At 42.7% G+C, this 72,089-nt stretch overlaps 4 protein-coding genes and 1 long non-coding RNA gene across 5 annotated transcripts in view; 4 read left to right on the top strand and 1 right to left on the bottom strand.

The window, feature by feature from the left end:
• The first annotated feature begins 20,062 nt into the window (after window positions 1-20,062).
• On the top strand, window positions 20,063-35,638 carry LOC113172791. The gene is made up of 3 exons (XR_003299787.1): window positions 20,063-20,187; window positions 31,494-31,593; window positions 32,693-35,638. It is a non-coding gene; the product is annotated as an uncharacterized LOC113172791 (long non-coding RNA).
• A 136-nt stretch (window positions 35,639-35,774) lies between these two features.
• LOC113173083 (coiled-coil domain-containing protein 80-like) lies at window positions 35,775-49,735 on the top strand. Its single transcript, XM_026376371.1, is given in 11 exon segments — window positions 35,775-37,209; window positions 37,326-37,523; window positions 38,133-38,623; window positions 39,128-39,466; window positions 40,228-40,384; window positions 42,515-42,651; window positions 43,754-43,905; window positions 45,072-45,175; window positions 47,294-47,377; window positions 48,803-48,933; window positions 48,935-49,735. Coding segments are annotated over 11 exon segments (2,661 nt in total). The 5' UTR covers window positions 35,775-36,518; the 3' UTR covers window positions 49,112-49,735.
• A 198-nt stretch (window positions 49,736-49,933) lies between these two features.
• LOC113173084 (probable UDP-sugar transporter protein SLC35A5) lies at window positions 49,934-56,495 on the bottom strand. The gene is made up of 10 exons (XM_026376372.1): window positions 56,408-56,495; window positions 54,461-54,616; window positions 54,258-54,356; window positions 54,041-54,174; window positions 53,760-53,827; window positions 53,280-53,468; window positions 52,134-52,334; window positions 51,915-52,042; window positions 51,292-51,560; window positions 49,934-50,859 (listed from the first exon to the last, which is right to left on the bottom strand). Exons 2-10 carry the CDS (start codon window positions 54,585-54,587, stop codon window positions 50,791-50,793), a joined length of 1,284 nt encoding a protein of 427 aa, XP_026232157.1. The 5' UTR covers window positions 54,588-54,616; window positions 56,408-56,495; the 3' UTR covers window positions 49,934-50,790.
• Window positions 56,496-57,414: 919 nt separating this feature from the next.
• On the top strand, window positions 57,415-69,650 carry LOC113173451 (venom prothrombin activator omicarin-C non-catalytic subunit-like). Its single transcript, XM_026376861.1, is given in 26 exon segments — window positions 57,415-57,663; window positions 58,111-58,193; window positions 58,845-58,967; window positions 59,508-59,720; window positions 59,806-59,967; window positions 60,296-60,517; window positions 60,613-60,778; window positions 60,967-61,147; window positions 61,626-61,722; window positions 61,902-62,107; window positions 62,320-62,467; window positions 62,595-62,807; window positions 62,982-63,160; window positions 63,163-65,201; window positions 65,330-65,501; window positions 65,930-66,166; window positions 66,376-66,592; window positions 66,785-66,964; window positions 67,108-67,224; window positions 67,320-67,391; window positions 67,499-67,584; window positions 67,666-67,821; window positions 67,910-68,054; window positions 68,450-68,601; window positions 68,693-68,875; window positions 68,962-69,650. Coding segments are annotated over 26 exon segments (6,051 nt in total). The 5' UTR covers window positions 57,415-57,508; the 3' UTR covers window positions 69,109-69,650.
• A 1,522-nt stretch (window positions 69,651-71,172) lies between these two features.
• LOC113172607 (regulator of cell cycle RGCC-like) overlaps window positions 71,173-72,089 on the top strand; it is a 2,658-nt gene continuing 1,741 nt past the window's right edge. The window contains exons 1-2 of the mRNA XM_026375556.1: window positions 71,173-71,309; window positions 71,455-71,628. Of these exons, the coding sequence (XP_026231341.1) occupies window positions 71,282-71,309; window positions 71,455-71,628 (202 nt within the window). The 5' untranslated portion in view covers window positions 71,173-71,281. The remainder of the gene's footprint in view (window positions 71,310-71,454; window positions 71,629-72,089) is intronic.

The following is a 72,089-nucleotide window of genomic DNA, read 5'->3' as shown; positions in this document are numbered from 1 at the left end:
CTCCCTCAGTGCATCCTTGTATCTCCATTAAACATGAGCTTTTCATCGAATTCAAAACCGACAGGGCTTTTCACCAGGTTGTCACGCCCTCCTCATTGTGCTGCTATGACGCTGGAAGAAGAAAAAAAACAAATCTTGAAAACTGACAGTCAGTTCTCAGGCGTGGACCTTTTTTAAACAATGTTTGAATTTTACTTTCAAATGAATATGGTTTTTGTTGTTGTGTTGTTGTGTGTTGCAGAAGCCTGCGTTTGAGTGGGTGGAGGTGGAAAACCATTATAAGATGTGTCGGCGGAGAGAGGAGAGACAGAATGAGTGAGCAGGGGGAGAAGTGGCTCGTGGTGTTCGATGAGTGGGCTGCCATGCATTCTTTAGCTTATTTCACTGAGTAAGCGTGGGCGGCTAATTCGTGTTTGCATTCACCAGGTTTACCTAAGGGGGAAAGTTTTATTATATGCTGTCTTTGAAATCGATGACTAATTGTACTTCTTTTTCTCCCTCTCCATGCGCGGTCATGTCTATCCATCTCCCTCAACTCCATTTTCCCCCCTCATGTCTCTCAGCGATGTCCCCTTCTGTACTTGGATGTGAGGGTTGCAGTGTTTCACGGACGGTTTTGCAAAGAGAGGATGTGAATCTGTGCCGTTACCGTCTGCCAAGATGTACTGTATGATCCTAGCTGCTGCAACATACAGAGTAGATAGGTGTGATGTTCACATCCTCTGGAAAAAGAGGCGTTTATTGCAGCAGCTGAATTTCCAAAGTAAAACACAAAGAGCACAGGAGTGCAGCACAGACAAAATGGTGCCTTGGGAACCGTGAAGAAAGAATAACATCGAGATCTTAAGAAGGATGGGCGAGAGTGGTGATTGAGACGCAACAGACAGTTAAAAAAACTGAGAGAGAGAGAGGGAAGTGCATTCTCGGGACATGAGTCACTTCTGAGGAAGCTTTTGTAATAAACCACACACGGCGAAGGAGAAAGAGCTCGAAAGGGATAGATGGAGAGATACAAAAGGAAAAAGCAGACAGATGTAGACTTATTCATCACAAAAATCACCAGCTTTAACCACAGCACAATAGGTGGGCTCAATTAAGTCAGTGGGTTGTACCTGATGTGGCAATACCTGTGTAGGTTGATTCCTACCTTAACATAATTACACACCAAGCAGCTGACAGTAAGTACAGGTAGAAACACATTGTACCTGATGTTTTTTTTTAATCCACAGGGTCACTTACACACTTTGCCTCCTACTGTAAACACACACTTCACCACATCCTCATGATTCACTTTATTTCCTTTTCTTTCTCTTTGTAAACAGTTCACGATGTGATCAGGAGTCCGTTGTAAATATGATCATGCTCTGTGCAAACACACACCAACCAAAAAACGCATTTTTAGAAATGCTGAGCGACTGCGACGATCTGCTTTCCTTTGATAACAGTGATAAGTTCGATGTGGATCTCGAGTCAGAGCCAAACAAATCCAAACAAAACATCTTCTGCCGACACATCACTGTCGTATTAGGAATGTGATGGCGACTGGAGGAGACGTCCTCAGGTCTTCTAGTGAAGGAGACGGAACAGCAGTCAAGGTGTTACGTTACAGCTTAATTCAGTACGAATATTTCCATTCAAATCAAGAGGCGTGCAACGAATTTAATCAAAGATGGTGGCGTGTTTTCTTCCTCGTGGACACAATGGAAGAGTTGTGTGCTCAGTGCTGCCACTGGTGGATGGATGTTATACTGCAAAGAACAAAACTGCTGCCATCATATTTAGTAGAGTTAACTACTTTTGCTGAAAGTAAAATGTCGCTTTGTGCTAAAGATGTGAGATGTGAGTCTCTCTATTCTTTGCCTTTATTTGATAGTTTACCAGTAAAGAGTCTCTGCTATATTTGTAAAATGACATGGTTTTGACGGCCTGTACTCATGATTGCAGCATCGTCTCGGTCTATGATCATTTGCATCACTGGCAGGTCTTAACATCCAGCTTCTCTGTGCCGCAGCAGATGAAAATGAGCTAGATTTAGGTGTGTTAAGGAAAACCGATGAACACACGGCAGACACCAGTTTAAGGGCTTATCCTGTTTCTGTTTGCATGTATTAAATAGACAAGTTTACATAGCAGCGGGTGAGATGCACAATAAACTGCAAGAAATCAAAAAGATCCTTTGAATGATCCTCACACTAATCTCTGACAAGAAAATGAGTTGACCTCCATGTTACTCGGGAGATACGGCTGTTTTTTTTCATTTAAATATCCACCATGTAGTCATTCTATATATACCAGCACGGTGTTAATACCAAGATTCATCTGCCTCTAAAGCAAATCACAGCGCTCACTGTTTATTTCCCCAGTGATACACAACACGTTTTCTCACTGCTGTTTGTACAGCTTCTAAGAAGTGTTGTCCGTTATTACTGTAGCTGTCTTTTTTGTGTTTTTCAGATCTCAGTGATGACAACCAGCATAAATAGGCCTGAGCTAACATTTGGCTAAACACGTCAAGTCTGTTGGATCCACGTGGCCAGCGCTCGGCTCGACATGAGTCATGTGGTATTTACAGGACCTGCCTCCAGTCTTACCTCCTCTCTGACCACCAGCTACTACTTAATTACGGTGGTCTGGATGGATGACAGGTGTCGTGGTCATCATCCACTCACTCACGTGCACAAACTCGCATGTGTTCTAAATCTCGTCATCCACTTGACAGCTGGTGTTTTCAATAAAAGGTCAGTAGGCCTTTTGTGTGTTTTTTTTTCCTTCATCTCGAGAACAAAACAGAGACACATGTTGTGAGTCACCGCAGTGTGTCATGGTGATCCTCAGAGAGGACCGTCTGGTTGCGCGAGGTGCCCACGGGAGGGTAGAGAGAGGACGCGGTCTGTTGTATAGGGAGAACTACTAGCACGTGTTCTGCCTTCTCACGTAGAGTGGACAGAAACCGCGAGAGCATCATCGCAGTGACAGACAGCCGTGAGGGCCTCCGTGTCTCAGTGCAGACAGTCTGGTACACAGCTAAACACTGGACTGACAGGATAGCAGTGAACAGTGCTCTTAAAATCCGGGTCCTTCAGGTGCTGCGATGTAGGTTAGAGAGTGTTCAGAGATTTCTTCACTCTATCAGATGTGGTACATCCGGCATACCAATAGGTGAACGAAATACAGTTAATATGACTGAAGGCAAAACGTCAGTGGAGCCTGGCTCAGAACTAGAGGCAAACCAACGTCACACGTGTTTTAGTTTGAGAGTAACTGGAGTAAAAAGATCTCAGATTAAAACCTGACAAAAAAGCATGTTCAAAACTGGCAGAAAAAAGAGAGTGGTGGCTGTGTGAATGAGCAAACTGTGAACACGTCTCTTTTATCAATCTGAGTCATTCCAAATGATTTTGAGAGTGATTAATGACACCAGAGCGAGGAATCACAAAGCATCAGCAGCTGAAAAATCACATCGAGTTGCTGAAGAAGAAACGATTCACTTCTAACTCCGAAAACAATAGTTTCACTCTATTGTAAACTCTGTATTAAAGTTTTAATCTTTGGAAACAAATGTTCTAACAAATGGTACCGCAGCACTGACGCCATGCTGTGGGGCTGCTTGTCAGAGCTGTGCAGCAGAGTGACAGTTCGGACACATTATTGTTCAGCAGAATCAATTAAAAACTTTCACAAAACTGCATAAATACAATATTGTCATTCTCTGACAGAACCCTCAATATGTAATTACAGGTCCAAAAACAAAGTTTAGGACAATTAAATGCAAATTCGAGTTGTCATCCTGTGTTCCTCCGGGGCTCACAGCGAGGATTTTTTACTGTCTGTCATACAGCAAACTGCATATGATGCCAAACAATACACACATGTGCAGACATTCCTACAGTTTTGCTAAATGTCTGTTATGCAAAGCACGTTGACATTTCCCCAGACAAAGCACAAAGTGACACTGAAATGTATGGAGGATTATTGGGTTTTCATTGGACTGAAACGACATGATCAGACTCATCGACGACTGAGAAGAGGGTTGTAAAGGAAGCAGGAAGTGAATGAAAGCCAGAGACACGTGTGACCTAGAGCTGGACGGTAGTTCAACTACACTTTGTGTACATCACAGTTGACAGCTGACATGTTGTCACGTGGTCAGTTTACCACTGTTTTTGTATTCTGTGTTTATTATTCGTTTGCCAACATCTTTCAACATTTTATTGCATCATTAATGTCTTTGAGTTTTGTCCTAATGCTTCTTGCTGCTCTGCGTCTGCGTGCATCAAAAAATTATTAAATACAACTATTAGTGTTACATCATAGAGGACAGGAAGTTCGAAACACCTCCCAACCTGAGAGCCTCTCAAGAAAGCTGACAGCGGCTGCCTTGTTTCCAAACGTCTCATCTGACAAGGACGTGTAGAACCAAGTGAATTATGACACCCGTCTGTCTGAGCAAAGGCAGAAGTTGTGTAATGTTTTTTTATTGTGCAAACCCTTCAGGGGAAGATGTCGAGGTGGCTGCTGCCACTTTCTAGTTTACGGCCAGTAACAGCTTTCTTTAACCTTGACTGTGAACTTCAACCTGACCAAACCTAACTCAACCTTAGAGGTGGCAGAAGGGCAGCTGATTAAATCAGTTTCTAACAGTCATTCGATGGTTTTTGAAACGATGTCACTCTGCAGAAATCTTCACTGCCCGTCAAAATAAAAAAAGTCACCACCTGGATTTAACTAATAAACAGGTAAGAGCCTCCACTGGATAATTACTGTATGAATGATTGTTTGTCAGCTGGTAACAAGTTATTGGACTCTAACTGAGTCAGTGAGTAGCTCCATGTCTGAAGACACATCCTGTGGTCGTGGAAAAGATGTTAATCTGTTTCACAAGGGTCAAATTATTGGTGTGAATGAGACAAAGAAAACATCTGAGGAGACTGACTGATGAAACTACTAAGAACTGACTCATCATTTTCATGCATGGGTTGGCCACCACAGAGTTCAGACCTGAACCCCACTGAGAATCTTTGGGATGTTCTGGAGGGGACTTTGTGCAGCTTCCGACTCTCCATCATCAAAACAAGATCTTGAAAAATGAATGCAGCTCTGGACGAGAATGAATGTTGTGACGCTGCAGAAGCTTTTTCAAACAATGCCACAGTGAATGCCTGCTGCAATCAAAGCTAAAGAAGGTCCAATTAAATATTAGAGGGTGTGACTGTGAAATGTTTAGTCTCCTTTCTTCGTTGTGTCCTAGTTCACTTGTTCACTATCTGGACACCACACAGGAAAAGATGGAGGTTGAATTGCACTTGAAATACTGAGTTTTTCTGAGAGAGTTGAAGAGAAAGGGTTAAAACAGTCAGACAGAAATGGGGTATGAGTCTGGACTTGAGGTAGCAGAGCTGTTGTTGTTTGGTATTTGTGATGATATCTCCAGTTCATTTCAGGTATGTCAGGTATATCTGTGGGTGAGCAGTTTGGCCATAGGGTATGTCCCATTCTTTTGCCATGTGTCACAAGTGTGTGCGTGATTATCCGCATACTGCGGATTTCTGGTGTGCGAGTTGCCTGTGGGAGCAGAGAGAAAGCACCTGGCTGAGAGGTGAGTCACAGGCGCAGGCAGTCGCTCTGACATTTATTTCTAATGAAGTACTGTGAAGATAATGGTAGCGATTGGCATTAGAAAGCATACACACACACACCACTGCATGCAAAGCACACGAGTACACACATAAAAAGCTTTCATCAACACTTACCTCTGTAGAACCTGCGCTTAAGACCCTGACTCATACACATTAAGGCAGAAAATGCGGAGGAGGGAGAAGTGTATTGAGGTCCCAGACAAGATGACAGTCAAAAGGACACTTACACAGCCTAACAGTGCCAGCGCTAACAGGAGGCAGACGCTGGGGATGAAGGAAGAGGGATGGAGAAGGTAAAGAGGTGACTAATGCAGGGGATGCTGATTAGCTTACTTGAAAACATAAGTGTAAGAGTTAGAGAGAAATGGAAAGTGAATTTATAGTTTGTGCAGCTGAGTACATCGGACTCTCAAATGAACTGTATCACTTTGGAGGAAAAGGGGAAGATTCTCACAAGTAATCTAGTCAAACGAAGAGTCGGCCGTTTGACGAGCTGAAACATTTCCAGTTGGTCTCTGATTACCAGTGTATTTATTCGAAAAGGTGAATGGTAAGATGCAGTAAATTGAAGTGGGGGTTTCTCAGTTGCCAGTCACAGTATTTGCATGTACAATAATAATACTCATGCATGAGTGTTTGCAGAGTTCATCAGCATATTTAAGGTCACATCTGATGTCACTGTGTTTCCCCTCAGTGAAAGGATTGACGGCTGATTGTGGTTTGTCCGTGACTCACTGTGGTTTCCCTCTATCAGATATAATCCTTTGTTTGAGTGTGTGTAGCAGAGAGACACACAGAAAACAGATATCAGAAGAGAATGACCAAAAGGGGGTGAAACCTTTCAGCTGTGCGACGTGAGTCAGATGTTTAGCGGACAGCTTCCTCGGTATCACGCTGCAGGGTAAACGTCGGGTCACTCTGCTGAGATCACATCTCTGCGTCTCTGTTGTTGTGCTTCTGAGATTTTCGGGTTTTTCTTGTGCCCACACACACACACATACCAAATAACACAAATCATACACAAATGAAGGCCTCATTTATTTAACCTCTGTCAGAGTTTTGATGTGTTTGACACGCTGTAAAACGCCCATGTGGTTATGGGAAATTCTGCCTTTGAATTTCTTTCTCTTTTGTTCTGTCTCCCCACTACCTCCACCCCCCAAGAACAGTCAGTATTTGCTTATTGTCAGCTTGTGCAAAGACTACAATGACTTTAGGAGTGATGTGATTGTGTATTAAAAAGACAGAGAGAGAGAGAGAGAGAGAGAGACAACCAGGAGGAAAATGCGTGTTTGGTAAAGAAATGAAATGCAGGCCGCCTGAGCAGCACAAGAGCCCTTGAAAATTCGCTTGTTGCTCCGGTAACAGCAAGGACAGGTTCAGGTGAGGTCAGTGTAGAAAACACAGAGTGCACACAAACTGTACGTGCATTTGTTTTCTTTTGTCTACGACTACGGTTTTGGATGGTGCACGGACCACTGAATGCAACAGGTCTCGATCCTCATCTGCCTGTTAATACAGCGTGTTACTCACGCACATTTGTTTCTGCTGATCCTTTCAACACTTAAGTAAACTCTGCCTCGTTCCTTTCATTCAGTTAACAAGAGTTTATCTTATTAATGTACATTGCTCCTGTTTAGTTTCATCATTATTTTCTCTGGCGGTGTAGCATTAGTGGCCTCTGCTGTCAACGCATCTTTTCTTTATTTAGGGATGGAGAAGTACTTTCTTTTAGATTGTGCCCCCTCCCTCAAGTGCATCCTTGTATCTCCATTAAACATGATGCTTTTCATCGAATTCAAAACCGACAGTGCTTTTCACCAGGTTGTCACGCCCTCCTCATTGTGCTGCTATTTGACGCTGGAAAAAAAAAAACGAAATCTTGAAAACTGACAGTCAGTTCTCAGGCGTGGACCTTTTTTAAACAATGTTTGAATTTTACTTTCAAATGAATATGGTTTTTTGTTGTTGTTGTTGTTGTTGTTGCAGAAGCCTGCGTTTGGGTGGTGGAGGTGAAAACCATTATAAGATGTGTCGGCGGAGAGAGGAGAGACAGAATGAGTGAGAGGGGGAGAGAGTGGCTCTGTGGTGTTCGATGAGTGGGCTGCCATGCATTCTTTTAGCCTTATTCACTGAGTAAGCGTGGGCGGCTAATTCGTGTTTGCATTCACCAGGTTTACCTAAGGGGGAAATGTTTTATTATATGCTGTCTTTGAAATCGATGACTAATTGTACTTCTTTTTCTCCCTCTCCATGCGCTCGGCTCATGTCTATCCATCTCCCTCAACTCCATTTCCCCCCTCATGTCTCTCAGCGATGTCCCCTTCTGTACTTGGATGTGAGGGTTGCAGTGTTTCACGGACGGTTTTGCAAAGAGAGGATGTGAATCTGTGCCGTTACCGTCTGCCAAGATGTACTGTATGATCCTAGCTGCTGCAACATACAGTAGAGTAAGGTGTGATGTTCACATCCTCTGGAAAAAGAGGCGTTTTTGCAGCAGCTGAATTTCTCAAAGTAAAACACAAAGAGCACAGGAGTGCAGCACAGACATGGCCTTGGGAACCGTGAAGAAAAGAATACATCGAGATCTTAAGAAATGGAGCGAGAGTGTGATTGAGAAGCAACAAGACAGTTAAAAAAAACTGAGAGAGAGAAAGAAGTGCATTCTCGGGACATGAGTCACTTCTGAGTGAAAGCTTTGTAATTTAAGCCACACACGGCGAAGGAGAAAGAGCTCGAAAGGGATAGATGGAGAGATACAAAAGGAAAAGCAGACAGATGTAGACATTATCATCACAAAAATCACCAGCTTTAACCACAGCACAATAGGTGGGCTCAATTAAGTCAGTGGGTGTACCTGATGTGGCAATACCTGTGTAGGTTGATTCTACCTTACAATAATTACACACCAAGCAGCTGACAGTAAGTACAGGTAGAAACACATTGTACCTGATGTTTTTTTTTAATCCACAGGGTCACTTACACACTTTGCCTCCTACTGTAAACACACACTTCACCACATCCTCATGATTCACTTTATTTCCTTTTCTTTCCTCTTTGTAAACAGTTCACGATGTGGATCAGGAGTCCGTGTAAATAATGATCCTGCTCTGTGCAAACACACACCAACCAAAAAACGCATTTTAGAAATGCCTGAGCGACTGCGACGATCTGCTTTCCTTTGATAACAGTGATAAGTTCGATGTGGATCTCGAGTCAGAGCCAAACAAATCCAAACAAACATCTTCTGCCGACCACATCACTGTCGTATTAGGAATGTGATGCGACTGGAGGAGACGTCCTCAGGGTCTTCTAGTGAAGGAGACGGAAACAGCAGTCAAGGTGTTACGTTACAGACTTAATTCAGTACGAATAATTTCCATTCAAATCAAGAGGCGTGCAACGAATGTTCAATCAAAGATGGTGGCGGTTTTCTTCCTCGTGGACACAATGGAGAGTTGTGTGCTCAGTGCTGCCACTGGTGGATGGATGTTATACTGCAAAGAACAACAACTGCTGCACATCATATTTAGTAGAGTTAACTACTTTTGCTGAAAGTAAAATGTCGCTTTGTGCTAAAGATGTGAGATGTGAGTCTCTCTATTCTTTGCCTTTATTTGATAGTTACCAGTAAAGAGTCTCTGCTATATTTTGTAAAATGACATGGTTTTTGACGGCCTGTACTCATGATTGCAGCATCGTCTCGGTCTATGATCATTTGCATCACTGCAGGTCTTAACATCCAGCTTCTCTGTGCCGCAGCAGATGAAAATGAGCTAGATTTAGTGTGTGTTAAGGAAACCGATGAACACACGGCAGACACCAGTTTAAGGGCTTATCCTGTTTTCTGTTTGCATGTATTAAATAGACAAGTTTACATAGCAGCGGGTGAGATGCACAATAACTGCAAGAAATCAAAAAGATCCTTTGAATGATCCTCACACTAATCTCTGACAAGAAAATGATGTTGACCTCCATGTTACTCGGGGAGATACGGCTGTTTTTTCATTTAAATATCCACCATGTAGTCATTTTCTATATATACCAGCACGGTGTTAATACCAAGATTCATCTGCCTCTAAAGCAAAATCACAGCGCTCACTGTTTTATTTCCCTCAGTGATACACAACACGTTTTCATCACTTGCTGTTTGTACAGCTTCTATAGAAGTGTTGTCCGTTATTACTGTAGCTGTCTTTTTTTGTTGTTTTCAGATCTCAGTGATGCCAACGCAGCATAAATAGGCCTGAGCTAACATTTGGCTAAACACGTCAAAGTCTGTTGGATCCACGTGGCCAGCGCTCGGCTCGACATGAGTCATGTGGTATTTACCATGACCTGCCTCCAGTCTTACCTCCTCTCTGACCACCAGCTACTACTTAATTTACTGTGGTCTGGATGATGACAGTGTCGTGGTCATCATCCACTCACTCACGTGCACAAACTCGCATGTGTTCTCAAATGCAGTCCATCCACTTGACAGCTGGTGTTTTCAATAAAATGGTCAGTAGGCCTTTTGTGTGTTTTTTTTTCCTTCATCTCGAGGAACAAAACAGAGACACATGTTTGAGTCACCCGCAGTGTGTCATGGTGATCCGTCAGAGAGGACGCCGTTCTGTGTTGGCGGCGATGTGGTCCCACGAGAGAGAGAGAGAGAGAGACCGCTTTTTTACGACTAGCACTGTGCTGCCTGCTTCCAGTAGAGTGGACAGAAACACAGGAGAGAGCATCTATCGCAGTGACAGACAGCCGTGAGGAGCCTCCTGTTCTCAGTGACAGACTGTTCTGCCACTAACCTGGACTGACAAATACAGGAACATGCTCTTGTCACTTCAGGTAGCTGCAGTGTATGTGTATGAAGAAGTGTTCAGAGATTTCTTCACTCTATCAGTATGTGGTACATCCTGCATACTCAATAGGTGGAACGAAATACAGTTAAATATGAGCTGAAGGCAAAACGTCAGTGGAGCCTGGCTCAGAACTAGAGACAAACCAACGTCACACGTGTTTTAGTTGAGAGTAACTGGAGTTAAAAAGATCTCAGATTAAAACCTGACAAAAAAGCATGTTCAAAACTGGCCAGAAAAAAGAGAGGTTGGCTGTGTGAATGAGCAAACTGTGAAACACGTCTTCTTTTATCAATCTGAGTCATTTCCAAATGATTTTGAAGAGTGCATTAATGACACCAGAGCGAGGAATCACAAAGCATCAGCAGCTGAAATAATCACATCGAGTTGCTGAAGAAGAAACGATTCACTTCTTAACTCCGAAAACAATTAGTTTTCACTCTATTGTAAACTCTGTATTAAAGTTGTTAATTCTTTGGAAACAAATGTTCTAACAAATGGTACCGCAGCTGACGCCATGCTGTGGGTCTGCTTGTCAGAGCTGTGCAGCAGAGTGACAGTTCGGACACATTATTGTTCAGCAGAATCAATTAAAAACTTTCACAAACTGCATAAATACAATATTGTCATTCTCTGACAGACCCTCACTAATGTAATTACAGGTCCAAAATACAAAGTTTAGGACAATTAAATGCAAATTCGAGTTGTCATCCTGTGTTTCCGGGGCTCACAGCGAGGATTTTTACTGTCTGTCATACAGCAAACTGCATATGATGCCAAAACATACACACATGTGCAGACATTCCTACAGTTTTGCTAAATGTCTGTTATGCAAAGCACGTTGACATTTCTCCCAGACAAAGCACAAAGTGACACTGAAATGTATGGAGGATTATTTGGGTTTTCATTGGACTGAAACAGACATTATCGCCTCAATCTCTTAAACTTAAACTGTGTTATTGAAACCACAGAGCGTCTGCTGAAATGGGCTTGTTATGAAAGTATCACCAACTTCCTGGAAAAGTTCTGTTTGAGGACTTAAAGACACTGAACGAAAATAGAATAGGATTTGATTTCTAACCAATCAAGACCGGCGTGTTTGGAGGAGTTCACCTGACAGCAGCAGGACTCTGACCTGCTTTTGACAGAGAAGCCGAGCTTGAAAAGAGGGAAATCCCTAATATGGAAATCAGACACCTGTGCCAGAAAGCTTGAGGAACATGAATGGTTTTATCTCAAACATGCTACACACACACAGTTACAGCCAACATAACCCGACCGTTACAATTCATTCCAAGTCTGTGACAAGTGTCGGCTTCTGGCTCAAGTCCACCATCAGCACCGGTCTGCGCAGTAGCAGCGTGGTCCCCGGAGTCGGCAGGCAGCTTTGATCTGCCACCAGTGAAACTGTATCAAAGGACACACAGGTGATAAGCACTTGCACAGTCATGTTCCTCCCCTCCCGGCCTTCTCGTCTTCCCCTTATCAGTGTGGCCTACATCACACAGCTTTCAGGTCATGTACTGTGTGGACAAACCCACGCACGGTGCTTTAAAATCCTGCCTACTGCGAGGAAAATGTGTGAGAAGCCTTTTAAAGCACCCAGTTTATCTCTGTCCTTGAAGGTGGTGTTAAAAGTTTATCTAAACAGCTCTCTACAAAAAAGTAAGGCTGCGGTTTCATTCTGAAATTCCAATATGTGATGTTACATTAATGGGCAGTATCATGTGAGAGAAACTATGATGCGACGTGAGCCCCAGACTTCAAATGCTTCTACGTGGTGTAACTTTGCAACCTGTGAGCTGGGAACAGTAGCCTGGGGATTTAGGGCTGTAGCTAAAAGTTTGACATCAAAGAGGACTTTCACAAGCCATGTGACATCACGCTGCGGTGCACTGGTCACACACAGATGGTATTGACCTAAGCTACATAACCTCCAAGGACTTGAGGCCAAAATAACAGAGCAGCCTGTGCACAGTGTGGTTAAGGCCAGAGTATGACACAGCATTCTGTAAAGGAGGGAGGCGTATGTTTGGAATGAAACATGCATGTTTAACCCTGACGTGTCTTCTCCATACGAAGATATTCATTGACATAATTAAATATATAAATACAGCGTGAAAGGGAGAATTTCAATACATTATGCTTCAAAATGAAAAGAAAACTTGAAATTTTAACTCCAGCTTACCTGGATGGTGATTTTTATGTCTATAAACCTGCTGCCTTTCAAGGCAGGACCTTGAAAACACGGGTGTCTTGAAAGGCCTTTTTCAGAGACACAAGGTCTCTCTCTGCCACGGTTTTGTGTTGTGGAGAAAAGCAGTGATGGGAGAGGGAATGCTTCAGCTTTCTCCTCTAAAAGAAAGTCACATGTTTCTAAATGAAAGGCCTTTCGCAACAAGGCTGCAATCATGTTTCTCTGAAAAGGCTGTCTGCCCTTTGGCCTCAGATATCTCTTATAGGCAAGCGAGGGAAGGAAAGGAGAGGGAACAAATGAGAAAAGCATATTGACAACCTTTTCCTCGCTCCTTTTTCTACACCTCACCTTTTCTTCCTAGTGCGGAGTCTCTATCTTTCTATGCTCCTTCTCCTTTCGTGGCTGTGTCATCGGTGCATCCATCAATTATCCAACCATCCATCCATCACAGATATTTGAGCAGGAATTAGCAGGTAATGGCAACGCATTGTTTCCCACGCCGAACATTGAGGGGTTAACAGAGGAGCGTAGGAGTAGTTTCGATCCGTCAGGTAGGTCAGGTTTCTCTCAACATGACTGCATACCTGTGTGAAACTGTGTATGTGCCTGCGTGTGTGTGTGCATGTGTGTGCATGCATTTGCATGCTTGTTCTGAGACATAAAAAGGAGGTGAGGAATCCAATCGTTCTTGATACGGCCGGCCCAGACAGCAGGTATGACAAGCCAATCAGATTTCTGCCTTTGCTCCGGTGGATTCAAGCTATATTTTCCACAAAAAACGATTCATGAATCACTGATATTCTGGAAATGAAATATTGACTTATGAAACATTCATGTCATGGTCTGCACTAACAGCGAGGAAAAGCTAATTAGAGGATGCTGAGATTTAAAATCATAGTCTTTGTTATAACAAATGAGAAAAGAATGAGAAGCACTTTCTATGGTGTATTAGTGGACACTCTGGAGCTTTTAATATTTATGGATGGACCACTCACTGAAATCGTGTTGCTGCAGCTTGCAATCATATCTAAGACTTTCTTTTTCAACATGGCCCCTTCTGCACAGAGCAAGGTCCGTACAGAAGAACCTAACTGATCTGCACAAAACTGCAACCTTAACCCCATCCATCGCATTTAGGATGAAGTGGGGTCAACATCATTCACAGCATCGAATGGAAGCCAATCCTTACAGCAGGTTCCAAACACCTGTGGAAAACTTCCCCTGAAAAGCAGAGGCTGCTACGGCAGCATATTAATACTCATGTTGGTGTAATACTCCTGTGTTCATATACTTCTGCCAATGCAGCTACTTGTAGTTTAGGGCAGACTTAGTTGCACAGAAAGAGGCATGGCGAAGTGGAGAAACAGCATATCTCTGTGGTGTAGGCAAGTGTTTTTTATTTTTTTAATTTTAACACACACACTGCAGTGACAAGTGCTCATTCACACTGAGTCATGTTTTGTTTGTTTTCACTTCTTGTGAGGGAATATAACAGACAGAATGTCAAAGCTCTGAAAGGCACTGTGCATTATAGAGCATCCTTGCTCTGTCACCATGCTTTGTGCAAGGACAGTATGAGTACCTGCAATCAGTCAGACACACACAGCCTCTGCGCCATCACGCTTACTTGCACACAAACACACACACACAAGATGCAAGCTTCCTAGAATGACGTATGTTCGACTTTGTCTGAAAATATTACATTTCCTCAGGTTAACTTTTTCTTTTTAGTGTTTTTTTCCACAAGTTCAATGACGCACCACACAAATCAAAAGTGCCGTCACTTACCATCACTCCATTCCACAAATTCTTGAGTGCTGAATTGTTTTGGATGTTTGAGGTCACATCAGAAGAAGCTTTTACAGTGTTACAACCCAATAAAGGATTCAATGACTCATTAACATGCACATTTCTTTGAAACATATATATGCATATGTATAAATATATATATATATATATATATATATATATATGGACACATATGAGACATATAAGCACACACAAGCATGCACACACCTTGTTTAATCCCTTTCATGGCGGGTGGCTGTGCAGGCGGATGCTATTTAAACAGAGCGGGCCCTTGATGTGAGGCCTCTAGGGGCCAGGGTTTGTGTGTGTGTGTCTTTCACCCTGGATGTGTATGTGTGCTTCTCCGAGCTTTCTGGCCATGGGAACAATGGTCCTTTAGAATGTGAGGTTACTGGTGCGCTGACCCCTGGCAAATAAGAGCCATGTTCTGGCATTCCAGGCCTGATTGGCACTTTGAGCCTGCAGAGAGCTCAAAGGAGACACAGGAAATGTGACCAGTGTAATTGGTTATATATTAGCGGAGCATTCTCCCCCGTTTAAATGATGGAACATTCTTCAGTGACACTTAGGTGGATGGGAAGGGATTCCACCAGCTACAAGAAGGGGGGGGGGGGGGGGGGGCGGAAGGAAAGAAAAGCAAGATGAGTTGGGAGAGAAGGTAAAAACGTCAAAGAAGATAGAAAGATTTAAAGATTTGTTCCTATTCTCTTCAGAGAAGTGAGGAGAAATACTGGGGTGGGGTCACGTCTCATGCACCTTGTGTTTTTACCTCCGTGGTGGTGAATGGGGCTGTCAGGTCATGATATGTTCAGCACTCTCTCTCTGAAGCGTGGCGAGTGGGGGGGGGGGGCTCCGTGTGTGGATTGCGGGGAGGCAAATAAGCCTAAATCAGTAGCTTGACCTTTGACCTGGGGTGCTTGCTCTGAGTTCATGAAAGCTTCATCTCACACTCTGTGTGTGGGTGATTTGTGCACACATTCCTGTGCTGAGTGCTATTGTGCTCAGGTATCTGTCAAAATAAAAGCACCCACGTTGTCTAGCACAGATCTGTGGACCAGTGGCAGAGGCTCAGTGGGGGGAAAGCAGCAGACCCACAGCACCACCCTGCATTCCTTCTCCACACACTGACTTTAAGGATGGAATGGGTGCCGATGGGTCCTAAGGTAGTCAGTAAGGAGATCTTATCTAGGCCCTGCCCATTCAAAACTAAATGCACGTTGGGGTAGTTTAGATAACGTTAGTCTGGCAGAAACCCCCACAGCTCACAGGCACACTGGGCGAGTGTGCAAGCCCAAATACACACACACACAGACACACACACCTTGGTATGTGGCCAGAGGGTAAATGCAGAACACACAGATCTTGTTGTAAACTAACTAGAGGTTGTCAGATTCTGTCTGTCAGGCCATTAAATCCTGTGGGAACCATGAGAATCCTGTCAAAATGGACCACCCACCCCCATCTACACAGAGACAATCTTTGGGTCTGCTGGAGTTCACAGGAAGACAATGACATACACACAAGTCGGTGAAAGTGGAGACAATGTGCCAGTCGATGGAAGCCATTTCATTATTCTACATATTTAGTTTGGATGCATTGTTGATTCTTCTAATTGAGCTGTTGATATTTGTTATAACTCATTTTAATAGAGATGTACTCTACTTCATATGTAGATGTAAATAAACCAACTTTACACTGTTGTTGTTGTTTTCTTTGACATATTTTTCTACATTTTAATGTGTGTTGAACAAACCTGGACTGAACTTGTACATTTATAATTCAATACTATTTAAAATAAACTGAAACTGTTTACTTGTACTTTTGTACTTTCAATAAATTTCACTGCTCGAGTAAAGAATTTGAAGCGGTATTTCTGGTTTTCAAGTATTTTTTTAGTACTTGCACTTTTACTTTTACTTCTTTTTATAAGAACTGTTGCCTGCTGTTAAACGAACCTGTCACTACTTTACACGATCTAGTTCTTATTATTACTCAGAGATCAGCACATGTGTTGCTGAAAACCAGCAACACAATCAGCATCTCAAACTCAAACCCACATCTCCTAATGTGCACAGTGTGCATGCGCCTCTATTTGCACTGCCTGCACAAACAGGCTTATTTGAACGGTTCCACCACATATTTCTGCTATACTATAAACACAGTCCTCATTCAAACCATGACTCTCACCCCAACAATTTTCTGTATCTGTTCGCCCAGCGTGCACGCATGCTCGCACCTTCCCCATCCTCTGAGTATATGTGAGTTGGTGAGGGCGAGTTGATTCATATCCTGGGTTGTTAGCCACCAGGACCCAAGAACTTTGCATTCCACTCTGGGGTGAACACCGGGGTTGAGAGGAAGAGACAGGCATGTCTGTGGATGTCAGTGACTCACTGACAGCCCACTCTGGTTCATCTGTCTTCAGTCAAAGAGGCCGCCACAGTTTGGAGTTGGTAGAGAATTTTCATGATTTTTCATTTTCCTGTAAGCCCCCCCCCCCTCCCGTCCCGTGTTGGTTGTGTTTCAAACGTTGTTTATTGTGAGATTTGTTGAGAGTATTGATCCGGCTGAAGGAAGCTGCTCTTGGACTAGATGAGTGAGTGAGTTAAAGGCTGTGTGATCAATCAGCACGGACCTGATGGGCCAAGATAAGATGTCTCCTGAGTCACTGACCTGAGGATTACACACACGCACACACGGACTTGGCACTGGCAAAAAGAAAGGAATGAAAACACTACCGCAAATACAGACACAGGGATTACACAGGCATTTAACAAGCTCTTTGTGCAGGTCAAAGTTGAGGCCCCTCAGGAAAAAGGAGGGGTGGAGGAAGGAGGCGGCCGGAGAGGCGACAGGGAGAAAAGGTGGAGAAGAAAGATATGGAACGGAACCTGAATCAGACATGATGGATGAGGCCCAACTCGTCTACACCTCAGACCTTCTCCTAATCTTTAAAATATCCAGAAGATAATTTCATATCTGAAAATGACCCAGAACATTTTCCGTGATTTGAGAAGCTGACACTTTGATTTAAAACACATCCAGGAGGGATCAGGTCAAATTGATTGTGTTCTCTACTGAGATCCATTTAACACTACAAAGGTTGGGACCACCTGGGAAGTATAACCCCACAAGGTCTTGAGATTATTTAGGATATAGCAAGAAACACTTATTTGACAGAGAAACATGTAAATCGCTCTGAAGATTAATTATGATAAGTTTACTTTAATCTGTTGCTGGTGAAATATTCATTTTCTCCGTTCGGGGGCTTCCTCTTCCTTCTCCAATCAAAGAAAAATCACTCTGCAGTTGCCTTGGCATAACTTTAATTATGCAGCACAAACAATGGATGGCGACCATCAGGGCCTTTCTATTATATTTTGCAAGACATTCATTTTCTTCCTGCTGGTTTCTTAGTATCTCACAAAGGCTTTCCACTTTTAGATAATTTAAGTGCTTTCTCAAGGACATGGAGAATCATAAACCATGATCCAAAGAATTACAGATCTTTGTGGCATGACTAATCTATTTCTCATGGACCTGGATTTTCTGTAAATATCACTGCTTTACTGAATTCAAGGAACAGGTCATCAGTGGAGTCTGACAGAACAATCTGCATTCGTTTTAAAATGCTCCGTTGGTCCAGTCACACCCTCAACAGCAAACTGCTTCATCAATTCAGCACATGATAATTTAATACAGCAAAATGCATCTTCGACCAACAGTCGTCAGAGGACACACTTTGTATGATAATTAGTATTAGTTAGGATTTATGGAGCACTTCACTGCAGCTATTAAACAGGTTGGTGGAGGTCAAAGAGAAAAGACTGGACTAACAGCGCCCTCTTGTGTCTGCATGTTATTAAAGGCAGCACAATGAAGGGAGTCTCATTCTGAGCGTCACCAAGAGGCGGCAGGCTGCTCACAGGACATGACAGACGCACTCAGGGAGTTTCTGTGGTCAGGGACAAAGTGAAACTGTAGCCAGAGTCACTGCAGCAACAGGAGCAGTGTTTGCTAACTGTGGCCCATAGGTGGCGGTGCTGCGTGTGTTACACACAGTCATCTGCTTTAAAGCACATCGAAATAGAAAGAAACAAAAACAGATGTGTCACCAGATTCCTGCTTGATTCCTGCAGCTGCTGTGATCAGAATCATTTAGAGACTGAGCAGCAAAACAGCCCAGTTGATGGTTTAGTGAATGTGCATGTGCAGCTGAGTGAGTGTGATCACGCTGGGAGAAAGCCGAGCGCTCACCTGCAGGGATCAACGCTGTTGATTATTAACTGTGCATGTATTTGTAGTGTTGCAGTGTGTGTGTGCATGTTGGTGGTTGGTGTGGTCCCTTCTATACGTCTGTGTGTGTGTTTACCTTACACTATATGTACTTCCCAGGCTGTTTTTGTGTGTCTGCGGCTGTTCACTGCTTTATTCTCAACACATTCTGACCTCTGCGTCTCAGCGGTGCATTCCTGTGGTGATTGTGTCTGTGAAAGGAAAACAGTCTTCAAAAACCCGGGGCTCCCGGTCTTTGCCGGTGCTGAAACTCTGACATTTCAGCTGAAGTTCAGGTGTGTGGGGGTGTTTTGCTTGCTCAACTATTTCAAGAAAATAAACAGCTGGGCAGATATTCTGGTACTGTAGGTGAACGTGAAAGGCTTCCATTATGCTGTGTGTTATTGTGCAACATGAAGAAGGTTAAAAGGCTGGGCGATTCAGTGATTGCTGATTTACCAAGAGCTGACAGTTTTCATTTCTGATGTGCTACAGAAGTTTAAAAGGTGAGTGAGTTCAAGACAAAGGGAGCAGAGTGGCAGCCTCAGTAAAAGACACCAAAACTCCCCGTTGAACACAGTGCATCCTGCTTTCCTGCCGAGCTACTGATCAGTTCATCCTGAAGTCACCTGGGTTCGGTTCTGAGCTTTAAAGGGTGGATACACGTTGTTTTACAGGAAGCCGTTCTCTGACCTTTGACCTCTTAAACACACTGTTTCTCACCTTTAGTAGTTACTGAATTACACCTGCAGGACACAAATGTTCCTCTGCTTCCAACGTCCACAGCCTGAACTCTGTTGTGTATTTCGTGACGTGTTTTATTACCTGTTGAAACAACAGAAGTGTGTTTGCTCAGGTGTTTGTTTGTTGTGGGACATTGATTCAATATTAAGCAATTTTTGAGATTAACAGATTTCAGGAAAAAGGCAACTAAAACCACAGAGAAGGGCACCTTTGATTGTCCCACAGTCAGACACGTACTGATCGTAGCAGCTATAATAAAGAAAGTAATGAACTAACATCAGCATTAATTAAAGAAAGACCCTAACAATACACCAGGGGCTTCACTAGTCTAATAATCATTTATTTAAAAGAAACAGGACAGTGTTTAATCTACTGCTCGACACTCCAGTCCACTAGGTGGCAGTAACTCACCTGTAGGCCTCGGATAGACCGGAAAGAACAGAGAATTGAATTGTGATTCGCTCTGTGGAGATGTCAGAACTGTGTCGCGGCCAATGAAAGGTGCGGACTGTCAGGGAGGGCGGGACTAACCTGCGACATGTGTTGATTGAGCTCACCTGGATTCAAATGTGGCAGCTCAGTGGGAAACGAGATGTTTGAAGAAGTTTAAAGGAGAGAGAGCTGATGATCTGACAGACCCTCTGGGTTCTACTGAAATCACCCCCACTACACCTTTCAGGTAAGTTCAGATCAAGTGCTAATTAGATACTCATTAATAATTAATGTGATGCTCTCTGGACACTAAAGGTGTTCAGTTTGAGGACGTGAGGTTGTAAACTGGTTTATTCGCCACATCCCAGCTTTCAGTTTTTACTTTCACCATTATTCAAGTCTGTGTTTTTCCAGTTTGAGGATGGATTAAAACACTCCTGACAACCTTCACATTTCATTTCAGATATTTTGTCTTTCTGTGTTTTTACTGCTTCTGCTGAGTTACAGCTTCAAATTCTTCCTTCAGGTGAAAACGTGCAGGCTCCTTCTCTCTCACCTCCATCTTTCATCATTAATGACAATAGGGAACCTGCTGATCCTGGATTCTAGTGTTGATGCATGTGGTGTAGTCAACACTCACCAGAGTGACTGATTTAACCCAGACGGTGGTTCAGTCCAGTTTCTCTACATATATTGTTTAGTTACAGTTACAGAAGAAAGACAAACTGTGCACGCTGCCTCGTGCTGTTCCCAGACGTGATTACATAACAGTCAAGAAAATGGCACCAGCTAAAGTTGAACATACTGTGTGTGTCAGCCCTAATCTGTTACTGACAAGTTCCCAGAAGAACAACCCCGGTTCGGAAGCAGTTTGGGCCTTTTCAAGATAAAAGTTAACATCACTTGAACTTGAATAGAGATCATGTGATGTACATTAGACATTTGCAGAGTTGCTGTTTGGAGCTGGAGCATGCTGGGAGGACAGATCAGGGCTTGTTTTCATCCATAAAAGTCCTTATTGAGCAAACCATAACTGATGCAGCAACATGGGGGTGTCAGGAGGGATTATAGGTTCATTTTCCTATTAAATTATGCAGATATCACACACACACCCTGGTGTCTAGTGTTAAATTGTTCTAGGTGATGCAACCTGTCACGGCTGATGTAAATAGTGGAAATGACTTGGCCGGTTGCTGTTGCATCATTATGTCATGAAAACACTGCAGGGTTCCAGAAAAACCGAAGGTAGCTGGGTGCACGAGTTCATGCCTCTAAAGCTGTGATAGTCAACTTCACGTTTCCCCCCACGCGTCTGTCTGTCTGGGAGGTGGCATTACTGGAAACACTAATTCAGCTCTGCTGGGGGGCGAAGGTTTGTCTCATGGGACTGATGCTGGGATTCCTCAGGTTCCAGGATGTCTGCTCTAAAACAGGAAGCAGGAAACCTGTTAGTCACATTAGCCACAGCCACTCGTGATGATGTCATTGTTGTAGGAAAACCACTACAGAACTGTAGTCCAGGTTTTCAGGAGACTGATAAATTAGATCTTTTCCATAAACGCAAAACCTCTTCTTGAATTCTTTAATGGAAACGTTAATAGAATACACAGAGGCGGTGAGGACGACAAGCCTAGAGGGTAAAGACGTAGTCACTACCTCAGCACTTTGGGATTTTCTGCATAGGTGCTTTGGGTCGGAGGTTCTCCTTATGACACAAACAGAACACCTACATTCCTCAGCCGACTCCAGACAAGGAGGGCTTTTTGGAAAAGTACTGGAGCTGTTTGGACACCAGCCTGTTCCAGCTCACAATAGAGAAAAATAGACTTGCAGTTTAAATTAAAACCCTACAGTCACGTGGCGCGAACTTGTCCAGGTTTGTTTTTGTAGGTTTTCCACATGTAGTTTAAGTGGTGTTGATTCTGTGCTGATATTTTTAGCCTGTGGCCTCTGAAGACCTGGCTGTTTCAAAACCTGTGCTGACATAGAAAAGAAAAAGCTACAACTTGCTGCATACTGCAGGATGTAATGAGCGAAGGACGTTGTTTCTGACTAATGTTAAAAGTTTCAGGAGCTAAGTGTTAATAAACTGCGACCATGCAAAGTTGCTGATGTTCATCGTGCAGGACATCAGCAGCTTTCAGACCTATCTGCAGACGTCTTTGTGTCATGCTTCAGTGTTCTTGTCCATCTGTGCTATTTATGGAGCAGATTGAGCCAGAGTCTTCCTCCATCACTCCTTATTCTGTCAATCCACAGCTCAGACTCCCATTACCCAGCAGACCTCACAACTCTTATTTGCCAAACCAGCTGTGTGGCTGGCGTACAGCTTCACCAAGATGTGAGTCAGATACTCGCGTCCCTGGTCACAGAACTCCAGTTATTTGACACGCTTCAGTTCTTGGAGCTGATTTAAAAGGAGTGATACTCTTTCTTCTGCTGAAACACATTTTCTAAACGTCCCGTGACAAAGATTTGTTTTGTTACAGAGAGTCTTCTGTGTGAATATATCCTGAGTTTTGTCTAACCAGGACACTTCTGTGTCCTTTTTGGAGACTGGGATCCATATGGGGTTCATTTTGTTTATGAGTAACTCCTTTACAGCTTAGTGCAGTTTTATTTGGTCCACACACGTTTAAATAGCATTTTTCAGGGATAAGACTAAGTTTTAGGTTTAGGGTTTGAATTGGGTTTTGGTCAGGGTTAGGGTTAGGGTCATGTACTGGGAATGCATTATGTCTATGAGAGTCCTCACAAGGTCACTGGATACTTGTCACTAACATGTTACTGTTTGTTGAAAGTAATGTAATATAATAATAATAATAATAATAATAATAATAATAATAATAATAATAATAATAATAATAATAATAATAAAAACCAAGTTTCTAAGTCTGTTACTAGTTTTAAGGTTACTCTTGCATTTCTCTGACAGAGTATTCCTATAAACTCCAGTTAAAAAAATGCAAACATGTTGTGCTTTTCATGACTGGTGAAGAATGTTATCAACTCCAATGTGGCGTAGACTTCCCAAAAACTGTCCTACTCACAGCTCCGTGAGTCAAACGCTAGAGTTTCCACCACTGAAATCGACCACACATCCTCCACCACATACAAGCCCCCTTAGCTTCTTCACGTGTTTTATACCAACAGTGGGGGCTACAGTTCCAACTATATCATCTTTGTCTCTTCCTGTGGGACACAGATGTTACAATTTCTGACTCAACAGAGGGAAGAGATGTTTGCAGAGTATTACAAGAATAGGATGAATGGACACCATCAAACCAGATGGTATAAAGCTTCCAGTCACTTCACAGTATAGTTTCTAAATGTGATGAGTTCCTTCATAAAGTAACTTTAACAAAATGACAACACTTAATGATCTAACACATTATATTTCTACATTACTATGGAAAGTAATGTTACATGCAGCATTTCTCCAGCGATGATGATAATTTACTCAAGTTCTGGTGGACAGGACTTAGGAGCAGCATGTCCAAACCATAAGAATAAACTAACAAACTAATGAAAGTGTGATTTCAAATTAAACTTTCTTTAAATTGCACTGTATGTTGCAGTTATTTGTCTAATTTTTCTAATGAGCAGAACAATCCCTAAAGATCCGTCCCATCTCTGTCCACACTGGACGAATAACTGCAGGAAACATTTTTTAGTTTTCTTCCACCACTCCCTTGTATCTTTGTACTTCCCTGTACAGCTCTTTCTCAGCTCATCTCTGCATTCCTCTTCAGAAGGATGCCAGAGAGAGAGAGAGAGAGAGAGAGGAATGAAAGGCCAGGAAATGACTGAATGGGAAAGACCCAGTCAGTACTGAGCCTCTATGAAATCCAGCTAAAGAAACCCCTTGTCATTCATGGAGAACCTTGAGGGATCCACTCGAAATCACTTGGCATGGTCCTTTAGCTGCCTCAGATGATTGACAGCTGCTTACACTGACCTTTTGATTGTCGTGATTTGCAGTGAGGCTCAGAAAAAACAGTTTCCCTATTGTCCATCTCGTTTTTCTCTGTCTCAGGGTTGTGTGTCTGTGTAACAACCTTTGCATTATACTTGAATATCTTCATGAGTTCACATGAAAGCATTGTCTTGCTCGGTTTTGATCTCAAATGAGGTGTAAGTGATATAGTCTCACACGGTCCTTTGTGTAATTGTGTGAGAAAGTCTGTTGAAGGGACTGTAACATCGCTGTTGTCTCTGCAGAATGTCAACATGAGTACAACACAGACTGTCTGCCTCTCTGCGCCACAATGGGACTGTTGTATCAGAGTCAGTGGCACAACAAAGTGTTCAAAGTTGGGATCCTTTGGAAAGCTTAGCTCGGCTCCGTTTTCAAATGAGTGTGTGTTTTAGTAGAAGGTTTAAAGCTCCGTTCCAAGCTTTGTGCTGTATGCAGTCTGTGTGTATCACGATGTCACAACTCTCCTGACGACTGAAATGTGCTTTGTGTCATCAGACCAACATGAAAGAGGATTTTTCAAACCTAGAAATATGCAACAACTGATGATTATTTAGTCTCCTACACACACCTCTTGTTGTTCTCTGATGCTTGACCTTGGGGAAGCTTGTGTAATGAATCCCTGCAGCAGCTACGTCTCTTGTTGCCTCTAAGACTTCAGAGATTTGAATAAAAAGATCAGTGGCCAAACTCATACTATTAAATCATAATCTTAAAGTTGAAACTAAATAAATGGAAATCTTTTGAATTTGAGAAAATCCTCTTTTCAGGTGCTTCAGATTTAACTTTGGTTATATGAACCCTAACTTCTTCATTTCAGTGGGATGTTCTTTACCTCTGTCTCTTTTTAAAAGTAAAGGCACATTTTAAACCTCAGTCTCCCACATGGAGGGCAGTGATATAACCACTACACTATCCAGAATTACACCAGGAAGCACCGTGACTCTCCAGGTCTAATAAAAGTTTAAGACTTTAATTGGTTGTAATGTTTTCCACAGACCAGCATGACTTCTTCTAGTATCATTCGTTCAGACCAGAATTCACAGATCAGTTTAAATTCTCAAATTTGAGATTTAAGAAGCTGGAAACACCAAATTGTGGCATTAGTTATTGAGAGGAATAAGAGAAATATTATTTTATTATCAAAATAGTTGCTTCATTTTCTGTAGTCCTTCTCCCATCACTGTGCTTATTGGACAGGAAGCAGATACTCTTCAAAAAGACCTAACACATTAAATGTAAGGAGACTTTAAAAAGTGAATCAGCCTGAAAACGACCCACAGATACAATGAATTGCAGGGAAGTGGAATCTCCTAATGCAACAGCAGAAAAGTGACACTGATTTTCAGATCATGCTTTTAAATAAAGAAAACATTGTATACACAGCATGTTTAGACAAAGATTCAATATGATTCACATATGCTTATGATCTCAGTCATGCTAATATATTTTCACATGAATTACACAAAGTCTGGAGCTTAAGGAACACTGTGCAGCATTCACCATAGCCAACACACCCAGAACCTACAGTAGAAGCCAAATTTATATTTTAAAAAAGTCTGTGTATTTCATTTTCCCATCATAATCCATCCCACATGAGCTGGCTGCATTCACTCCTCTCCTAGAAACACTTAATGTTTCTCCTCTTTAAAAAACTTTAAAATCATTCCTTTGTGGATTCGAAGAGCTTTGTTCCCAATGTTCCTTTCTTTAAACTAGCATACCTGCAAGTCGGGGAGTGTTTACGCAATAGAAATTAACAAGTACAAAACTAATTTCCAAAACATGTACTGTAAGTCATCAGGGAGAAATGTTTTTTAGCATCCAATAGGATCCATTGGCCGAACTTCTGGTCTCTAAGACTGTGTGCATGCACGCTCAAAAGTTGTTGATGGAGCATTAACCTGTTGAAGTCTTTCTATGACTCAGACCTTCTTTGACCTGGTGTTAGGCCTCTATTCAGCCTTCTCCAGAATCACGTTTTGGTGTCCAGTGTTTGTCAGAGCTGTTAGCCGCAGGGTGACTTGGCACCGTGAGACCGGCTGGGTGAGTGGAGACACTGAAGGACTCTAGCTGTGTTTAGTGAGGGAGCAAACATTCTCATCCTTAATCCTCCCCAAAGTAAACTTGACCACCACATTTGCCCGGGCCTCAGGACACCGTGCACCAGACAGGACCTCCTCAGATATGTGAATGTGCTCTTGCCTAACTGGAGGTGTTTTTCAGCTCAAAACAAACCTGGACTATGGTTAGACTGCTTTTAAATAATGAAATGGGTCATTAAAGTGATACATAAACTAGTGATGGGCATAAAGAGGAGAGCTGTGGTTCTTCATCTCTCTTCCAGCCAGTGGTCAGTTGTATATCAGTCCTCTACTTCATTATGCAGGTAGAATTACTGCACTGTGGTTGTATGTGTCTGCCAAATGGAAAGTTGCAGTTTACAGTATGTGTATGTTTTTCAAGACTTGAAGTCTTATCAGTTCATCCATGAGTCCGAGTGGATGTTTGTGCCACATGCAATGAAATTGGCAGTGAACCTTTGAGCCTTGGTTTTGTTCTGACCTTCATATGTACAATGGACATGAGCTCATGCATGTGACTGTACAGGTACAGTTTGAGGATGATTTCTATAGGGCTGGATCATTAGTTGATGCGGCACTTTGAGTTATTTGTACCAGTAGCTGTGCATGAAGGGAATGTGATTCTAAAGCCTGACTGTGGAATGCACTGTTCAAACACTATAGACCTACCCACTCACTGTACTATGTTCCCTTCATATAGTGATTGGAAACATCAATGTGGTGCCTCAGTGGCATCAAATCACATCCATGTGATTATTATTATTATTCATGTTTGGAAAAATGTGCTACTTCCACTAAAATACATGAAAATAGCAAGCATACCTGTGAGCATTGATCTACTAGTTTTTTGAAATTCTTTAATAAGAAACGTATTTGTTTCTCTTCCCATGGAGGCCAGTCCTGGTCAGGGGTTTACAGAAACGGGTGTGGCATGAGGAAAGCCTCGTCTGGATAACAGAGAAGCTGGTATTCAGTCACACAATCAGCTACAAACTCTTTTTCTGTGGTTTCATTTTCTATTGTCCTAACTGTTGAGGTAGCTTCATCATCAGGGTCATCTCCTCAAGGGGAAACACAAACAGTGTAAGTCATAGAAAGGCCCCTTATGTAATCTAATTATCCTACCACTTAATTCAAGGGAAACAGAAACCAAATAAAGTCATAAACTCTTATCAGACCTGGAGAGTTACGGTGCTTCCTGGTGTAATTCTGGTTAGTGTAGTGGTAAGATCACTGCCCTCTGTGTGGGGGACTGGGGTTTGAATCCTAAATGTGGCCTACCTCCAGTAAGGGTCCTTATGACAGACCTCCTCACACTTACCCTGCCTTGGAAGTTGCTCTGGAGAACACTGTCTGCCAAATGACTAAATTTCAACATGAATGTCATTCTAACTTCTGGAGATGTTGTATAATACCCTACCAACCTGCCCGGTGTCATGTCTTTGACTTTGAACTTTACTAAACCTGGTCGAGTTTTTCCTTTTCCTCCACTGTCGAGTTACATACAACCATCCACAAGGCTCAGCTTTAAGGCTGCACTTCAAAGGATGCACTGTATTCTCACAACCCTCTAATCATCTGATACATCTCTGTTCTATTCCCTTCATTTTAGTGATTTGTTCACTAGAGCATTATAAGGTTTGGTACAAATCTGCTGTAGCTCCTCTTGTAGAAATGAGAAAAATTATAGATTACTTGCACATAAACATTATACTTAAATGTAGTCACGCTTTTTTTTTGTTTGTTTTGTGATGGTTATTACAGTAGAGAGGATGCTGCACTTATGTGGCACATCAAACATTAAGCTCCCTGACATTCAATTCTTTAAAATGCACAACATTATAACTTAATTATAAGGTAATTTAATTATCAAACATCATATTTAAAGTCTCCATGTGTTAATGTAAATCAGGATTCTTGGGTTATTCTAAATGTTCAAGAGTTAAAGCACATTGTAAGACTGAAAAAAACTAAAATGGCTTGTGTAATGACAAAACAAACAGGATTAGATCAGGACATGTTTAAGGATATTTTAATATTTTAAACAAGTAGTAATTTATCTAAACAAGGAGGTATTATTAAATCAGATTTGAAGAGAGGGACATTTCCTCCCAAGTTAAAGTAATCCAAAGACTCAACAAGCTTAGAGGCCTAACACATTAACAGGCTTATTAAAGATGCCTATCGAGCATGATCCACCTTAAAATCCAAGAAAAACATCCGCTGTCCAGCTCGGATCTAATTGTCATCTCTGGGCTTTTTTTAGCTGAAGCCTATCCAGGTTTCAATTACCGTCCTCATCTGTGCTCTATTATATGTTTTTTATTTCATCCGCAAGGCATGGGATTTCTATTTTGATATGCAGTTGGAATTAGAAATGTTGAGTTGTGTGTATGTGTGGCTTGTATTCAAGGTTAATAGTCCCCATGCTCTTCCAACATTGAAGCCTGTAAGTCATTATCCAGTCTGTGATGCAGTATAACTAAAACCAAGACTCAGAGTACAGAAACTGCACACTCTGTGACTTAAGGATGTATGCAGACCGCTTCACTTCTTGTACAGTTTATTGTGATGGAGAGAAAAACTTCATTTCCAATTTTCCATTCAGTCTACACTCAATAACCTGTGAGGACAAAGTGAAAATATGTTCTGGAAGTTTTTGAAAAGGGAAGAAATATGAAAAACTGAAAGTATTGAGACTTTTTGCCGTGGCTCCAAATTGTGGTCAGGTGCATCCTGTTTGATTTAGTTTTCTTTAATACTAGTTTAGAACTTAAAAGTCCACCTTTGGCAAACTGAAGTGGCTGCACATTGTTTATAAAGGCATACACCTGTGTTCATTAGGTCCCAAATTCACACTGGATGTCAGGAGAACACTAGACCACTAGACCACTAGCCTTGATAATTGTGAACTTAAGGCAGGCTGGAACCAGCAGGACTCTCCTCACCATTGAACTAAACTAAGTAACTTAAAAGGGTTGTGGTCAGGGAGATCACAAGAAACCCAGTGGTCACACCAACAGAGCTTTGCAAAGATCAGAGAATCTGGCAGAAGGATGAAGATCTCAGGACATCTGTCAGGTCTTTATGGTGAATTAGATGAAGGCTAAAGGACTTAAAAGACTCAGAACTCCAAGCTCTGTGTCTGCTGTTCATTCCCTCGTACCATCCCTATGATCAAGCACAGCAGTCCAGAACAACATTCACGATAATACTGGAGAGGTATGAGACGAGTCCCTGGCTTTCCTTGAGTGCCTCAAACAAAGCCCAGAGTTACAGTCCCTCCAAAAGTATTGGAACAGTGAGGCCAGTTCCTTTATTTTTCTATAAACTGAAAACATTTGGGTTTGACAGCAAAAAATCAATATGAGAAAAAAGATCAACACTTCATCAGCTTTTATTTCAAAGTGTTTAAATCTGGATCTGGTTCACAACTTGGAAGATATCACCTTATGTTTGAAGACACATTTTTGATGGGTGCAAAAATATTGGAACATGTGACTTGTTGTCCAGGTGTGTCCTATTACATTTATAGTTAAAAGTTGTAACCAAGATGAAAACTAGGGAGCTGGCTATGGGTAGAAAACAAGAGAACATAAGCAGAGAGAAAATGGCAAATCAATCAGAGCCATAACACAAAAATTGGCTATAGCCAAAAGAACAATTTGGTATGTCCTGAAGAAGAACTGATGAGACAAAGATGAACCTTTACCAAAGTGATGGAAAGACTAAAGTTTCAGGCTCATTAATCTTCATTGATGATGTAACACATGATGGCAGCAGCACAATGAATTCAGAATCAAAAATCATTTTGAATCCCAGTTTAAAGAAAGATGCAACTAACTGGTTGGGAGATCTTTTATCATGCAGCAAGATAATGACCCAAAAACATAAAGGAGTACATCAGGAGCAAGAAGTGGACAGTTTTAGACTGGACAAGTCCATCTGTAGACTTAAAGCATATAGAGTATGTTACCTGCTAAAGAGGAGACTGAAGGGAGTAACCACCCAAAACAAACAACTAAAAGAGGCTGCAGTGCTCACATCAAAAATGGGTGGGTTCAAACAAAAGGTGCTATCTGCTAAGTTGTGTATCAGATCCAGATGTAAACATCTGCCCGGCAGTAGGCTGAAGCAGGACACTCACAAAATAACATGTTTTATATTTCAGATTTAAACACAGGCTTATAGTTCTCACTTTATTCTCAGTACCCTCCTGGAAATATTACATTTTGCTGTTGTTTCATTGACAGAGTTAAACAGTGTTGTATACCATTGTTATTTCTATTACTACTAATTGTCTTTATTGCAGTAGGTGCCTACAGCTATGCATGATTATTTGAACTTTTCTTTCCTGTATCCTGTTGCTACTCACTACTAGGATGACTCACTTTCCACATGGGAATCATTAAAGTATGAACAAGCATTATCAACTTCTTTTTACTGATGACTGATAAGAGGAATATAACTGATGCTAACATCCTTCCTTTCTCTTCACATATCCTCTTGTTATTGCTCCACAGCTTCCTTCACACATTCCCGGGGCTTTTCTGCAATCAGACTATTAACATACCAGTAACCAAACTTCACGTGGAATCGATTTGGGATACAGTGTGGTCTCAGCCCATTGTACCTTTAGTATACCCAAGATAAATCAGCAAGCACCGCTCTTTTCCCCTTCTTTATTCAGAACTAATGCAATGCAGGAATGTGCTTTGTCCTGCTGAGTTTGTGGATACTGCTCCTTGCAATTGGCTCTGCACACTGTCTACATTTAGTTACTTGGCTAACTGAATTAGTGTCCGTCTGCTGTTATGTTGAGTATTTCCATCTTGTTGCTCAGTAACATAAAGCAGTTGGCTTTCAGATAAACCAACATTTGATCATTTCTACTTTGCAGTACAGTGAAGTTTGTCAGAGCCTCTAACAGTGGCGGAAAGTTACTGACGACTACTCTGTAGTGAATATTTGATGTTATTTCATATTTCGTTGCATATACAAATCAGAGGGAATATGCTCCACTACACTGACAGTATGTATCCAACATCTTAGCTGAGGGATATTTAAACAACCTGTTTCTGTCAGCTTTACCCAAACCTGAACCCACTGCATAAAACATACAAGCCACACTGCTACAGATTAAACTCTTCACTGTATGAATCAGTTGATCCAGCAGCTGTACCTATTTATCCAGAAGGGTGGCGGCTTTGAGTGACTGAGGCAGTTCAGGGAACTGTAGGAGGAAACCCACTCAGACATGGGGAGAACATTGTTTGTATGTCACTCACAGAAAGACCCCAAACTGGTAGTTAGTCTTACCCTCAGAACTTTCTTATTGTGAGATCCTGTCACTAAAGGAAGCACAAATAAATGTGGACTTCACCCACCTATTACAAAATACTTATATGTAAGTGGCTCAAGAATAACAATTAGAAACATGTAGAATGTCTTTAACATTTCTAGTCAAGTCATTTATTGACTTTCTCTTCACAGGTGTTTTCTGACCACACCATTCAGAGATGTAGTTAGAAGTTACACCTGTAACAGCGATGTCACAAGATCCTGGAGTTGACCTGTACATCACAGCAGCAAGGTAGCAAACACGTCACTAAACTTCAATAAGTATGTGAAGCTTTGGGAAGTTTCTGCTTTCATGTCTCAAGCCTCATATTTGTGTCTTAACCAACTGTTAGTGGGTCTGTAACTTTACAATTTGTACTTTAACACCTTTTATTGTTAGACTCTGAAATATCTATAAAGAAAAATGTCATTGGACTGTATCTATTGTATGTGATATATAAGATAAACTTCTCGCTGGCTTTTACTTCAAGTCTGATGTTCACCCTTAAACAAGTGATTTCTATAATAAATCACGATGCTCCACAGAGCAAATAGAAGAAGTAGGATCTTAGGTTAGTTAGGACATGTTAGGATCATTAAGCTGGCCTGGGCAGCACCATGTGGGGATTGACTCACAGTCTTCCTTGCACACCACAGGCCCCCTATGATTTTTCACCCATGTGAAAGGCTCTCTATTGACATGATGAATGGCCTCGGCCTCACGCTGCAGCACTCGGGGAAATTGAGTCACAGCCCAGAGGTCATCGGTCCAAACCTGGTTTACACATGAACCTAGTCATCATAATATGCTCGTATGCATCAGTGGCTTAACACACTTAGAGGCTACTTAGCTGAGCAAACTTTACTGAGGAGTCTATTCACGTCTCAATGGGCAGGTTGTCTTTCCATGGAGGATTCAACGAAAAGCCCAGAATGGTGGAGATCATGTACCTAAGAACGGGTCCTGAGCATCAGTTTATATATTTTCTACATGTTGTTCTTGTTCTTTTCTTTTTTTAATTTACATCTTGACATTCAAAATCAGTTTTCTACATAGCATAGCTTACAATCTCTCCATAACTTATCTATAAATTAAAGACTTGATATCAGCTGTATGTTCTGAAGCAGCTGTCCTTTTCAGGTAGAAGATTAAAAATCATACTTCAATCAGCTTCAAATCAGCTACGTTATAACTTCATACCTAGTTAGAAAGTAAAGTTATTAAGATGGTTTCTAACTTTAGTAAATGTTCAGCCAATCTCTGAAATTAAATGCAAACATATCGGTAAAAACCAGGAATAACAATCACATTTTGTGTTATCACAGTTTGAGCATTTGTTTTTTGTTTGCAGGTATTTCCTCTGGTTTACAGCCTCATTTCTCTCTCTCACACTCAGGAGGACAATATGAAGTGTTGAAAAGGGAAATACAGTAAATCAGTCCTGAGCTCTCCACTCTATTTTCATTTTGCTCTGTTTGCACAAGGTGTGCACAACCGGGAGGGGACGGGGTCTCTGGTCTGGTAACACTTGTAGTTGGGATTAAGGTCGACACCCTGGAGCCACAGAGTCACATATACACATACACAAGTATATACGTTCACATACTTTCTGCTGTGTTTCACATGTGAAGTCATGTTCTGCTGAACAGGGGAAAAAACAGTTTCATTAAAAAGAGGACGCCACCCTGAAAAGCACAATGGAAACAATGTGAGGAAAAAGGGTGCTGGAAACGACAGCATGACACCGACGGTCAAGGAAGGAAGAACCTGTTGCCCTATGATCTGCTCTGAACACTTGTGTCAACCTCTGCAGATTAAGCAGTCACATTTTTTAAATGTTCCAGTCCTGCTGAGCTCCACTAAATGACGACATATGAGAGTCATTATGAAGTCTTTGGTCATGTAGCCGCTGCCCTTTTATTTCCAAGCAGGACCTCTCTTTCAAGTGCCTCCATGCTGAACGCTGTGGGTTGAACACAGTCAAGGAGTCTGCTTCTGGAGCATGTTGAAGACGAGAGATGCCGTTCAAATCACATTTTCTGATCTCTATATCCGATCTGCTCAGTTCAGATGACATATTCCTGTGCTGCAGTGTTTCATGCTGCATGTACATGTTTCTTTACAGCTCTAAATTCATCCTGCTGATTTCAATGTGAGTGCTTTAATATATCATAACATCAGTTTTGCTCAGCGTCACATCTCAAAAATACTCAAACTGTGTCCCTGTACTTTATATTAGATAATTCTGTAACTGAGTCAAGATGGTAAGTGCTGTTGGGTCAAAATATGATCTGTGACAGCTTAGAATAGCGCAGGCTGCCATTCACCCACACACCACTAACTGTTTTATGGGACACATGAGAATTTTCAGGAAGGATTCAGAGCTCTGAATCTCAGTGAGAACTCAAGATGTCGGTGATGTTTCAGACATTTTACACTCACCATGAAACCCTTTGAACAGAACATGTGAGCTGCAGATGGCTCCAAACTGTGTGCGATGTCAGGCTTTGAAGAGCACAGCAGCCAAATTGGTAGAGTTGATGTTTCACTGAGTTCTGCACAACACACAGTATGTAATCACATTTACATTGGGACAGTTCACTCCTGTTAAAATGTGATTTAACAGAAAAAGATATGTGCTGACGGATGTCAAACTGCATTTGTAAAAAGCTTTTGTAAGACAAAGAGACACTAAACTGCTGTTCGAGAGACTCGTGCCTTGTTTCCAAACTCTTCCTGGAGCTGCCTCTCAGCCATTTGCACTTTCTCATAATTTTTTCCAGCTGGACGTTGCTCCACCGTTTGCTTTGTGCACTGTGGGAGGAAAGTGTCCACCATATACACTTACCTATATTTACATATTTAACAGTTTGAATATGTTTGTATTTATTACCACTGTAGCATGCTGTGTGACCTCCTGAGCAAAAGAAACCCTGCTGTAAACATTAAAAATAAATGAGCACAGATCATTTATCAAATGAGCTGGATGCTGAATGCCGAGGTCAGTGGGTCAGTATCAGTTGCACATGTGAACACTGCTTGTACCACATGTTTTAACTCTGTGTTAAGCTTCTGCTGTACCTTGTGCATCTGCTCCCCGCATGTGTGATGTATGTGAATGTGGCCTGCTGCCTTTGACTTTTCTTTGTAATAAAGGTCTGTAATGAAGAAGCATCCGGATGGAAGTAAAATATATGGTTGAGCTGGCAGTCCTGGGAATGATTTGCACTCTGGCTCGTTCGGAGTGAACGGTCTGTGTAGTGGGCAGAGGACTACAGTGGGTCGGCTCGCAGAGGAGTGTAATTACTGTGTAAATCAGCGTCTGCTGTGGTCATTCAGAGTGGGACGTGCAACAATCAGTACTCTGCATGCATGATGCTGTCGACACATGAAGCCCATGTTGATTAGTGCAACACGTGAGCACCACCTCTGTCTTCTTGCGGACTTTAACCCAAATACACTGAAATCACATGAGCGGTCCCTCTATGCTGCAGCTGTTCTTATGTGCTGACATCAGGACGAACACAGGATGCTTGAGGCGCGTCCACTGCTCTCATCATCATCCAAAACATATGTATTCAGTGACACTTTCACTGTGCCGGGAAGCTGCACGTGACTCTGATACAGTTTTAGAGGTTTGGTTTTCCCGTTCTTCTCCTTTGCCTCAAAACTACAGTGGCAGTAGTTTTTTTTATTGTTTGTTTTTTCATGAAACGTGTTTCCTTTGATTTGTAGGTCGGTCGAGCTGGTTCACAGCTTCCTCAAAGACTTTTCATTGTCTTAACATTATTTTTAGCACAACTTGACCAAAGCCTGGTCAGGAATGTGGATTATTTCCAGCTGCTCCAAACCCAGCGTTGCGTGTCACCACGGACACGGATCAGACACAATAAGATGAGTGACGGCTCATCTTAAGATGTGGGTTTGCATCGTGTTGAGTTTAGTGCAGACAGAGACAGTGGGGTGTACCCCCTTTAGGTCCAGTACAGTGGCACATACTGTATAGTGTTTGGCTTTGCAGTGAGAGTGGATGTGGCTCGGACCTAGTGGTTTACTTTTCTTTACTTAGAACTTAATTACAAGTCAAACTGGGAAACTTTGTTAGAGGAAATGGAAACTCTGATTTTGTCATAAAAGAGCACAGACGCTCATTGCAATTATGTTTGGGTTCATTTCTGCTGCTTCTTACAGTAAATGGGTGGCCGGCCTCGAAGTCTGGAACCACCCCAGACCAGCAGGAGTTCACTCTGAGCTGTTTGAAGCAGAGCAGCCCTCTGGAGGTCCAGGGGAACATGTGGTCCATGCTGGGGAGGGATGGGGCCTGGGGGCGTTGCTCTCTTGGCTCTAAAGGAGGAACTTGACACTCAGGCTGATTATGGTCATTTCTCTTCCCGTTATCGGGCCAGGAGGGGGGGGGGGGAGTGCCTCACTGTTCAGGGGTGTTTCTACCGGACTTTCATTCACACACTTCATGTGCTGAGCAGCAGAGTTTCGGCTTTTCCAATGAAAGGGGTGTTGTTGACTGAACTGGCAACCCACGGTCCCGGGGCAGCTCCCGTTACGTCTCCCAGAGTCCGGAGGCTGAGGTCTGTGTGGACGTTTCTGTGAAAACCTCCGTGAGTCCAGGAGAAGAGACCAGACTGAGGGCAGGTCTCCACCGAGGTCCGGTCCTGTCGGGTCCTGTCGGGTCCTGTCGGGTCGTGTCCGCCCCCAGTAGAAGATTTACTGCTTCACCTCGTAGAGTGAAGACGTTACGTCGAGTTCTGGACAGGTGACGTGGTCCGAAACGTTTCGGGACAGATTCCTTTTCTCCGAGGGCTGAGGAGTAACCTGAAGGTTGATGATGTTTCTACAACACAGATGATTTGTCCTCCTGGTCTCCTGGGACTCTACTTGAAAACGGAAGTGTGGCTCACATGAGGTTCTGGATAAAACCGTTTACGCGCTGCAGACTCTTCACTCACATACACAGCAGACTGAAGTGGATTTGAGCAGAAGGCTCTGATAAAGATCCCTGCAGACTAGTATGTGCTGCACACTGTTCGTCTTCATCTGGAATTGATTGATCAGCCAAACTCAAATGCACTAAAGACGCGCACGGATCACGGATCCACCTCTGGATCGTTCTCTCTTGCTCCAGTGAGTGTTTCGCCAACTTTATCGGACATCTCGCCAGAATGAGGGCTTTCATTCTCACTTTAGCTCTGATATATCTGCTAACCTGGACAGTCGAGGCCGACAAACAGACTCATTTGAAGCGAGTCCAGTTGCACCGACGCACAAGACATGGACGGACCCAGCAGGGCGCAGCGGACACGGAGCGCCTCGTCGGACGTAAGCGTCCTGGGTTTGGTTCAGCCATCTCGGTGCACAGCCCCAAGAAGGGGGGAGATGTGCAGGCTGATGAGAGTGTTCCAGTTTCTGCCACGACGGGAACTTTGCACGGCAACAGAGCACGGGGTCAGGGTCCAGTGCCAAGGAGAGGGGGGACCGGACAGATCGGTTTACACCGTCAGACGAACCTGCAACAAGATGAGGGCGCTCCAGGAAACAGAGCCAGACTGACCCGCATGCCCAGCGGCGCCGGGTCACCAAACCTGTTGGCTAGTTTCGCAGGGAAGAACCGGGTCCTGGTGATGTCAGCTCCACATGATTCAGACGGCTACTACCGGCTGATGATGTCTCTGCTGAAACCAGATGTGTACTGCGAGCTCGCCGAGCGACACGTCCACCAGATCGTCATATTTCATCAGGAAGGAGAGATGGGGGGCAAGGTGAGGAGGATCACCACTGAGGGGAAGGTGATGGAGGAGCCGCTGGACACAGCTCTCATCCCCAGACTCATGAGCTTCCTCAAACTGGAGAAAGGTAACGACTGGGGTCAGCTGGGTTAGAGTTGAACATTCAGATGAAACACTGCTCTGAATGTTTTCTGTGTACCTGATTATGATTTTTAACCTCATCGGTGACATGTGGACCTGCAGGCAAGTTCGGCATGGTGCTGCTGAAGAAGACCCTGCAGGTGGAAGAGAGGTACCCCTACCCTGTGAGGCTGGAGGCCATGTACGAGGTGATCGACCAGTCGCCCATGAGGAAGCTGGAGAAGCTTCGGCAGAAAGGCTTCGTCCAGAAGTGCAGAGGAGCAGGTGTGGAGGGTCAGGTGGAAGAGGGCACGCTCACAGGTGAGAGGGCCGTCATGTTTGGTGGTTTTAATTACAGGAGGAGAAACTACTGGTTGACTTGTGCCACTTTACTGCCGTCTATTTAAAGTGTAAGTTCACACAAATTACTAAATCATAGTTTCCCTCCTGTTCTGAGTGGACCTGTAATTACAGCAGTCCCTCAGTGACTGAAGCTGTTTTCTCGTTGCATCACAGAGAAGTCTTCACTCTCACGTGTTGTCAAAGAACTGATGATTGAAGCAGTTTTATCTCTCTGCACACAGTTACTCACTGATATGCTGCTTTCTGTTTGCTCAGACTTTGCTCGTGTCTAAACATGCAGATAGTTTTCATCTTATTCTCTCGTATTTCTATGTTGTCATCTTGGAGCTGTGGAAGTAAATGTAATGTTTGCAGCCCAAACAAACTTACTGCATTTTGTACAGTATGAGTAAATAAATCCTGAACTATCTACATATATATGTTCTGAAGCTGTACGAGCAGCTGTTGAGTTTGTTTTGTGTGTGTGTGTGTGTGTGTGTGTGTGTGTGTGTGTGTGTGTGTGTGTGTGTGTGTGTGTGTGTGTGTGTGTGTGTGTGTGTGTGTGTGTGTGTGTGTGTGTGTGTGTAGACACACCTGTAGAAAGAAAACCACCAAAGAAGATCCCAAGGAAGCCCATACAGACAACAACGACGACAACCACAGCTGCCACCACCACAACTACAACCACACGACCCACCACCACCACCACAACTCGAGCCACAACCACCACAACTAAAGCTACAACCACCACCACCACAACTAAAGCTACAACAACCAGCAAACCCACCACCACCACCAGAAGAACCACCACCACCACAAAAAGACCCACCACTACCACCACCCAGAGACCAACCAGAGCCTACACCACAGCGCTGTGGCTCCCAGCCCCTCGAACTACTGCTGATCCTTATTACAACGACAACCGCAGACAGAGGGAGAGGTACCCGGCTAAAACCACCCCGGCCGGAGATAACCGCACCGACAAGGACAACAGAGATCCACACAGCCACAAGCTGGTGCCTTCCACACACAAACCCTTCAAGACCAAACTCACCAAGAAGAAGAACGCAGGAGGGAAGGTGAGTTGGTGAACGTGTTTTAAATCCTCATTAGTTTGATAAAGACTGAAACACTTGATGTGTTTTATCCTCAGTACTGAATCAAACACTTAATACTACTGCTGAATCCTTTTTTTATCTGTCAACTATTCAGTACTAACAGATGCTACGATGCTTCTGGGACCTTCTGCACCCCCTCTAAGAGTTGACTTGGCTGTACTAACTTTTTATTAACTGGTGATATTTATATGCTCGTACAGGTTTAATTGCTCTGTAATGGGCCTTAAATTCAAGTGCTAACTCTGATTTGTTGTAATGCTAACTGCCAAGTTAACTACTGTTGCCTCAGTTTTGTGTACAAGACAGTTTTCTTCCAGGAAAGATTTAGGACACTCTGGATCTCTCCAAAAACAGCAAAACTGCACATTGTGGGGAACTGGTTATTCACTGTCATTATATTCTAAAATGGAGATGTCATAACACAATTACTGTTGAAGAGATGACAGCTGATCTTTGTCTTTGCAGCTGTTGACGAATGAGTATGAAGACAAGTATGAGCCCAGTAAGCCGACAGTGAGCGAACCTGAGGGGGCAGAAACCTTCACCGACGTCAGTCCCACCAAGGTGAAGGGCAAACACGACAAGCACGACAAGAAGAAGAAAAAGAACGATAAGCTGAAGACTGAGAGGAGAGGGGCGAAGTCAGGGAAGGAGAAGAAGGTCGGAGGCAAGAAGAACGCAAAGAAGCAGTTAAAGTACCCAGAAAAAGAGGAGTACCCGAAGCCCACCAAGAAGCCCACGCCCCCTCCGAAGGGCTCTATGACCTCCTTCCTGGACTACTTTGAGAACAGAAGGCGTCTGCTGGTGAGAACATGACATAACCGTTCATAAAAGACTCACTTACTCTCCTACCTGGCAAATCTCCTCTTGCACGCTTCAGCCAGAGGGAAATATTTGTGCTCAGAGTCAGATGCTTTATTAAAGTGCTCTGAGCAGCTCCCAGTACAGACTGGACCTGCTGCAGGAGTTCCACACTTTGGGTTGTACTGCTTACATGTGCTAGAGTTAGAGGAGAAGATCGATCTACTCTCTCATTTGTCTGTTGAAGGCAACACTGGAACTGGAAGCAGTGGGAAACAGGTAGCCGGGCTCTGTCTGAAGGACGCAGTCTGCATACAAACACCTCTTCTAATTCTAATCAGCACATTTAGCTTGTTGGGCACCGCTGCATCCTGCCAAGCAACCAGCTAACACTGAGTCCAGTACACAAAGGGTCGCCACCTTCGGGTAGAGCCGGGCTAGCTGCTTCCCCATTTGCAGTCTTTTTGCAAACCCAAGCTAACTGGCTGTATATCTGAACAGGAAATGTGGAGCAGGAGAATGTTGGGACTCCATTATGAAAGTTTAAAACATCTGGAGAAATAAGCATATTTAAATTTTCTATAATGTCACTGTGTGTGTGCAGCAGCCGTCCAGCTGCCTGCCGCTCTGCACAGCTGCGCACTAACTGTGCGTCCCGGTATAGATTCTTATCGCAGCAGTACTGTGAGCAGGCTGGGAAAATATGTCCCCTCCTCCACCTCTGCTTCATGACACTCTAACCTCTTTACCTCCCTCCCCTCCAGCTGATCACGTCGCCCAGCGAGGAGAACCATATGTATGTGCAGCAGAGGGACGAGTACCTGGAGTCTGTGTGTGAAATGGCCATCAGGAAAGTCTCCATCATCACAATCTTTGGCTCCCTGACCAACTCCACCATGAAGATTGACCACTATCAGCTGGGTTAGTAGCTCCCGGTGCTCCCTGCACACGCTTTGACTTCTCTAACAGCGGGACAGGAAGGTTGAAATGCTGTGCGGTAGATTGTCTGTTTACCACCCAACACTCGGAGAATGCGTCCCTCTTTGGGCCGTGGTCCTCACAGTTGCTTAATTGTGTTATGAGAAGTCTTAGGGATGTTTTCCACACAACATATTTAATGCTAGTGAAGAGCAGAGCTGCTGTTTGCTTTGTGTGCCCTTTATTTCATGCTGCTCTCATCAAAATGTTGAGTTTCAGAGCTGTCATGAAGCGTCGGGTCCGGATCACTGTCTGTGCTCTTTGTCCTGTCACATTCGTACTGTAGCTGCAGGAATGTGAGAATAAGCTGCACATTCATCTTTCCATTTAGGAGCTGCTTCATGTGACAGATGTGAGTTTCAGACGTCTCTGGCCACAGTAGCTGTTTTGGTTTGTTTTCCTGTCTACTGTGATTTTCCCATAAACAGCATCAGGGTTTCATCTTCACTGTAAGACATTCAGCACTAGTTGGTGCATTTCTGCAGCGCTGCTCACTACGTTCTCTACATAACCTGCTACTGTTGCTGCTCAAACTAAGTTGAGGGAAGATTTTGTTATGCGACTGCTACAATATGCACAAAGTAGAAAGGCCAAGAGCGATGTCTCTGTCTGCCACATCTGCTGCTCTGTCCTTGATTCACCTTCCTCGTCCGATGTCAAACTTTATGCTTTGAGCAGCGATCTCTGCTCCAACTGTAACATTCAGTCACTGATGTACACGGACGCTGCCAAAGCCACAGTCTTGTGTACTTCTCTGTGCAGGTGACACTAAACCGCGCTGACCCACAGTGTTGGCTGCTGTGCTCTCTCTTCATTGTGAAACCTTCTGTTTTAGCTGGATTTGAATTTTCCTGTAGAAAGAGAGTTGAGCTCAGCAGCTGCTCCAGTGCAGGGGTCTGTATCATACAATATGCATCAGGGAGGAGGGGGGAGTCGCAGCTAGAAAACATACCGTTCTTGTGTGTCATCCTAAACAAGGGGTTAAGTCTGCCTCTGCTGGAGCCAGTTAAATCATCACACCCCCACACACCCAGTGCAATTATGACAGCTCTTGAAAATCTCCCTTTTGTTGAACTGCACACAGCTACTTGTTCCAAAGGAACAAAACCACGGCTGTTTTTATGAGATGTGCTGTATCATCTGTGCTTGGCGGCCCCTTCATATTTTGAGACATTTTATAGAGACCTCTGTCAGTGCGTGTTAACATCAGGACAGGCAAACCCGCTTTGAAATACTTTATAAGTCTGTCACACCAGAGCGAGGTTTGATCCAGACGGAGCGCTGGAAACAGCCAGAGGTGACGTCACAGGGTTACACGTTTGTTCCACTCACTGACCACAGGGTCTGTTAGGTCCATGTGTATATGTGTGAGTGTGTAATGCACACAGACAGCTGGTTCTTTTAGCGTGGCCCCTCCCTCCGTTCAGTGTGACTTCATAGTGTTTGGAGTTTTAAGTTGGTTGGTTGTCGACCGCGTGTGTTGTATGTTGGATTTACAGTATCTCGGTGAGTAGTTGTGTATTTCTGTGTGTAGTCTGCTGTCTCCAGCATGTGCTGGTTTTTTCCTGATTGGATTGCTTGTATTCATTACACAGCACTGAGAGGATGACTAAAACCAGGACAAAAATCCCAGTGGTCTGTGTGTGTGCACACACACACGGAGGGAGTGGTGATTAAAGGCTTTTGCTCTGGCCTGTAGAAATGGGCAGCTACAGTACATTTCTAAAGCACGTGAGCCTGCCAGATCTCAGTTAATAAAAGCTGCTCTTTGTTGAGTTTGTCCCCGATTGTCTTTGTATGATTCTCTTTCTGCTGAGTCTACTTCATTGTCATGTCAAACATATTTATCTAATGAACTCTCCTTCACATGGAGTTTGTCTTTTTATGGTTCCTCTAATGGGAAAACGTATGGAACATCTGCACTTCATTTCACGTTATGAATGTTATGTAAAAGGTTGAATTTGATTCATAAACAATACAAGATGCATTTTTCACTTACATGTATTTGTTAGTGCTACAGATGTGAGATGACGACTGTTCTTTACTGTCCAACATCTTTTTTCCCTTCTCCAGAGAATGACAAGCCAATGAAGGGTCTTCGTCAGGAGGACTTGGTGAACCAGGATCTGATCACAGAGCTGAGGAAGGAGTATGGCATGGTATACGATGACTTCTACATGGTCCTCAGCGACACCGACATGAGAGTGAAGGTAGGAGCTCGCTCTCGGTTGCTGTATCTCAAAGTTAAGGAACAGATCCTCTGAAGTCCAGGTGGCTGATCCATCAACATTAAAACATGTCACACAAACTTCTTCCATGAACCAAACTTTATTCACCAAATGTTAAAACATGTCATTCTATACATTTTATAGTAAACGTTATAATAATAGTTCAAATAAATCGACATGTCACTGAGCACTCTTCTACAGCGTCCTAACAACTCTGTGTAGTTTTATCTGGACTGAGGGATCAAACGCAGAGAGAAGGTCGTAGACCCATTCCAAGTAAGAAAACCTACTCTGTTTCATGTTGAGCTGCGTAATCCCCTTAAATAAGCCGCGTTCTGCTGTATTCATGGCCTCCTGTTGCTCTTTTGGTCTTCACCGTGTTTACACATTCACCACCCATCTGCCCAACACTTTCATCGCTGACCTGTCCTCACGCAGCCAACGTGCCGCCTTCACTAAAACACTGTTTTAATTCACGCAACGCGACTTTCACCTAACACCTGTGTGTGTCTACGTGTGTGTGCACGCACACATGCCAGGCTGTTTTTGGACAGATTCATCAAAGAGGCCAGTGTTCACCTCTGTGCTGACAGAGGCAGAGACAGGGTCTCGGTCTGTGAATGTAGGATGTGGGTGTGGGTTTGAGAAAGAAAGGGGAGAGAGAGAGACAGAGAGGTGTGAAAGAGGTGGAACAAGCTGTGCAGCAGATTCAGCAAATTCCGAGGAAAGTGTGAGAGTTTGTATGTGGCCGTGTTACATGTTTGTGCATTTGTTAGATAATCATGCTGAGATTTATTAGCACCGCAGTAAATTAGACAGTTTTAGGTTTCTGCAACATGTCGTCTCCTCTTTCCCAGAAGTTACTGTGAAGAATGTTTGGGATGTGGCAAAGGTCGCACCACAGCACAGTCATGTTCCCAAACTTCACTTCAGCATTTATTGGAGACACGTTCACCACAGTTTGAACCAGTGGAGTTTTAGTTTTGTTCTCTCTGTCAAAAGTATATTGATTTATTTATTCTGTGGCTTCACCACATTTCTGGAAACTATGACACATTCATGTTCATATTTCTTTTTTAAATAGCAATCCTACGAGGTTCCCATCGCCATGAAGGCCGTGTTTGACTACATCGACACCTTTTCCTCCCGCATCCGCGAGATGGAACAGCAGAAGAGAGACGGAGTCACCTGTAAGAAAGAGGACAAGCCCAGATCGCTGGAGAACTTCCTCTCCAGGTAACGTTGTCTTCAAAGGGATTCAGATATGATACAGTACAAACTGGATGCGGGCAGTTTGATGCCTAGAATATGTCCAACATACAGTATTTTAGATTTTGCTTGATGCCCTAAACCATTATGTAAAGTAAAGCCATATACAGTCAGGTTTATATTTTGCAGAGTGACACAAGCGTCATCTTGTTGGTTAATGTGTAAAAAGGACATTAAACAGTCAACATGTGTTCAAAGTGTCAGCTTCAACTTACAGGTTAGGTTGAAAACATTGGACAAACTGTGCAGGAATTACAGTTATTTAAATGTACAGACGCCCGATTTTAGTGGACAAACTAAATAAATCGTAAATTAAACAGTTTTAATACCTGGTTGCAAATCCTTTGCAGCCAGCGAGCGGCTGAGGTCTGAAACCCACAGGCATCATCTGATGCTGGGTTCCTGCCAGGTTTTTACCGCAGCAGTCTTCAGCTGGGAGAATATTTCAGGAAGTGAAATACATGCTCAGTTAGATTGACAGAGGCCACAGCAGTTCATCTTATAAGCTTAATTGTTTCACTTCAGATCCACTGTGCATAATCAATGTCAAAATATATCGTGTCTAAATATAACTGAGGAGCTGACTATGGACTGTCCATCTCTGCTTTATTCAAACTGTTGCTCTGAAAAACTGCTGCTGCTGCTGCTGCTTACCTTGCACATGCTGCCTTAGTGAAGTGTTCGGGGAGGAATCATTAGTCAGGACCAACAGGTTGTTTCTGCCTTCATCAAACATCTGTTGCTCCATAATGCTCAATCAGCTGCACCATCGTTTTCGGCCTTTATAAGCAGCATTTTGCAGATCGTGGCCGTCGCGCGTGTTCCATGGATATTAAAAGTAACATAACCCTCTGCCGTTCCTCAAGCCTGAATCATTGCACTCACATATTTTCACGAGACGTCTAAACCAGACAGGCTGTCTTTTGTTTCCATGGAGACCTGAATTCCAGCCCCACATCGGAGTGCTGAGATCTGGCAGCTTTTTTGACCATAATTCGCGGTTGTCACCCTCTGGCAGTAATAGCATGGGAATATGTTAGTGTACAAGCACAAACTCCTTGTCTTAGTACAGAGCTTTCACTGCTGCACCAAAGTGCCACTTAAATCCAGGCTAAAATTTTCTGTGATTGTAGGTTCCGCTGGAGACGTCGCCTCTTCATCATCTCCGCCCCCAACGATGAGGAGTGGGCCTATCAGCAGCAGCTCTACGCCCTGACCAGCCAGGCCTGCAACCTGGGTGAGTTGTCTGAAATCAACCAACGGTTCAGTCGCTCTCAAACGAACCCGAGTGTGAGTTCAAGACAGGAAAGTTAAAGGGTCAGTTCAGCCAAACAACAAAAACACAGCACTTACCAGACTGTGGACACACAAAGAATGCCAGTTACAGCTGTAAGAAATATAATTCAAACATTTACTATTGTCAATTTGCCAGTATTCCTATATTTTACCTCTAGTTATTGTCTCTACTACATCGTGGGGGAAATATGTCTCTTCAGCTGCTTAGCAGCAGGTAGTGTAGACCGGTTTTTAAAAGCAGGCTGCTAAAAATGATGTCATACATGTAGTGAAAGTGCAGGTGTATAGATGCAAGACTTACCTGATCCTGTCTTCGTGATAATCTAGATTATCTAGTCAGAATAGACAGTTTATCCTGCTGAAATGTTCTTGAGTTGTAATTTCAATACAGAGATTCACTGGTAGATTTTTAACAGACATTTTCAATCTATTGATGATAGCAGTCGACAGAATCTACTATTTCTGTGCTTTTCAGTGAAATACCAATGTCATGATATGACGACCTGAACTTTACCCAGGCACATGTCCCGTCTAATGCCAGAGCAATAGTCAGACCACTTATGAATACTGTATATTCATCACATGAAGAAGCAGGAATGTGTTTGTTTACTCCAACCCTCCAGATATTATCAGCATCTGCATGCATCTGTGCACAGAGGGATTCCAGATGATAACACTGGCAAGAGCTTATTTTGTGAAGTCTAACAAGCTCTTCTCCTTCTTTGACCACAGCCCTTTCAGCTAGTTAGTCAACTTTTCCACTGTTGCTTAACTTTTATTAACTTTTAATATCTCGAGACATTAATCTAAACTTTGCAAATCTCAACAACCTGTATCTGTATGATAAATAACATTTCTCTCAGGCTCTTACTGTACATCTTACCTTTGTACTTAGTTCCCTTTCATAATACTGAAGATTGTCAGAAACGTGGAGAAACAGCATTTGACTCAGTTAGTGAGTAATAAAATCTTCAGGCCTGTTTCGGAGGTGTTGTCAAAAGTGCACTTGTGCATCTCACCGGTGTGTGTGTGTATGTGTGTGCAAGGTGAGAAGTAACGTGTGGGGGTCAGAAAAAATACGATTAACAAGATTCTCAGAGATTGAGTCAAAGTTTTAATCTTCAAATGATCTAAATAAATGTATGGATTTTCAACACGCTTCCTATGGTTCTAGTTTAGGACATTTAGCCTATTTGAATTTTTATTACACTTCCCATCATCTGGCTTAAAACAGACAATGACAGTATTTATTTAGTAGTACTAGTACTTTAACTCCCCCGACTAAGACTCTTTTCTTAAAGGTAGGAATAAGGATGCTATTAAACAAAGGTCACCAGAAGCCCCGTGTCTGAGGAACTTACAAAACCTGTAAGTTAACGAATATGTACAAAGTTAGAAAGCAAAGTGAAGTACAGTGGGACAGTAGGGACAATCAGCATAGGCCAACAAAAGTTTCACAGCCTGTAAAGTGGTTCTAATGGTTTGTTACCGTCTTTACAAATGGTTAAGTAACCATTAAAAAGCCATTAAAGTTAAACTGTAGGTCCCTAAATTAGACGGTGGTACCTATTTAACTATGATGTCACTGTGTTTTTCCATTTGAGTGAGTCCGGTTACTGTAGGTTGACTTATCAGCAGGCCCAAACCTGGTTCTGTGAGGACTTTTCTCCCCTCATGTGTTGCTCTTGGCCGGGTTAGCACCCAGGGCTGCTTCCTCCCTCCCTGTCCCGGACAAAGCCCGGTCCTGCTGACTGGGCTGAAGGCCTGAAAGGTTTGATCCTGGCATTCAGCACTTGGCTCTCACCAAGTAAAGCCAGCTTTCTCCTGTGTTTAATGTGGGCTTTCTCTCTTTAGAGAAAATGCCTTTTTGGCAAGACTCTGCGGACCACCACCATGTCCTACCTAGAAACCAGTGCTTAGGATGGTTCCAATAATAAACAGCCACAGCAAAATCAGCTTGAATAAGCAGAACTGTTGGTCATTATATTACAGACACAAAGTATTTTGCTGTTATCTGTTTAACATATTTGCCTCTCTCCCGTGTGTTGTCTTGACACAGGTCTGAGACACATCGCCATTCTGAAGTTGGTCGGCGCGCAGCTGCCAGATATGGGTGGAGTGTTGGAACTCTATCCTATAAATGGTAAGAACTTTTTCTTATAAAATAACAAATGGAAATCTGGTTCAGACACGTCTGTAGGAAACACAGACAGCCACATATACAGTCACGGCCAAATATTTTGGCAGTGATGCAAATTTTAAGCAGCCCACAAGTAGAGACTTTAAGCATTGATAAGGCAGGAGGGGGTCACCATGAGTCACATGAAATCTAGCACGTCACAGGAAAGTGCAGTAGTCAGAAGAGTCGACACTGCAAATACTGAGTCTTTGATTAAATTTCATAAATCTTATGAATCTGTTCCTCAGTGTACCACAAAAACATTATTCCTACTTCAGGAAGTACTCAGCCTGACCCAGCCCCAAACCCCTCGAAAGTATTTACCTCCTTTGGTTTAGCTGCAGTGACTCGCCCCACTGACTGGAGTGCAGTGTCATCTGAAGGCCACAGCCTGCTCACTAGACATGCTGGTAGCTACTAGTCATATCAGGAAATGACCACTCTCTAACCCAGTGGTGCATTCCTAAAATAATCAGCAGATACTTGGCCAAATATCTGCTCAGGTTAAGCTGCAGTGGCTGGTCCAGCTGGCTTGTTAGGCAGTTTGATCAGAGACGGGCCTGCTCAGTGGTCCAACAACCGCACTGTCCAGTTCCACTAATCTCGCCAGTAGCGGCTGCTAAGCAACTCCTCTCGATGAAATCTATCTCAACATCACATGGCGTCAGGGAACACTCTCTGTTTGGCTGAGTTGGGCCTACAACACAAAGAAGGCTCAGCAGTGTGTTCCAGACTTCCAGAACCACCCTCTTTACCCGTAGGCCCACACTCAACACACCTCTACATGAAACGGTCAATTCTAATATCCAGAGAACAAGTTAGCAGACACTCCACAAAGCTAACAGGGTCCTTTTATTCCATTAGGCCTTTTCTACAGTGCCCTGCACAAAATACACAACGTGCTTCTGACCACAACCTGATTAGACCATGCCCACAAACTGACCAGTTTCCTGTAAAGTAGCTGCTCTTTCTCACCACCAAGGCAGAAATCCTATCCCAGATCTACCCTACTTATGCAAAACCAGAATCCCAATCAGTCCAGAAATCCCTTTGCGTAGTCTAGTGTTTCAGGGTTACATGCTGTAGTTGCATAATCATGATCAAAATGAGAAATATTACCTTCATATGATCTGGTAACTCAAGAGAAGGCTTTAATCAAACAGACTGTTGAGTTTACAGCAAAAAAGAAATGGGAGTCTGACTTGTGCAATACTGTAGGAACTAGAGTTGTTGCCAGTGGACTGAGGTTTCTGCTTTTGGCATTTGAGCTCAGCATGTGGAGGTACAGTAAATGTCAGACAAGTCTGCAAAGATAAACACGGCTGTTCCCTTTCTCCACTGCAAAAACAACGTCTCTAACTCTCTAACCTGGATCTCTGCTCCATCCAGGGAGTGCTACTGTGGAGCGTGAAGGGCTGTCAGCAACCCTGGTGAAGGACATGAGGAACTACTTCCAGATCAGCCCAGAGTACTTCTCCATGCTGCTGGTAGGGAAAGATGGGAACGTTAAATCCTGGTACCCCCTCACCTATGTACTCCATGGCGATTATCTATGACCTGGTAGACTCTATGCAACTACGCAGACAGGAAATGGCCATCCAGCAGTCACTGGACATGAGCTGCCCTGAAGACGAGTACGGTGGTTACGGCTACCATCAACACGGATATGAACATCGTTATGAAGACGGCTATCACTAGAGCTATGGTTACTAACTGGTGTGTGCTAAGCAAGGACGCTCACCCTTACTCCTTCTTCTGCATTGCAGCTGGTACCTGGTGCCACCAGCCCCCTTCTTTTGACGTGTAACCTTTTTTTGTTTTTTATTCTAACCATCTTCCATCAGTCAGTTATACATGGAGTGAGGTGATGAATATTTTGTAGCACTTATTGAAAGCCTCCAAACTGTTGCTTTCACCTTTCCAGTTCTTTGGTATACAGTATATAGCACAGTATGCTACCAGTAATGGTTATTTGCGAGGGGTTTGATTCAGGGGGTCTGGGATCTGTTGTACCCAGAGTTATTTTATATATTTCTGCCTTCAAACAAAGACTGTTTTGCACATTATCGCATTATCTGTCACGTTCACTTGCCTTCTGGGTTAAATTGACATATTCCTGTTTCAGTACAGAGCATTTTATTGTAGATAATGGCTAAAATAAGACGTATATGTATTTATTAGATATATTTTGCAGCGGAGGTGCAGTTAATGATTTTAAGAAGAAACTGTCATTATTTCTCTTTTGTAAAGTTTCTGTTGCTATAAAATGTTCTTATTTATACTCTATTGTCCTATATGACAAATAAACGTTTGTTAATTACATGTAATAGTCTTTGAATTGCTTGCTGTGCACTGTATGCCAGTAGGACGTCTCGGTTTGAGTCCACCGCAAGAATCTTTTGAGCTACATCTCCTCCTAGTGGCTGAAAACAATAGTGAAGTTGTATCGGATTAACCATTTAATAATAAAGGCCACGCTGTCGAGTGGGATTTAAAAAAAACAAAGAGGCTACAACAGAGTAGGAATGAAAAATAATAAACGTCTTTTAATCTCAACCTCACGGTCCCTCCAGACACTCGATGCCTCTGCAAACAAACATGCTAAATCCATCTTGAATATATGTTAAATTTTACATTTAGAATTCATTATTTACTAGCTGTTTAATTTCAGAATAGCGTTTATACAATGTTATGGCACAAACAGCAATCTCAAAGAAATGCATTTCATAGTATTTCACAGTTATACTGCATCAATAAACTGCTGAAAAGAAGATCGAAGGACAAAAAACTGAACAGTCAGTTTGTTGTCTGTTACAGTGCAAATGTCTGAAAGTGTCCATTACGGCAATTTTGATAGTTCTGGTTCAAAAATATTAAAACCCCTGTGCACTGCTATGGAATCAACTGTCCTGTCGAGTACAAGTGATTATACTAGTAATTTAGGATTCCATGGTGATTATTAAAATCATCTGAAACACTCCCTTCACACAAATCCCACAACAATTAGAAAGTGTTCGCTTCGACCACAGATGATAAAATTAGCCGAAACGTGACATGAAACTTATCACTAACCTGCACAAACAGTAGGGACCTTTACAGGAAATAACAGTAAGCAGTAATCTCAAAGCACAAATGCAGTGACTGATATTTTCCAGCACATACATGTTGCTGGTTCCTCTCGCCACAGAAATGGCAGCAGTCAGAAACAGGCAGGCACATTTTGACATAAATACAATAGTGTCAACAGCATCATTCCCCGTTTACCTGCTGAATTTGTTTGTGACCACGTCACGTCCAAGTCTAAGAGTCTGTTCTCCAGCATCGCAGCAGCAGCAGCGAAGAGGAGTTTCCTCTGTCTTGCAGTGGAGCCATAAGTGCTATAAAGACTCTTCCTCAGATTCACTGTCTGTGTTGGGCTTTGTCAGGAGCTCCAGTTCCTCGCCGTCCTACAACAGAAAACACAGAGGAGGTCAGATTGAAGTGTCCATGTCACCAAACACCAGCTTTAAAGATGTTTTCAGACAGTAAGGGGATAATTTACTACTGTGAGGCTACAGCTGCTACCGCCAGACTGTGTCAGACAACCCCCTCAGAGACCTGTTTAAAGATTCCTCCTTTAAAATCCAATACACCTCATTGACTTAATGACGTTACGTGAGGTACGGCTCTAGCATGAGTCTGAATCCTGTTTTCATAGAGAATTAGTTTTCCACCACTAAAAAAAAAATCACATTACAGAGAAATGAGAGCCAGGTTTCCTACAGAGAACATGGCATGTGTGTGTGTGGGAGGAGAGGAAGGGGCTCCGGGGTTAGGTGAGTGTGTGGGCTTGTGGGCTTGTGCGCTTGGCTAGTTAAGATTTGTGGTTTGCTCCTTACCCCTCTGGATCTCTCAAACACCTCGCCATTGATGACCCGCAGTTTTTCCTGCTGCAGGCTGTATTCTGGGTCCCTGGGCCGACTGGCGTTGTAGATGAAGATGGCCAGCAGGACCATGGGGGCCTGGAGGAAGAAGCCCAGTGAAGGGCGGAAGTCGAAAAGGAAGAGGGAGAGAGCAGTAACCAGAACGGTGGTGATCTGGCCTGTCAGCACATGGAACATGTTGTCTCTGAATTTCAAGATAAAGGCCACAGATAAACCCAAAGCAGCTGGGGAGACAACAGAGACGAGTGTGAGGTCTTCACATGCACGCCATAAAACATACATGTAACTAACAATCTAACAATAAACACGTTTCTGAATCCTAAACCACAATTACTATAATTAAAGTAGTAATAGTTCCACATATTTGACATTTAATAGGCTCATTTGTTCTGTCATCACCAGTCAGATGAGAATATTGACATGATTCTCACTGAACTAGGGGGAAACAGCAAGTCCTGAGGTAAAGAATTTTTTAACTGAGCAGTAAGAACTAGAGACATCCCATCAGAAAACCTCTGTTTGAGGAGAGGGTAACAAATGCTCTATATTTATCACTTAGGTGTGATGCTGTTACTCACCGGTGACCAGCACCAGCCCCAGGGAGTACACGTTATGTCCATGAAGAAGGCCACAGTGCATGGTAAGGCCTCGTGACTCGCTGCCGAGTCCAAGGGTGAGACCATTAAATATCACACCAAAGGCATACCTGCACACAGCAACGCAGTGATGTTAGGATCAAACATGGGCCTCGAGTCTTCAGCCTCATGATTTATTTATTAATTTAAGTTGCTTCTCACAGTTTACTATTCTGGATGAAGATGCTCTCAGTGAGCTGGTCTCCTTCTTTGAGGATTTTCTCATTGTAGATGTTGGCCATGGCAGAGATGAAGCACTGGATTAGCAGTAGGATGTGACCGACGCCCAAAGATCGAAGCTTCTGCAGCATCCTGTCCCTCCATTCCTGCCCAGGCAGAGATGACACCCACGATTCACTGGCACTGTGATAGAGGCAAACATATGAGAAACATTTAACAAATCTGGATGACAAGGAGTGAAAAAATGTTTATAGGAGTTACAGTTTCAACATGAGCAAATTAATCAGTAATTTTAATGTCATTAAACATTTTGTTGCCTGAGCCCAGGGGGACAAACTGTATCCAAAGTCATATTCAGTTTACTACTATATATGTACTTTAAAGAGAAGAATATCTTCCTGTTTAAAACTGCAAGAAAAAGTATGTGAACCTTTTGGAATGACCTGTTTTTTTTATTATTATTATTATTCAGTAAAAATAACAAAAGTGTGATCAGATTGTGATCTGTCTCACAAATACAAACACAAACAATTCTAATAATCTTTCACATGCACCCATCAGGTGCTGGTAGAAAAACTAAGTGAACATCTACATTGGCAGCAATAACTTCTAAGAAGCACTTGAAATAGCTGTGGACTGAATCACATGCTCAGAAAATAAATTTCTAGGGATTCACTTACTTTTTCCAGCAGCATTTTCACGTAGTGTGTTCCATTTAGACATGAAAGATTAGAATTCTTTTTGTTTTATTAGCTAAACACATTGTAGCTGCGACTCAATAGGAAGCTCTGATCACATTTTAATACCAAGGTCATTCCAAAGGGCTCACATTCTTTTTCTTTCCACTAGAAACACAGTATAGGTACATTTTGAATAAAAGATTATTTAAATGACTGTTCCAGACCCAACTTAACAAGCTACATCCTCTTGTCCTGCATAGAACTGAAACTGACTCACATAAGAAAAACATCTGTCAGTTCCAACCCATAATTTGGGTGATGTGATGCAAAGGTGCGAACTTCTCTGCTGTTTGATGTGAACACAGCACTAAATAAAAGCTGAAACTCGTCGTGTACCCACCTTTTGAAATGTCTTTGGTGTACATACTTGATGTATTCATCATATTACCTGCTGTTCCTCATCTGCTCCAGCAGCTGGGTGTAGAGTTGACAGGAGTTAGAGGGGGTGGAGAGGGGGTTGGAGTGGAGGCCTGGCACAGCTATGGAGTTCTGGCTGCCTCCTGATCCGGTCGTCAAGGAAACGATGGACAAGAAGAGGATAACTAACGCTGCCCACTGAATCCAGGACAGACGCCTCCTGAGGGGAAAAACATAGCTTTAACTTTTAGCTGTGGTTGAAGGTTTCAGACATAAAGAATTACACGGTACTGTGGTGACATGCTGGACTTTTAGAGTGAAGCATTAAAACTGAGTTGTCCTGTACCGTGGTTTGAAGCCACTGAGGGGAATTTTAAAGTGGCAAATCTAAAAAGACAATGTATCTCCTCTAGATGCACACTCACCACCACAGATCTGAATGAGTGAATCACCAAATACCTTATCCTTTGGAAGAACAGAACATTACGGAGTAGTCGATTGAGTCACTTACTTCAGAACAATTCTGAAGAGAACGGCTGTGGTCAGGATGACAAAGTTGGAGAACAACACTGCCATGGCCTGGAGACAAGAGGCAGAACAGACAGCTCAGAAACACAACAGCACAGTGATAGCAGAACACAGCAATCGTATCAGACGAGTCTTTGAGCTGGATGTTTTGTAAAGGCTGATTTGATATGAGGAAATGTATGTCACCAAGTTATCAAGAGTTAAATTATTGGAATGAACACAACAAAGGTAGGAATAAAATAGCAAATATAAGTCTTTACTGACAGGCTGCAGGTAGGTCATCACATAGAAGATGATGAGGTTGTCAAGAAAGTAGAGGAAAGCAGGGACGGCCCACTTCAGGGAGTTGAGGAAAGAAGAGCTGGAGGAACAACCCAGCTCTCTGCAGGATCGCCCCTCTGAAGGAACAAACAACAAGAGTGAATAAACACACCTTACCAAGAAAAACAACAAGACACACAGCTGTGACTGGGATGTTTACCTTGGACTATGACCCTGAGTGACATAACCAGACAGAAGAGGAGTTTGAGCAACTCAGCAAGAAGATTGACAGATGCAGGCAGGAAGTCGTACTTATTTTCTGTGAATAAAGAGACTCAGTCAACAAGATGCAAATACACAGAAATGCAGTTAAAATGTTTGCTGAATATTATCAAATCATGTTTTCTCTCAATAAAATGTCACCAGCATTGGCTGAGAATTTGAGAAGCAGGATGCGACTGGTCCCCAAGGTTACAAAGCCCAGACCGAGGGCCAGAGTGTAAGCCGACGAGCGGGACCACAGTCTGGGGCAGGAGTGGCAGCACGCCATGGCTGAGGCTGGAGGGGATGCAGTTACACCTGACGGAACGCGTTCACAACACAGAAACACACAGTGCAGGTATCAGACTCAACCCTCTGCGTCTGAGAAACTCAGAGTTTTCATTTCAGAAGGAAAATAATAAGTCATTTTATTCTTTCATGGCAGAATAACAGCTATTTTCTGGAGCTTAAGTACAACAGGAGTGCTCACTGCGAGACATCACTGTCAAGGAATCTGCCAAAATGCAATGGGGTATTTTTTAAGCTAAAGTTGAATTTTTTTCTTTAACTATCCACTTAAATGCCTGGAATGTCTGTTTTTATGCCACACCCTAGACAAAAAGGAGAGCATATTTATTTTTAGACTTGGAAACTCCACGTCCAGAGACCACGGCTATAGGCAATGATTGTAACATGTAAGTCATCCAAAATCCACCTGGTCAAACTGACCAGGGAATGGTCCCGCCAAAAGCAAGAAAGGACAGGAAATAGAGTTGGCAGGGTCGTAAACAACGTACCAGAGCTGGAAAACAACAGCAGTTTACCAAGATGTAAGTTAAAGGAGGATTTTTATCAAACATTTCACAGTTGGTGTGTTCACACTCACTGCAGCCAAACAGCTTAGTGCAGTCGTGATTCTTTTTCTCTGCTCAATCAAATATTATTCAGCATATTCAATTTACAACTGCCCCATTTCACATAATCATTAATAGGAGCTGGATTTAGGTCCAATATAACCTCTCTTTATATCATGGTACAGTTCAGCATCAACAGACAACATCCTCTAAAACAATCAAACAATCCATCAACACACACATCGACCTCATAAACTGACATCTGACAGCGTTTAGCTCTTATCTTCTGTCCTGCAGCATCACACAAGCTGCTCCGTCCGGGTCCGACTTTATCTAGTTTTTCAAGAACTATCAGTTCAGGAACTAATCTGAAGTGTCTAGATCCAGTAAACACAAAGCTGCACATGTTTTGCTGGAGTAATATGAATAAGATGCTAACAACACAGAATAACAACTGATTAAGCCTCATTAATCATTATTAGATCAGTATCCTTCACAAATATTAACAAATATTATTTCTTAATTAAGCTGCTAAACTGTTCTTCTCTGTCATGACCGTTAGTCAAAAAAAAACATGTCCCCATATCCTGTATGTTAAATAGTTTTCTAATATTTGACCAAGTTATTCATCAATTTACTAAAACAAAAACTTACATTCATCTGTAATTGTAAATTAAAGGATTACTGTCGTGCAAAGGTTGAGGTCCTTTAGATGTTAAGATTCGGGTCCATTGAGGAAGCTTCTGACCACCCGATCATTTGCATTGTGACATGTCCCCCCTGCTCACTTCTCCTGTTCTTTTAGAGTCTCTCTGTCCTATGAACACTGTCAATGTGAGACACATCTCTCATTGTGTACATGAAACCAGTTTTGCAGCACATCAACAAGACAAATCCTGGTGCCATAAACCTATTTCTGGATCCTTGGATTCCCTAAAGTAGGAGATTTAATATCTTTCTGGTGATCAGGGTGTTTAAATCAACAGCCTGGGCTCTGAAGAGCTGTAGTTAAAGACCTTTTTATTGCTTATTAGTGAAATGTCACTCTCTTCTACATCTTTTCAAAAAGTCAGTGACTTTCAGAACTGAACCAAACAAAGAAGCTCAGAAGCTACATTAGCATCATCTGCATCATAGGCGTCAGGTTTCTGCAAATAAAGACCCACAATGAAAGCAACACACATGTTCTACTAAGTATGTGGACATATGCGCAAAAGGACATCACTAATAACATGTAAAAGTGGATCAAACTTACTAAACCTGGTGGTTATTCGTCTGTTTTTCGAGACATCGCGGAGGCGTCGTATTTACCAAACACTCGCACTTCCTGGTTAACAGACGTGCTGGTGCGTGATGACGTCACTGACGACGCATCTTAATAAACTTGTTTCTGTTTTGTTTTTGTTTTTTTTACTGAGCAGAAACTTTAACAATAGATTAAAGTTTAACAGGATTAGAAACAGATTCAAAAGTAAATACTCACATCAAGTAGAATTAGGTTGAAGGAAATATGTACAGTCTCAGTATCCCTTTAACACTATGAATAGTTTTTCCATAGGGTTCATGTTTATTCTAATGTCCCTTCTATGCCTACAACTAGTATTTTCTTACCTTGTTCCTTCCATGATCATGCTAAAAAGTGCAGGTCCATGTCATCCATCTCTCATTTATAAATCTATAAATGCCCATTTTCAATAATATTCCTCACAAAGTTAGAGTTATATTTACAGGACTCTTTCTGCTGCAACATAATGCCGACAGCTCAATGTGAAGACAACAGACAGCAGTAATTGACACAAGAGATTTTCACACAGTCTACTGAAGGAGGGCCTCCAGACTGAGACATGCTTTAATTTTGCAACAGTCTTGAGAATAAAAGTTATTTTGTTTAGGGCAGTACAACGAGTGAGGCGTAAACCACTAAAGATGTACAGTGCAGTACATACAAACAAGATGACATCAAATATAGATTTAAGTACAGTAGAGAAATATTTTCTCATTTCACAAATATAAATAAACTTGGTTTGGGTGTTGTCTCCACATACATCATTTTACTGGCTCATTTTGACGTCATAAGACATTTGTAGTAATCGGTATAAGCACAGCCCCTAGGGGGTGACTCACAGCAAAACCCTAACCTACCACATGAGGTTTGGATTACGAGACAGAGGGAGAAAAACACATGCACAGACACAGTTCATTGCCCTGGGACATAATGTTTAAATGTGGTGTGTGTGTGTGTGTGTGTGCGTGTGTGTGTCAGTGACAGATAAAGCACAGAGCAGACCTCTCCGTCAGATCACAGCTCCCTCACTTGCAGAACAGACCGGTGTCACCTGGAGGATTGATCCCAGATATGAGGCTCTGTGTCTGGGCTGGACCTCGGCGTGTCCTGCCTGTCCTGGTTCTTCTGACTTTTCTTCACGTCAAAGCAGAAAAACCCAATGAGAGACACTACTACATCGCTGCTGTGGAAATAGACTGGACATACTCTGAGAATGGCAAACCTGGGTAGGAAAATTTGTGATATTAAATATTAAGAATTCAAAATGCAGCAAGTGTTTTTTTATTATGAGATTCATAGTTTTTTACCATTAATAATTTTTCCCCATCTTATAAAATAGTTTAGTCCCATTATAATTTATTTGTTGGACTTTTGTGTGTCTAAGCTCATTTAAATCTGGTCTTATTGAAGATTTTTGTACTTTGGAGAAACAAACTGTTCTTGCCAAACAGTCTGTTTCTAATCTACAACAGTATCAACGTTGGAACGACACACACACTCACACACACACTACATTTAGATGAGTACCAGGTCACACACATTACAGTTGCAATATGCATTGAAGCAGTGTGATCATACCGTACGTTAAAGTCCACATCTTGGTGATTTTGTGTGGGACACTTGTTTTCCTTGTGTTTTCTGATTTACTCTGTGTGTTTTCCATCATTCTCCAGCTCTGGCCCCTCCTATAAGAAAGTGGTCTTTCGGGAGTATGAGAAAGGCTTCAAACAGGCTAAGACACATCCCTCCTGGTTAGGTAAATATTGCATAGGGTTTACGTGTCTGTCTGACTGTGATTACTGTAAGTTTCCCTGTCTCAAGTTCACTGTCCATTTTTTGATAGTAAAACATCACAGAGACATTTATTTGCTAATATTTTCCGGAAAGAGAATTGATTCCCTAAAGAGAATAACATACTTACAGGCATATCAGCTGGAAAATTGAATATGTGTCGAACTGGTATGTTTATGCAGAATCATCTGTCGAATATTTTTTATTTTGTAAATGTAATTAACACGAATTATAGTATTTAAAATAGATATAAATTATAGGTTTTTATCTAAATAGTATATTTTATTTTCCAGGGATAAAAATGGGCTTGTTGGGTTTTCTATATCATTTTATTTACAGTTATATTTTGTAAGATCTTAAACCTTAAACACTTTAAAGTGCCTTGAGATGATTCCTTTTGTGATTTGGAACTATACAAATAAAATTAATTGAACTGAATTAAATTGTATATATTACTTGTATTGCATGTTACTCATACCGGCCAATAGTTAGATTATATCTGCTGATTGGTGGAACTCAGGTAGTCAGTGAATGACCAACAGTAACACAGCGAGTCACTATCGAGGCTCATGATGTTTGTCCAAAACATAAAACTGTCCCCTTTATCTCTCTGCAGGTCTACTTGGACCCACACTGAGGGCTGAGGAGGGGGAGATGATTGTCGTCACTTTCCGAAACATGGCGACCGGACCACATAGCATCCACCCACACGGGGTCGCTTACGGGAAACAGTCAGAGGGTGAGAGTCTTTTAACCCAGCTGCAGCAACCATCTACAGCACAGTGTGACAGGCTGCTGAGGTCGCCGTGGGTGTTTGTGATGTTATTCAGTCTAATAGTTACACAACATTACCCAACACAACAAACAACTGTGTTTATCTTTTCTAAAATATTAACCAGGACAGGCAGATTATCAGAGCAGACGGTACTGAAGTCCAGCAGGAAGCATCGCTAAGCCTTAGGAAATCACTGTCTGCCCTTACATACAGACAGAAACAAGAGCCCATTAGTGATACTGTGGATTTAGGAAATTGAGACTAAGTGTGTCTTAATTTGCACTCGCAAATGATTAATCTAAAAGTCAGAGTGCAGAGAAATTCAAAATTAAAGAAGATCATGCAGGAAGCGCTTGATTAATTCTTCATTATTTGGGAACTTGGGAGGAATGTCATTTCATAAAAGAGAATTAATCATCTCCTCAGACCCCTGCTCGGCACTGGAATTTAATTAACCTGAACATTCCTGATGATGCAGTGACGTTTTGCTCCTTTGCTTTGCAGGAGCTCACTACTTTGACAACACATCGCAGAAGGAGAAAGAGGATGACGTAGTTCAGCCGAACACTGAACACGTCTACTACTGGGAGGTGACATCAGATGTTTCTCCACAGTCAGGTGACCCCACCTGCCTCACCTACACCTATGTTTCCCACCAAGATGTTGTTAGGGACTACAACTCAGGCCTCATTGGTACTTTGCTCATCTGTAAGACTGGTAAGCAGCAAAACATGGCTGTGTTTCATTTGCTGCTTCATGAGGAATGTGAATGAACTGGGATGATTTGTCTCTGTCTTTTCAGGCAGTCTGGATGATTCGGGGAAGCAGATTGACGCCCACCAAGAGTACGTGTTCCTCTTTGGGATATTTGATGAGAGAGTGAGCAAGTACAAACCAAACAGTCAAGCCCCAGACAACCACGTCAAATACACCATCAACGGATACACGTCGGGCTCGCTGCCAGGTTAGTCACTCCGATTGATAAATGGTGAGTTAACGAGTCAGCGAGTGAGTCAATCATACAGAATGAGCAGGTAGACGTGATGTGCAGATTTGGAAAGTCATTTCAGTGTTTTATCTACTGCTATTTACCACATTTACTGTATTTCCGAGGAGATTTTTAACATGTGCTTCTCTTCAGTTTAGAAAAAGCTGTTCTTAAACACTCAGCAGATGTTTAGTTACTCTAGAGTTGGTCAGTTATAGGTAGTTACTATATATGTTCTGCCTTAATCAAATTATTTAAAGATCAAATATGCATGGTGACCAGCAGATTTGTCTTTCCCGTCCAGATGTCACTATATGTGCTCATACCTCTGTGAGCCTTCACCTGGTGGGGATGAGCTCAGAGCCTGAGGTGTTCTCAGTACATATGAATGGTCATGTGCTGCAGCAGACCGGGCATAAAGTGTCTTCAGTGGGACTAATCAGTGGCTCCTCCGCCACTGCCAACATGACGGCTTTCTACCCAGGCCGCTGGATGCTGTCTTCACGCACTTTCAAGCACATAGAAGGTAAGAGTGTACTTCACTGAGATCAACAGAGTCCTTGTTCACTGCAGATTGATGGATACTATCAGCCACTGAATGCAAATCTACTGCTGTTCCAGCTGGCATGCACGGTTTTGTGGATGTGAAGAAGTGTGACGGCTTCGAAGCAACGAGACGAAAGCTCACTATAGAGCAAAAAAGACAAAGCAGGGAGTGGAAATACTACATAGCTGCTGAGGAAATAGTCTGGGACTATGCACCTCAGATCCAAAAACATGTTGATGAGTAAGCAGCATTTACCTACGGTGTATCCTCTGTGTATAATGTACTTCACAGCTTTTCACTTTTGCTGTAATGAAGAGACAAAACATCATTTTCCATCATTCACTCTCTTAGGAAAATCTAGAGGGCCAGTGTTTAGAAGCTGTTCATTCATTGAAAGCTTTATAACTGACTTAAACTTTTTTTTGTAGGGACTTCAAGCACCTGTACCTGAAACAGTCGCCAACACGCATTGGTCCGAAGTACAAGAAGGCCGTGTACTATCTGTACAATAATGAGTCCTTCACTGAACGGCTAGAGGACAAACATAAGAAAAGTGGTCGTGGGCTCCTGGGCCCAGTGATCAGGGCACAAGTCAGAGATGTTGTCACGGTGAGACCAAGTTAAATGTATTTATTATTATTTATTTAAATCTGATTATGGAGCGAATCATGAGCAAGATAAAAGTCTTAATTCTGCTAAAGAGGAGATCAGGAAGGGATCTACTGTATGTATGTAACACTGGTTAATGAAAAATGTTTGTAGATGAATCCACATATTACCTGGTTTAAAACAACAACTAACAGACACATAATGAAGAAGTATTCTCCTTTATCAGAGGGTGATAAGATGCTGTGAGAACTTGGTTTATTTCTGCTACTGTTCATGTGAACTCATGAAACTTAAATGGACACAGCACCTACACTGTTCATCAGCTGTGGACATAAACACTATCAAATCATAGCTGTGCCTGGCAATCGGTGGTATTTCGAACCAATGACTGTGGTCTGAGGACATGTGTCACTTGTATATTGTCCTTCATTATCACAGAACATTGTTTACACTCACACATTCTCCTGTTCTTTTACAGATTGTTTTCAAGAACATGGCCTCCAGGCCCTACAGTATCTATCCACATGGACTGACAATAGACAAATCAGCAGAAGGAGTCAACTACCCAGAAGGAGGTACAGAGTCTCTCCACATTATATATATATATATATATATATATATATATATATATATATATATATATATATATATATATATATATATATATATATATATATATATACACAATTATATGAAAAGATTAAACTCTCAGTCTGACTGAAATAAATGGAGCATTTCTCCCTCTGGCTGTCAGGAAACCAGTCTCACGGTGTTCTGCCAGGTGAGACACGCACCTACGTGTGGAGAGTGGCTGAAGAGGACGAGCCATTAGAAGGAGACGCCCGATGTGTGACACGAATGTACCACAGTGCTGTGGACACACCACGTGACATCGCCTCAGGACTCATAGGACCGTTGCTCATCTGCAGGAGTCAGTCCCTCAATGTCAGGAATGTGCAGGTAAATACGTTCAACCTGAACAACCTGAATGGAACCACAGCTTATTACCTAGATATTACCTATTCATTTTTATATTACTCTGATATTACAGAGTTATTAATGAGTTATTACCATGATATCTCCTTCTTATTACCTAACTATTACCACACCTTGACCCAGTTATTACTTAACTGTAAAGCAAACAGCTACCGGTGTCTGATTTGTTTCTACAGCTGAGAGCAGACAAGGAGCAGCATGCCATGTTTGCTGTGTTCGATGAAAACAAGAGCTGGTACCTGGATTACAACATTCGCCAGTATTGTGATCGATCCAAAGTCAACAAGGCAGACCTAGACTTTTACAAGTCCAATGTCATGCACAGTAAGGCTTAACTTAATCTCAAAGGATCTAATAAAAGCTCATCATGTTATGACACAAACTCTCACATCTCACTGCATTGCCTTCATCATCCCGTTTGACGACTACATTCATGTTCGTATCCTTACAGCGATTAATGGTTATGCATTTGAGAGTGGCCCGGTCTTAGGCTTCTGCAACGGTGAGGTTGCAACGTGGCACGTGTCAAGCGTTGGAGCGCAGGACTACATCCAGACAGCTACGTTTTACGGCCATCCATTCATGCTGAATGAGCGGACGGAGGACTTCCTCAGCCTCTATCCCATGACTGGAGAAACCATCACTATGAAAATGGACAACATTGGTCAGTGGAGGATCACAATACCTCTTTTTAAGTCACATCCAATTGTTCTACCAGTAAGAATGCTTTGTACTTGAGGCATTAAGTCCATAGAGACTAATAAAATTTAGTTGTGAATCTTTTGTGTATGAAGAGTAACAGCTGCTTAGCTCTGTCATGAACGCTCTTTCTCTTCAGGTATCTGGCTCATGGCTTCCCTGAATTCCCATGGTACAACCAAAGGAATGCGTGTGAAGTTTCGGGATGTGGAGTGTTATCGCGATTACCAGTATGACTACAGTGAAGAAGAAGTTAAAACAAAAGAAACCAAAGCCTTTTCTTTTTGGAACCCAGCCACCTTGGATGATATCAAAAGGCAGAGGAGAAACCGAAACCGGTGCAACCACAGACTGTGGAGATAGATATTTACACAGACATGTTTGCAGACGAATTAGGTCTCAGGTCACGGAAAAATCAATCTACAGACTCAGATGCGGAGTTGCTGGACCTCTCTGTCCTGGACTATGATGTTATTAATGTGCCTGACAAAGGTATTAATATCAACATCAGCACCAGTGAAACACAGAGGAAAAATGAGACTTCGACTCCAAAACCAAAAACTCTAGACAAGACATTGTTTTCAATTTGGAACGAGGTTGACGGCATAATCACAAAAGTAATTCGTTTGCTAAACATGAATGAGAATTCAACATCTGTAGAGAAACACAGCGCTGAATCAATGTTTAATGATTCTTCTGTATTTAAAACAGAGAATGAGACGTTCTCCTCAAACGGGACAGAGGTAGACAAAGTAAACCTGACAGTGGTTAATTCACTGAACCGAAGCGTCAGTGAGAACACGACACATGCACAGAACAGTATTACTGAACCTACTTTTACCAGTTTTTCTGCAAATAAAACAGAAAACACATCTGTTGTATTACTAAAGAAGGACAGTGTCTCTGACGATGTCTCAAATCTCATTAACAGTGGAATGTCTGACACAAGGAACACAACATTTCACGATGCTGTAGCATCATCAGTGATGGGAAATGTATCTGCAGAGTCGGCCAATCTTACAGTAACATTAAATGAAACAACACCAACTGCAATTTTAAGTTCTGTCCTGGAGCTGGACTCAATCTTGGTGGAAGACTCCAAGGAAAAACTGACAAGAGGGGATGTGTTCTCTTACTCTGTGCCTCTCCACGGTGCACCAGAGCACAACGTGTCCGTCCTCACTGTGTCACAAAGGGAAGATGAGAATAAGACAGCAACAAACCACATTAACAGGTCAGCAGATGCAACTAACCACTTGTTGTCCATACAAACAGCTGATGTTGGAGACGTTAACATAAACAACACAGACAGCTACAACTTGACAGCTTTCAAATTGACAGACAACAAAACCAATGTAAATGGTTCTTTGAGGATTGTCCCAGAGCTGCAGTACGAACTACAAATGAATTCCTCTGAGGTGTTGATTAATTCAGCTAATTCAAGCCTTGAAAATGTGACAGACCCCGAGACTGAAACACAGTCTTTACAAAATGTCACAGTGAACACATACACATCAAATTCCTCAGAGGAGATTAGTTCAGAGAGCAGAGAGAACATATCAGCGTCTCAGAGCAGGTTCAACCACACATCTTCTATAGCAACATCCTCCAATGAGACTAGGGCCTCAGGGAGCCTGTCCCTCTCCAAAAGTGCAGTTAAAATATACACTTCTGAAGATCTAGGTGCCTCAGACAGCAGCAGCAGTGAGGAAGTGTTTGTCTACCTGAAAGAAAGTAACACACAGGTTATTCAAACCACCTCTGTCAAAACACAGGGCCACAACTGGACTTATGATGGAACTCACCAAATGGTTCCTCTGGACATTCCCGATCACAGAAAATATTTTGAGAACGAGACCCCTCAGAAAGAACCAGCTCCAAAAAAGAAGAAGACAGTGATTCTGCGACAGAGGCCCCTGAAGGGCCAAAGCATGAAAACAAAGAAGAAGAAGCAGTACCAGCCTCAGGCCAGGAGTGGATTACCATTTTCCCCTCGCGGATTCAATCCAGGCATGACGCCGCGTGGGACTCGACCCAATGTACCACAACCTGTCTCTGATGAGCAACAGCTCATTAACTCCCCTGTGGTCATCGGTCTGCCTAGGGCAGATTTCAGCGACTATGAGATGTACATTCCTGGGGAACAACCACGTCATATAGAGCTGGGTGGGCAAGACGTGACAGCAGATGAATATGAGTATGTGACCTACATAGACCCCTACAGTGGTCATGACGAAAATAAGAATCTCAACCTGGATGAAACCATCAAATACTTCTTAAAATACTCAGGCCCAAATGTAAAGACTTATTTCATTGCAGCAGAAGAGGTTGAGTGGGACTACGCTGGCTATGGACAGAGGTAAGCTCAGAGACTGTATCAACAAATGCTCCTTAGATGTTTGAAAAGACAAGAATGTTCAGATTCATTATACATTTGTACTCATCCATACACATGCTAAGCTAATGAAAGGCCCTGTTATCACACAGGAGGCAAGAGAAGTCGGACCAAAGCATGAGAGAAATGACCACATTCACCAAGGTGGTTTTCAGGGGTTACATGGATAGTAGCTTCAGTACACCTGATGTCCGTGGAGAGCTAGACGAGCATCTCGGTATCCTGGGACCTGTCATCAAGGCGGAGGTTGGACAAAGCATCATAGTAAGTACTGCGTATATATATATATATTATTATTATATCCTCATTACAGTTTGCTTTTGCTTTTTTTTTTTTGCTTTTATTGTCTTTAAATGATGAGGCTGAAACCATTCGTTAATGTTGCAAGAAGCAGAGAGTAGCTGAGAACAGAACATTAAGAAAATCTTAGTGATATGATAAAACAAGACGGTAACTAAGTCAAATATACTAAACAAATACTTAAGCATTTTAACTGATATAACACAACTCACCTGTATTTGCAAACTTCCACCAAGCTAAGCTAACCCACTGTAGCTCTGTATGTACTTTAAATGGTTGATGACTGGTGTCAGTCCTCTCACCCGACTCTCAGGAAGAAAATGAACAAGCTGATTTTCCAGAACATCTAATTCTTAACTATAACTCCCAGCGCTGTGTCCTTTGTCTGACAGGTGGTGTTCAGGAACAATGCCAACCGTCCCTATTCCATACATCCCAATGGGGTTTCCTACACCAAGCAGTCCGAGGGGCTGTCCTATGATGATGGTTCCCAGTCCTGGTATGAATATGACAATGAGGTTCAACCCAATACCACCTTCACATATTCATGGAAGGTCAGTTCTTCTGTCGGGCCACTGCAAGATGAGTCTAACTGTCGGACCTGGGCCTACTATTCAGGTGTTAATCCCGTGAGTATTGTACTCTGTTCATTAACTCTATGTTTATTACTAAAAAATACTCGTACAAAAATTATATTCACTGAATGTAGAAATTGAATTTAGGAAAAAGACACTGTGGGACACAGATGAAATTAAAACTTAATAATCTGAAATATAAACAAACAGAGTCTACACATAGGAGCTTTCAAACACTTTAGACTATATGCTGTGTCTTTTAGGAACGGGACATCCACTCTGGTTTGATTGGCCCTTTGCTGGTGTGTCGAGAGGGAACCCTGGACAGGAACGTATTAGACACGAGGGAGTTCGTGCTGCTTTTCATGACCTTTGATGAGTCGCAGAGCTGGTACTATGAGAAGAACAGCGAACTGATACAGAGGAAAAACCGCAGGAGAGCGATGAACCCCAGCTTCGAGGAGAAACTCAAGTTCCATTGTAATTCATCATGTTCCTTCAGCTGGTCTGCTTGAAATAATCATGTTCCCAAAAGCTTTTGAGTATCATCAACACAAATTATATTGCTTTTAAAATACAATCGTTTCTTATGTAGCTTTCATACATTAAAAAAAGAAAATCAAAGTCACCTGCTCAACATGTTGAATGAGCATCTCTGTGTTCTTTCCATAGCCATCAATGGAATCATATACAACCTAAAAGGCCTGAGAATGTACACCAACCAGCTCGTGTGCTGGCATCTGATCAACATGGGCTCTCCCAGAGACTTTCATAGCGTCCACTTCCACGGACAGACGTTCCTCCATAAGAAGGCCACCAGCTACAGACACGCTGTCTATCCACTACTGCCTGGTGAGCACCTCAGTGTTTGTGAAATCCGAGTGAAATCCTTCTTTCAGCTCTTTATTAGAAGTCATGCTGCACAGTATTTACCTCAAAACAGTGTTGAGGAAGATAATGTGTACTGGTTGACGTCAGTGTCACTGTACACGCAGGGAGCTTTGCTACTCTGGAGATGCGTCCAACCAAACCTGGCCTGTGGCAGCTGGAGACAGAAGTTGGATTCAACCAGCAGAACGGCATGCAAACCCTCTTCTTAGTCCTCAATAATGGTACAAACCATCAATATTGCTCTGCAGCATTTGTATGTATGTCTTTCTAACCACTACACTGACGTATCGATGCTCTGTGCTGTGTCTTCTCTAAGACTGCTACCATCCCCTGGGAATGGAATCAGGCAGTGTGAAAGATGAGCAGATCACAGCAATCAACACTAGAGGTAGCTACACGCCTTCTTCCTGTCTGTAGTAAACTGTGTTCTCACCACGATCACACATGATGATGTGAACTGTTGTAGTAAAGTTCTGTAACCAACACTGTTTGAAGGATACTGGGGGCCTCATCTTGCCAGACTGAACAATCAGGGGCAATTCAATGCATGGAGCACAGAGGTGAACAACAGCTGGATTCAGGTGTGTGTTGTAGATGCAGGTACTGATTATGTGCACTTGTCTTCAGTGTGAATTCACTCTGCTACCTGTGGACTTGTTCAGGTCGACTTCCAGCGGCCAGTTGTGATCAGCCAGGTGGCCACGCAGGGAGCCCGGCAGTTGTTCCAGACCCAGTTTGTGGACAGGTACTCGATCTCTTACAGCACCGACAGGCGGAAGTGGATCTTCTATAAGGGCGACAGCAGAGGCTTGAGGAAGGTGAGTGAAGTTTGATCCATCAATCTAAAGAGAAGTGACGTGTGATCACCTCTTCACCTCTTGTCTGTGGCTCACCCTCTTTTCCCAGGTATTTACTGGGAACCAGGAAAACTCCGATACAAAGAGAAACACCTTCTTTCCTCCTTTGATTGGACGGTTCATCAGGCTTCACCCTATCAACTGGTACAACAAGGCCACAGTCCGCATGGAGTTCTACGGCTGTGAGCTTGATGGTGAGAAGTTACTGCTCATGTATGAAGGTGGTTAAGACATCATGTCTTGATGGAACCATGCACATTTTCCCTCAAATTCTTATTTTATTTTTCCAATTAACAAAAGACAGCAACAAAGAACTGTTTCATCCGCGTCTGTAACTTTTTGATGCAGAATAAAAAACTTTATTTATTTACATTGTTCACTAAACACATCAGTATCTTCCTAATAGACCCCAAAATGCACACGTTGGGTTGAAATTGAGGTAGAGTTTGTGTCTGACTTTTGGACATCAGCTGTATGAGACTTATTAAAGAAATCACTGATAAACTGCAGGGTCAGTGGTTCGACTCCCAGTTCCTCCCCGACCACATGTTGAACCCAATTCTTAATCCTCTACCTACTCCTTCCTCAGGCTGCTCGGTGCCTCTGGGGATGGAGAGCGGACTGATAGAAGACCATCACATCACTGCCAGCTCCACAGCTTCCAGCTGGTACGGCGGACCCTGGAAACCCTCCTTTGCGCGTCTCAACAGACAGGGCACCATCAACGCGTGGCAGGCTAAGGTACTGATGCTAACCTCACATGACAGCATTCAATGTGTGAATTTGTACTTTTGCACGTCTTAACTTACAAGTCAGACGTGTTCTTCCACAGTATAACGACATGTACCAGTGGCTTCAGGTGGAGCTGCCCCAAGTTAAGAAGATCACAGGTATCGTGACACAGGGAGCCAAGGCTCTGAGGAAAGAGATGTATGTCATGTCGTACAGCCTGCAGTACAGCGACAATGGGATACACTGGAACCATTACACAGATGATGAGAATGTCACATTCAAGGTGAGCTGCAGTAAAATCACGTGGAAACTTTGCTTAAACAAACTGGAGTTTTCTTCTGAACAATCTCTCTCTCTCTTCAAATCCAGACCTTTCCTGGAAATACAAACAACAGTGACCATGTGAAGAACTACATTTACCCTCCTATCTTCTCCCGCTTCATCCGAATCATCCCCAGGACCTGGTGGGTCTCTCTCACCATGAGAATAGAACTACTGGGCTGTGACTTTGAGTGACACACACACAAACGTGTCAGGTCCACCATGCTCATATACTGTACAAGCACACTGACACATGTAGTGTCTGCTCACTGCATGCATCCACCTGCACACATACTGTAACGTATAGAGGATACTTCACAGAAATACAGTATCGTAAAGCACATTTATTGAAGTCATCATGTGAAACCAGCTGCTACATAAACTTTATGGAGTTGGATGCTGCAGTCAAGCATTGAAAGCAAAGAAGTCCTTTTACAAATGAAAACAGTACAAAGTGTAGTACAGTATAGAGTAGTATACAGTAGTATAGGCCCACCTATGGACAGACATGGTAATGTAGCTGGTGCTGTGTCTGCGTCGCTGGTTTTTGCCTAATAAACTTTAAAAGATGCAAAAATCCAACATGTGATAGAATGTAACTTAGTAATCTTAGCCCCTTTTAAAGTTGCATTTGAAAGCTTATACCAGTTCATCTGAAATCAATAGAAATAAGTGTAAATATGTAAACAAGTAAACAGCATAATTTATTTTTCAATAAACATGAATACTGTTCCTACTTTTCAGTGTGTGCTTCACTGATGATTGAGAACATACCGTACATGAATGTCTGCAAACAGAGAAGGAGTCTGGGAACACAGATATGATCTCATGGTGTGGTGAAGGTGCCACTCTTAGCACCTCTGCCGAGGCCAGCCCCTCCTCATTAAGTAGCGCCTCGTGGCCTCTAGAGTCAACAGACACGTGCAGCTGCAAACACATGGGCTGTTTATCCATTTGCTGCTCATGCTGAACTGAGCACTGTGGCTGTGAAAGTGTCAGCGTGGCTGCTGTGTGTGCTACTGATCTGTGAAGGCAAATTAACCCGCAGGTAGTTTATTGGACAACTGGCTGATGAATGGGGCTTTGGGAACAGTGGCTGCTGATGAAAACCAGCTGTGTGTCTCTGAAACCTTCATTCAAAGGTTCACGTGCAGTTGTGACTGTGCACCACCAGATGTCGCTCTGAGTTCGAGCTCAGCTGAAGCTCAGACGTGGACAAAACAGTTTCACATCTGTCAGAGAGGGTTTTATACTGTTCTCTTCATTAGAAGATCACTGGAGGTCACGTGAAGAAAAAACAGGCTGAATGATAAGACTCCAGGTTCCAGTGAGAGTACAGTGCAGTTCTTATGGACCACATATTGTGCTGTTTAGATAAAAACCTACTAGAACCAGAACACACGGGGGTGAAGTCTCCTTCATGCACTAATAAATTATAATAACATTACGTTTGATGGGACTGTGGAGGTGAATCAGACAAATGTAATTTACTTATTCATTTGATTTATTTATATTAATTTAAAAACATTGCAATGCAGTGTAGGAATGCATGAAATGCATAAGAGACTCCTTCACAGAACAGTAATGTTAAGTTAAATAACAGAATCATTGTCAGCATAAATGTACTCATTAAAAAGTTTCTAAAAACACTTTATGTGCAGAGCGCTCCCTGTCAGTGTTACGCTGTGATGGCATTCAACGCTACTGAGGTGGAGCTTTGTAAATTAACTAGTAATGTAATAATAATAATAATAATAAAAGTACAATATCTGCTTCTAAAATAGTAAAACAGACCAGTAGAGGTGCCAGCAGCACACAAACTGAATACTCAAGTACCTGCCTCAGAAATACTGCAGAGGTGGAATTTTTACTGCAGCTGAAGTACAAGTACATGACTGAAAGTGATTCTCTGAGCATCCACCTGAGTTACTGATAATAAAAAGGATTTTAAACATCATGACTTGAGAACAGAACATTTACTGACTGTGGCTGCAGCAGTTTGTACTTTACAGTGTCTCCTGTTCTACTTCCAGTGCAGTACTGTGTCTGTGTACTTGTACACTGCAGTACTATAAATATCTGTGTACTACACGTCGAGTTGTTTACAAACATACTTTTATGAGGGAGACGTCAGGAACAGTTTTATTAGTCACACACACACACACACACACACACACACACACACACCCCTCCCCTCGCCGGTCCCCGCCCCTCCCAGCAGGCCCCGTTAAAAGGCTGCGGTCCCGGGACCGGAGGTTCAGTTCTAGACCTGCAGGAGAGCTGCTCCACCTCCTACTGAGGGACACACGGACTCTGGACTGTTCTGGTTCTGGTTCTGCTGGTTCTGGTTCTGCTGGTTCGTCTCATCATGAAGTCTCCGAAGCTTAAAGCCCAAAGTACGTTGTTTCTTTTATTTTAAATATATTTATAAAGTCAGCTGTGAGTGAACTAAACCTTTAATCTCCTCTGATTGGCTGATATTTGTATTTAACCCCAATAATAAAACGTATTATTCTTATTATAAACTTCGTTTCCTTGCAGCGAAGTTCGCCCACGACGCGGACCTGAAGGACGCGCTGTGCGAGTTCGACGCGGTGATCGAAGACTTCACGTCGCCGGTGGAGAAGCGACACTTCAGGTACGACGAGCACCTGAAGACCATGAAGAGGAGGAGCAGCACCAGCGTGAGCGACAGCGGCATCAGCGACTCCGAGAGTAAGTGAAAGCTCCTGTTTGTGTGTGAGACTCAAACTCGTGATGTTCGCCTCGGTCCTTCTCTTCTCCTGGACTCAGTGTCACCCTCTCTCCTCCTCCTCTGACTCCCCCTCGTTTTGTCTCCTCTCTGGAGTTTTACTACAGTTCTCCATCAAACTGTTCAGCACTTCTCCAGCTGCTCTGATCCGGATGGAATCGCCTCATGAGCTGACACGCAGAGGAAAATATGTTTCATGTCCTCATGAGCAAAGACGGTTCCTCAGACACGTGTGGAACCTCCACAGGAAGCTGGGAAAAGGTTTCTGGCCTGTGGAACCATTTCAATGTGGATTTAACTGCAGGCTGGGCTCCAGACAGAAGGTTTCTGCCTTTGGGAAGTGATGTGGTGATTGTATAATAAGTTCGTGGTGGTTAGATGCTCTGATTACTGCGTTACCACTGAACATCACACAATAATGACC

Source organism: Anabas testudineus, chromosome 21 (genome assembly GCF_900324465.2).
Source record: "Anabas testudineus chromosome 21, fAnaTes1.2, whole genome shotgun sequence".
NCBI classification, from domain to species: Eukaryota; Metazoa; Chordata; class Actinopteri; order Anabantiformes; family Anabantidae; genus Anabas; species Anabas testudineus.
The sequence above is the reverse complement of the archived record's forward strand: the minus strand, read 5'-3'. Positions and strand labels throughout refer to the sequence as shown.

Excerpts from the sequence above, each read along its gene's own strand:
- LOC113173084 (XM_026376372.1), bottom strand. The coding sequence starts at position 54,587 with ATGGCGTGCTGCCACTCCTGCCCCAGACTGTGGTCCCGCTCGTCGGCT. Across the intron at positions 54,175-54,257 it reads ACTCAGGGTCATAGTCCAAG|AGGGGCGATCCTGCAGAGAG; the intron begins GTAAACATCCCA and ends TTGTTCCTTCAG. Across the intron at positions 53,828-54,040 it reads TGATGACCTACCTGCAGCCT|GCCATGGCAGTGTTGTTCTC; the intron begins GTCAGTAAAGAC and ends TCTTGTCTCCAG.